At 39.4% G+C, this 72,089-nt stretch overlaps 1 protein-coding gene across 1 annotated transcript; it reads left to right on the top strand.

The window, feature by feature from the left end:
* Window positions 1–20,292: 20,292 nt before the first annotated feature.
* Itprid2 (ITPR interacting domain containing 2) lies at window positions 20,293–60,758 on the top strand. Its single transcript, XM_028762981.1, has 18 exons — window positions 20,293–20,707; window positions 20,996–21,041; window positions 24,145–24,194; window positions 25,043–25,099; window positions 26,851–26,890; window positions 26,978–27,076; window positions 28,278–28,486; window positions 29,431–30,140; window positions 36,405–36,477; window positions 39,967–40,055; window positions 41,999–43,201; window positions 44,629–44,706; window positions 44,784–44,911; window positions 45,252–45,402; window positions 49,524–49,589; window positions 50,223–50,678; window positions 58,542–58,660; window positions 59,556–60,758. The coding sequence occupies exons 1-17, from the start codon at window positions 20,503–20,505 to the stop codon at window positions 58,644–58,646; spliced, it is 3,765 nt and encodes a 1,254-aa protein (XP_028618814.1). The 5' UTR covers window positions 20,293–20,502; the 3' UTR covers window positions 58,647–58,660; window positions 59,556–60,758.
* The last annotated feature ends 11,331 nt before the right edge of the window (window positions 60,759–72,089 follow it).

Below are 72,089 nucleotides of genomic sequence, written 5' to 3'. Positions count from 1 at the left end.
TTTTCATTTATAATTTTGTATTGTCTTCAATGTGAAAGACTTGCAGTCAAAATTTTACCAGGTATGAATAATAAGAAATGTAAAGAAAAAATAAGTGAAGTAATTAATTTCACTTTCTTGACTAATTCAAGATATTCAGCTTATATATATATATATATAATATATATATATATAATATATATAATATATAGTATATATATGAATAATGAATAATTATTACATGATTGTTAATTTTTAAGATGAAGCAAATAAATCATCGTTTTAAAAGAGATTTATTTTATTTTGTGTGTATGAGTATTTTCTTCACATGCATGCATTTGGTTGGAACCCTTGCTCGCTCCCACGCAAGCTAGGAAACCCCATCTGCTCTTCTTCCCTTAACCCTGCCTGTGTGGAGAAAACTGCAGGCTAACATGTCATAATTCCTCATATCCAAATTTCAGCAACCCACCCAAGAGCATCCACCCAGGAGCTCAATGTTGACCATATGGGTATAGTCCCAACTCCTAGCTGATTAAGTCAGCACTCCTGGTCTAAGCTCTGTAAAACCCCTTTGCTTTAGCCCAGGTGTGCAATTTCACTGACCTCCTCCTCTGAGATCAGTGAGCCTGCTGGAGAGCTGCCTTCCAATAAACCTGCCTTTATATTCTTCATTTGACTTGAGTTGGCTAATTGTTGGCAGAGAAACATATTAGTATGTATGTACAATACATGCATGCCCAGTCCTCAGGGATTTGAAGAAGGGGTTGGATCTCCTGGAACTAAGGTTCCTGTTTGTTGAGCCACCACATGGATGCTAGGAAACAAACCAGTCTCTTGCAAAAGCAGTACTCTTTTTTTTTTTTTTTTTAAGTTGGGGCGGAAAGGGTTTTTTAAGCTTACACTTACATATTGCTGTTCATCACCAAAAAAAGTTAAGACAGGAACTCACACAAAGTAGGAACTTAGAGGTAGGAGCTGATACAGAGGCCATGGAGGGCTGGTGCTTACTGGATTGTTTCCCCTGGCTTGCTCAGCTTGATTATTTTTTTTTAATTGGATATTTAATTTACATTTCAGATGTTATCCCCTTACCCCATTCCCCCCCCCGGAACTCTCTATCTCATCCCCCCTCCTCCTGCTTCTATGAGGATGTGCCCACACCTACCCCCCACTTTCACCTCCCCACCCTCGAATTCCCCCACACTCAGTGTCCAGCCTTCATGGGACCAAGGATCTCCTTTCCCGCTATGACAAGGCCATCCTCCCCTACATATACAGCTGGAGCCATGGGTCCCTCTCTATGTGCTCCCAAGAATCTGACATATACAGAGGCAGATGCTCACAGCTAACCATTGAACTGATCAAGGGGTTCCCAATGGAGGAGTTAGAGAGAAGACTGAAGGAGCTGAAAGGGTTTGCAGCCCCATGAGGAGAACAACAATACCAACCAACCAGAGCTCCCAGAGTCTAAGAGCAGTACTCTTAACTGCTGAGCCATTTCTCCTGCACCAAGTCAACATTTTAAAACAAATTTTAACATAAAAATTAAAATGAATTCTCAAATGATAATCACACTATCAAAAGAACTTTCAAATTTTAAACGTGGGTTTCAACTACTAAATAATTCTCTTCTCCTTTCACCTCTTTTTTTAAAAAAAGGTTTATTGTTAGCAATAAATATTGCTATTTCTCTCCCTTCCCACCTTCTCTCAACTCCTTGCCCCTCTGTGCGTGGGGGGGAGGGGGAGGGAGGTGTATGGATGTGAGTATGGGTGAGTATTCCTCCAGCCCCTTTCTTGTCTTAATCATATGCATCTTATTTATGGGTAGGTATAGTTTTGCGTGTGATATAATTCTCTTTTCACAAAGCAAATGCAAAAAAAATTGTTTAGGCTGAAAAAATCTGGATGAGAACTATGATCTGTTTATTGGTGAGGGGATATACACAGGAAGGCTGGCAAAAGGTATGTCAGAGAGCAGTGCTATTCTAGTGAATGCCTCCTGTAACTAGTAATTGTTTTTCTTAACTGTGTATACCTGAAAAGACAGTTTAATTTCATTTAAGCAAGAGAGTATGGGGAAAGGATCAGGAGAAGCATGCCAAGTTAGAGAGTGCCATCTTCAAGGAGTGCTACTATGCACCATGACAGTGTGTGCTGACTTTGTAGTGTTCTCCTTCCATCTCAATCCTGCGAAAATCCTTAGCAAAGTGACTTCACTTGCTGTGGTATTGTGAAGATGCCCTGGCTGTGGTCATGTGGGGGAGAATATGGGTATCTTATGGAAGAGACGTGCTTTTGGAGCACAGCATTAGCATACACATGTGTTCATTGACATGTACATACTTGCTCACAAATGCATACGTTGAATTGAAGGGATTCCTGTTTGCCAGAGTGAGTTACTCCTTCTTGACCCTGGGAGCTCAGTTAGAAAACTTTATTCTCCTCTTGAACCACTATGGCCACAGCCATGGTATTGAAACACAGTGACTACATCTATGGTACCAAAAGAGCTTTGGAGAATTTACCTGATAAGAATTTAAGCTACTTCATTCTTAGTGATACTGACAGGCATGGTGGTATATTTACATGGATACAGGACCATCATTTAACTTTCAGTCATTAATTCAGAAATATTCAGAAGGCAGAGAATTGCTGCTTCCATGAGGGGCTGATGTTACAAATATATAGCCCCATTAATTCTTTAAACAAACGACTGCTGTCGAAAAGGGCTCTTTACATAAATAAGCCTTATACTAGATAAAATCTGCTGTATACCACAATTGTTAGGTGTTTAAACAAATAAAATATACACTTCACTTTAGCATATGTTATACTGTGTATTCACTGATTTATGAACATTAATCTTTTAAAACTAGGAACCTAGAGAAAATCCAAACCAGTTAAACTGTTCCAATGAAGACATTAATGTGTATCAAATTGCACACAATGATTCTTTATGATATGCTACACAAAGGTATAAAATTATGAATTCTTAAAATATACATGTATTTCATATTTAAGAGCTTCTCGAACATGCTAATTAAAATGTCTAAGTTGATGTTTAATCTGACCAATACATATTATCCACTTGCTGCGAGTGAGAGATAGTATTAGTTAGGATGCATTTGACAGGAAGAGACAGAAAATATAGAAATAAATATGGCTCGCTAGTAATGAAACTTTACCAATATCAAAATATTTTGAATTCAGGTATTCTCCAGAGTTGATTGGGTCAGTAACTTAGGCAGTTCTTCCTTGAGGTGGGGTCTTTGTAAATGCCTGTTTCGTCAATCTTAACACCCAGGCTTACGAAATTAAATATACAACATCTAGTGAAATGTGAATTTCAACTAAAGAGATCATACCATATATGCCATGCAATTCTGCTGTCAGAAGTTCTAGTTTAGTTGGGTGCTGCACATTTCTGTTTCTCAAATCCAGGGACCTTCTCAGCAGATGGTCTTCTGAGGCTGCTCCTCTGTGGTCACAAGACAGCTGGTCTCTTAATGTCGTTTCATGCCAATATACAGAAGGTATAAAAATGATTCAGTTCCTAAGAAGGAGAAGTGGTGGCTTAGTCAGTAACCAACAATCCATGTTACCAAGATTAGTCTGTATATTTGTTGACTAATACAGTTTCCTCCAAGAATATGGACTTTGTTCTGTAACTGGATATAATTGACCTCATTTTCTGATTCCGGGACAGAAAGTTGATCAACTGTCATATTTATGTAGAACTCTCTGACCGTTTGTTATCTGTAAATGTTAATATTTCCTATGGAGACCCTTTATCTTGTAAGAGCTGGGAACTGTCCTCAGCCCCAACCTATGCATTTGAAACAATTAAAATAGTTTCTGTTGAGCTTGCTGAACTAAGGACCCTGGCTTATTTGTACTTTCCTCTTTCTCCCCAGCATGGCCAAGACACAGCATTAGTCAGTTCCTCATTCTTATGCTTGGGAGCTGTTTCCTTCTGCCTAGGGCTGTTTCCTATGTTGCCTTCCTCCTTCCATTCCCTGACTTTCAAAAGCTATCCACACCTTCAGAGCCTTATTTGTGCTTAAAGCACTAATGGTTTTAAATGGGCTTGATAGACTAATCTGTGTTAATATTTACTTTACTAATGTGTTGGACCTCTGAGGTAATTTAATGCTTTAATCATTTCAAAAGTTCAGCCTCTCAAAAGCTTATCAGGAATGCTGCCAGTGTAGGCATAGACATAGAACCTTCAGCTTTCCTACCACACTCCCAAAGACAGGTAGCTACAAGAACGGCTGGACTTTGCTCACTGCTAACTTGGTCTTGTGACTCCCTCTGTCTTTTAGTCCTCATAGCCTCACGCTGCAGTACTTTGGGCTCTGCAGGCCTTTCCTCCACCCTGCTTCCTTTCTCATCCTGAATGATTCATACATGACTTCAGTATTTTATAAGGAAGCCCCACCCAACACCCTAGACTCACAATTGCTTGACCTTCTGAGGTGCGTAAGTCTTTTCCTTTGCACTTGAGTGTTAACAACCAGTGACATGCCCCACTGCTACCGAGTCATCCCCAGCAAGTCCTCACCTCCTGTAACTACAACACAGGGTCCATCTGAACCTGAGTGCCTACTCCTCCAACTGGAACTCTTCCCCACTGCTATCAGACAAGTCCATTGGCTTCACAGGAATCTGAAACCTTAGGAAAACATGACACAGTATCATCTCTCTGAGGCCCTTGACTAGCCTTCTTCCCCCCTTCATGACTTTCCTCTTCTATATACCCCAATAGTTTACCTGAAAAGCTAAATCCTCAAGTCTTACCATTTTGCCAGTTTCCATCACACTCAATCTCAATGTCTAAACTATCGTAATGAACTTAAATTTTGCTCATGAAATTCAACACCTGCATGTCTGAAACCTAAGAACTACAGCTATATCATTCCCAAGAGGGCCTCTCAGATGCTCTGCAATGCAGAAGCATTGCTAGGTATATTCCAAATCTTTCTTTTTAATCTCCATATGTCTTATGCTCTATTACTTTAGTAGGTCATCTGATTCTGAGTATATATTCAGGACCAATGAGGAGAGCTCCTTTAAATTCTCTCTCTCTGAAAGCCTCTACAATGTTGATCTAATTAATGGTTTTGGTTTTTTTGGGTATGATTTCTAGTGCATTGTAAACAAAAGCAAAAGTAGACAAATGTGGCTACATTAAACTACGAAGGTTCTATACAGCAACCAAGCGAAGAGACAAGCCTATAGGGAGAATACAAATGGTGTGTATATGTGTATACATACACACAGATAAGGGGTTAAGTTTTAAAATATATAAAGAAAGTCACACAACAGCAAGAAAAGAAATAAACTATTTTTTAAATGAGAAAAAGACATGAATGCACATTTATCTAAAGAAATGACCAACAGGAATTTGAAAAACTGTCCAACACTAGTAATCATCAGAGAAATGCAAATTAAAGCAACAAAGAGTTATAATTTTACATTTATTACAATAACTAAACAATGCTAACTAGTATTGGCAAGGATAGGGAAGACCTGAACTAATGAGACTGTACATTGGTAGAGTCATTATGGAAATTGGTATGTAGGCCCCTCCTTCTATCTTTGCAATGGAATAGATGACTGCAGACTCACTGTTGAGAAAGAGATGAAGAAGGCTTCTGTGACAACCCCTACTCCCAACTCACCCACCCTAAAAGTAACAACCTAGAGAGAAAGCCAATTAAGAAAATTCTTTAAAATTGTGAGAATACTCTACACAATCAATGGCTTCTCACAGGGGTGCAGGTGGGCAAGGACTCAGTTTTCTTTAAGGGGCTAGCTACTGGGAGGTTGGCCATGCTGCAGTGATATAGGGAACAAAACTGAGTTTCTTCTTCCTCTTCCTCTTCTCCTCTTCTTCTTATCCCACTTCCTCTTCCTTTTCTTCTTTTTCTTCTTCTCTTGTTGGGGAACTCACAAGAGTGAAGGGGTGGACCAGGGAGAGCTGGAAGTGAATGCCATCAAGGTGCATTGTGTGAAATTCCGAAATAATCAATAAAAATATTATGAAAAATACTATGTTGAAAACAAAACCAGAGTTATTATATGATCCAAAAATCTTGTAATTGTATGCCTGAAGGAAATTATCAGTATGAAAGTCCTGAAGAGACATCTGTACTCAGTTTACTGCGGTGATGTTCTTAATTGGAAGGTATGAAATAAACCTGTGCGCATGTGAGAAATGGATAAAATGTGGTTTGTAGTCATGGTGGAATACTACTATGTAATAGAAAAAGTAACCTTTCACTTGCAGCAACATGGATGGCAGTGGAGGACATCATGTTGAGAGTAATAAGTGAAGAACAGAAAAACAAATACTATATAATTTTTACCATATGTGCAGTCCAAGATTAATTCTCAAGCAGAGAGTAGTAACATACATGTAATTCCAACTGTGTGTTCTGTTTTAGCTATTGTGTACTACTTTTCTGTCGTTGTGATAGAACACCATCACCAAAGCAATGGAAGAGCTTATGTAAGCTTATGGTTCCAGAGTCACAAGAGTGGATTGTAGTGGGAGAACATATTAGCGAGTGATAGGCATGGTGTCAGGAACAGGGAGCCAGCCGTGTGCTCACATTTTAAACCACAAGCACCAGAGAAAGTGAACTGGAAGCAGCACAAGATCCTTCAACTCAGAACATGACCCCAGTGACACACTTCCTCTCAGAAGCTGTGCCTCCAATCTTCCCTAGACAACGGCAAAATTGGAGGCCGGGAGGAATATCTGAGTGCCTATGGGGGTGACTCTCATTCAAAGGACTACATCTATTCTTTTTGTGTGTGTGTTTCTGTCCCTGTCTACTGGATTATTGAGAAATGATGATCATTGTGAGGCTAATATTAAAATTGAGAGCACAGAGAGAATCCAAACTTTAGCACTTGCTCTTTACTTCCGTGTCAGCTGAGCACAGACTGTTTCTGCCCATATATTTGTCTGATGGCTTTCCTGCATTTCTGTTGTATGTTAATGAATCGCTTTAGTGTGAATACCCATATTGATTCCTGCCTCCTTCTCAAAGGAACTAGCCCACAGGTTTCCACTCTAATCAAGTGTCCATTCTTTACCATTCCAGCCACAACCATTATCACCATCACATCAGGAACAATCTCTGCACAGCCAAACCAGAAGCCAGTTCTCAGTCTTCATGCTAATTAGCACCTCAGGAGGTTTGCAAAGGTGATGATTTCTTCCTCTTTCAAATCCAGTTCCCTGGATTCCACTTTCCCTTTTCCTATCTCACTTGTTTACTTTTTTCTGAGCCTCCTTCTGTCTAGCTAAGCATCTAAACAATTCTTCAGACTTAAGACATTCTTTGTTTCTTTTCCAAGACTGTTGCACTAGAACTCTTCTTTGCCTCAGTCTGAGCAGTCTCTAGTTTCTCAATCAGTAAAATATTATTACCCCTTTCTGTCTGCTATACTCCACTTGTAACCCATAGCAAGCATTGCTGGCTGTATCTTCAAGACATAACTTATCATCTTGTTACGTGCCCTGTCCAAAGCTCCCACTCTGATACAAGCCTGTTACTGCATTTTTTCTCTCCATTTCTATCTTTACCACATTAGTCATATTTATAAAGAACAGCCAGAGTCAGTCTTCAAACACATGAGTCAGACCACACAATCCCTCTGCTTAACCTCGGCTCTCATTGAATTAGAGCCACATTTCTTCAGGCACCTAAAGCTCTACTGTGATAGAGTGATCTCTTTCTCTCCTCACCTAGGAAGAGTTGATCTCATGGTGAAATTTTTGAGAATGCAGGACTATATCTGGTGGGTGAACAAATCCAATTAACTGGACTAAAATTACAATGAAAAAACAAACAAACAAACAAACAAACAAGAACAAGACAAGAAAGAACAAACTGGTAGTGAATCCTTCCAAAAAGTTACAAGGCTAGTTATAAAGAGGGCTTTGAACAAGATCCCTGGTGTTTGCATTTTATAGGTCTTTTACAATGACATCCTCACTGGGTATATAACAGCTTCCTTAGGAAGCAGGAAGAAGACTCCCTGACAAGAACCATGAAGACAGGAGGCTATCAAACCATACACATACTATTTAAGCCGAATTTTATCCACAATTATAGCTCTGAACTGTGTTTTTGAGTGCTTGAAGACACATCTCAACCAATGCCCTTTATAAACACTTGCCATTCAGTATGTCCAGTAATGTACTTATCTGCCTGGTTCACCTTACTCATAAACAAATTAACATCAAATATTCATTCCTTATAAGACTTCCTATTAGGTCAAACAACAGCAGTACATAGTTTTTTTTTTGTTGTTGTTGTTGTTTTGTTGTTTTTTTAACAAAAATTGAAAACCAGCCTTGTGAATTCCTTCTGGTTCTTCCCTCCCACCTGTTTCTAAGCTGCTGGCATTGCGTGTAGAGCCTATCACTACTGCCCCAACCCAGGTGTTTATCATCTGTTCCAAATAGCAATGAATACACACCCTATCTGGTTGCCTTGCACGAGGCCCGCCCAACTCTTTCAACTCTAAAGTCACTATCTTTCAATAGAGTGCTTTAGTTAAAAAATAAAATAACACAAACCTTTAGGATGATGACTGAAAATGGGCTTTTACCTACGATTTCAATCTCAATTATGATAATTCATCACATGTATTAATATAATTATACTGAAATATATTACATGGGTTCACATATATACTTCCCCCATATTCCTACTTAAATAGCTATAGCCATCAAAGTTCAAGTAGTCTCCCTTCCCCTTGCTATATTGTTAATACAATCTCAAGCAATTTAGGAAAGAGCTGGCCATATGCTGTCACTCAACAGTCTCTTGGTTAATTCTCCTGTTTTCTCTATAAAGTATGTATTTTCATGATGAAATATAACTTAGTATACTTTCCAAATATACTTGACTTAGCTGTTTCTTGTTATATTGTAGAAAAGGATGTTCAAAAAAAAAACAAAACAAATCCCCTAAAACCCAAAAATGCCACTTTGCAGAATAAATGAAAGTGGAATGAGAACAGGGTGGGACAAAACAGGGCAAGGTTTAAGACGCATACCATGCCAACTTATTCATCTGCCTTGCACAAGCCACATGCTTGGCACCATTTGTCTACCAGTCAATATAGCACAAACTTTGTCAATTATCCGGTTTCCAGTACCAGTGAGGTCAAAAAATAATGTGATTTCGGCAGTCCTTGCAACAAAATTGTTAAAAAACAAAACAAAACAAAAAACAAAAGAACAACAACAACAACAAAAAAAACCCACCAACATTCTATGGAAGTTCTCTTAAAGAGAATCTAAGATGGAAATGATGAAATTCTGTTTTTTTTTTTAAGATGCACGAAAGTGCTTTATTATTCTTGACCTGTTTACTAATGCTGAATGCTCTATGAATAAGATTTTACACCCCTTGTGCTAATCAACTTTCTGATTACTCCTACCAGGATTTTATGTAATATTTTTCTTATGTCTGTTTCCTCATATGTAGAATTTTACCATGAAGGAAGACATTTTATTTTTTTTAATTGGATATTTTATTTACATTTCAAATGTTTTCCCCTTTCTAGGTTTCCCCTTCTGAAACCATCTAGAAGAATGATATTATTAATGATCTCTGAAAGATTCACTTTCTGAGATAGTGTATTCTACTTTCATATCACTGTTCACATGCAGAATTGATACTGGCAGGTGTCACTGTGTGAACCACAGAGTAACCTTGTAAAAAATAACTTTACAAAAACTACTGAATATTATCAAGGCAGTAAAGCAGCAAACTATTTCCTAGACTGTTTGTAAGTCCTGGGTAAATATTGATATATTGAAACAATCATGTTTTCATATTGTTATTGAAAGTTGCAATAATACCTAAATCTGTATCCTTTAGAAAACATTTAATATTGTTCCTCTTCCAGTTAGAGTGTTTTATTTTAATCATATTGTACAAGGTTTTGGAGTACAGTGTAACAGTATTTGTTGGCAATGTATGATGATCAAATCTGGGTAGTCAATATTTCCACCTCCTTTAATATATGTTAGAATTTTACATTTTAAAGTTAGCTTTTAAAAAGGTTTACTTAGTTTGTATGTATTAGTGGTTTTTGTAGATATATGTCTGTCCACAATATGGGTACGATGCCCCTTGGAAGTCAGAAGAGGGCACTGGATTCTCTGGAACAGGAGTTAAAGCCTTGGTACATCTTTCAGTGGGTGCTGGATCCTCTGGATCAGGAGCCAATGCTCTGAACTTCTCAGCTACTGCTCTAGCCCTAAAAGTAAGTTCTTAGTGTCAGGTCCTACATCTGGCATTTGAGCTTTACTGGCAAGACTAGATTTTGGGATCAGATACTGAATCATTCATGTTCTTATCAAGAACCTATCTCTCTTAGATAATGCTTTTGAGTACAAGAAAGTAAATAGACCATATATGTTACAGTCTTAGACTTTTGTTTCTAGTGTAGAATAGAATAGTGTAGTGTAGTCTCCTAGAAGACTCAAACTCAAGTTAAACAACATCCTCAGATTTACAGAGATTCTGTCCCTAATCCTGGGTGCTTATGTCTGGATAGAATGAAAGGTTTGGAATCTGAAATATATCAATTTTTCCAAGGTATTTTCATATTACATGCTAGTGAGAAATGTAGATGTTAAAATATTATGACTGATTTTGAGGATTTAATAATGTAAAACCCTTTTCCATCTTTACCTTTATCAAAAAATATATTCCCCTCAAGATATATGCCTTATATGAAAGGAAGATTTTTCGTACTAGGCATGAAGTATCTTACACTGCAATCAATAGGCACATAGGTTATCTAAATTTATTTCTATACTTATACTGGATTCTCAAGGCAGCTCTAGTAACTTACAGGAATGTTATCAAGTCTAATACAATTGTTCCCAGAGAAGGAGAAGGAGAAATGATTGCTTAGCTATTGAACAGCTATATCTCATATCTATCTATCTATCTATCTATCTATCTATCTATCTATCTATCTCTCTCTCTATATATATTGTGTGTGTATATGTATATGTGTATGTACTTATGCATATATATATATATATATATATATATATATATATGCACCAAAGAATCCACTAATAAATAGAAGCTTGCAAAAGTGTGGTAAATTTACCCTCTCCACCAGACACCAGAGGCAAAGGCTGTGTCAGAGTTGACATACTTTTTTTTGAACCACCATCATATCATGCTACCCTTGACCTAGCCTAACAATCCTTAAAATGACTACATAAGCTCTAACAGACAGCGCTTCCCCATTGTTGTTAATTGTGGGTGCAGCTGCTTCAAAGTTTATTAGCACATAGGCATGAACTTGGAGAGATAGGGGCTGGGGAAGATGACCACAAGCTTGAGGCTTTCCATGTAATACCAAAGCATATCCTATGGCTGGATTGTCTTGATTTTTTTCCCTGATAGTTACAAAATATTTTATAGAGGAGACTTTTTATGACTATAAGTTTTATGTATAAATAAGACCAAAATGAACATCATATTCCTCTAAGAGCTACATGGTAAAGGTTTTGGTACGATACATGATAATACAGTAAGAAATAATCCTGGCATTTGATAGACAGGTAGACTCATCATGAGGCTACATAGAGAGACTCCATTTCAAAACACAAAATACATCTGAATAAGTCTAGTGCAAAACAATGAAATATCTAGAGGTGTCACATTGATAAGAAAAAAAAAAAACAAAGGATTTTTTTCTAGAGAAAGTAGGAGACCTGTCCTGCATTTAACTACAACTCTCCTGACTACAGATAAATATTTCAGAGTGTTCTGAGACACTTTCTTAAATGACAGTTGCAAACACTCTTAGCCTGAATAGTTTTGCCATCTGATAAATTCATCTTCATTAATGCTTTTAAATGTATCTATTTAAAAACAATATTATATATATATGTATATATTATGGGCACAAGGAGCCAACAGAGGTCAAACAAGGCATTAGATTCCCTGGAACTGAAATTACAGATGGTCATGAGATGCCATGTGGGTACTGGGAGCCAGATCCAGGTTTGCTAAAGAAGCAGTTAGGGTGCTTAAGTGGTGCTCTCTCAAGCCAGGATTTATTTACTTATTACTTTCATTCCTTTTACCATGTGTATGCCTGGGGCTTTGTCTGGTGGTATGAGCTGCATGAGTCCTGGTATCCATAGAGACCATAGGCATTGGATTCCTCCTGGGGCTAAAGTTACAGACTGTTGGAGACTTCAGTGTATGGGTACTGGGAATTAAACTTGGGTCCTCTGCAAGAATAATATATGAGGATGCTGAGACCCTAAATGTATTAATTTTACTTGCAATGTTTATATTTAAAACAAAAACAAAACACCAAACACCCAAACCAGATGTGTATGGCTTCCCAATATGTTCAATTTAAAGCATTAAGATGTGTAGAATTGTCGCCTAAAACTTCCTGGTAGGATCCCTGAGAGATAGATAAGCAAGCACACTGAACGGCTGATGTGAACTCTTGACCTACTTTTGTCACTGACCACCTGTTGACCTTAGGCCATCTTTCTGACTCAGTCTGGTTGCCCTGAAAACCCAAGGAGTTGCAGTAGAAAAATCCCTTCTTAGGAGACCATGGGCTTTAAGTGGCCCTGCTCCTCCACCCAGGAAGTGAAGAGGCCCCTCAGTGCCCTGTGCAGCTGTCGAGCTTTCATAGCGGCCGGAAGGTCCAGGAAGCAGCTGTGCAGGGTTGAGAGTGAGCTTTGCAGGCAGAACCCTTCCTTGGCTGTACTCTGCCACTCAAGCAGTGTCTTAGTGTGTGATCTGGAGCACTAACATCTCAGAAAATCTTCTCCCCACCCTGTAAACTAGGGCAATATGAACAGTTTAAAAGATGTTTTTTAATTAAAGGAGACACTATCGGTATAGCTCTAAATATAGTGACTGGTCACAAAGCAAATACCCAGTTAAAGCTACTCATTTTTTAATATTGCCATGAGTGCATTGAAATAATTGCTCTATTAGAACTTCTACAGGTATAACCAAACATATTGATAATTAGGTATATTTGAAGGGATTAAAGTACCACTCTGAGATGATTTGTCAAAAAATGATAGGAAACTCACAGACTCAGAGAAATAAAGTCAACCAAACCAACTTGTTTCTCTGTGAATCTTTTACTTAATAACAATCTCCTAATAAACTGTTTGATCTGCACTAATGTAATCTAGGACAAGCATGCTACCTCGTAGCTTTTGGAAATTGTCCTGTCCTGGTGAGGTAAGATTTCAATGTTTTTTTTCTATACATTTTTATTCCTATGAGGCAGACTATGGAGCTCTTTTTGTCGCTGTTTTTAGTGCTTGATATATTAAGTCCCCTTATTGTCTGAAAGTTCATTATATGCAGATTACATTTAAATAAAAATAAACAACACAGATCATTCTTGTGGGAGAGACTCATTTTTAAATAAACATAAGTTCTTATTTTATTATTTAAAAGCCACCACTTTAACCCAAAAGAGAAGTGAAAGAAGAGAAATTCTCCAAATGCAGGAAATGGAATACTGTGACATTTTTAATTAGAGCAGAGTATCTATTTATCTTGACCCTTGTATTTCCATGGGCAGATTAAATTTCAAATATAGTGGTTTTATTTCCATACTAACAGTTGTCACCCTGACGTGTGAAAACTGGTGATTTTCAGGGCCCGAAGATAATATGTGCATAAGTAAATCAGTGGTTTTTTTTTTTTTTTTTTTTTTTTGCTTTCCCTGTAACTTGGAGATGGGACTTTTGTGAATATGATTTTTCTTTTCTTTTCTTGTTCATTTATTCATATTTCAAATGTTATCACTCTTTCTGGTTTCCACTCCACAAATCCCCTCTCCTCCTTTCCCTGCCTCTATGAGGGTGCTCCCCCACCAGCCTACCCACTCCTGCCTCAGCTCCCTAGCATTCCCCTACCCTGGATCATGGAGCATCTACAGGACTAAGGGGATCCCTTCTCATTGTTGCCAGATAAGACAATCCTCTGCTCCATATCCAGCTGGAGCCATGGGTCCCTCCCTGCGTACTCTTTGGTTTGCAACCCCATAGGAAGAACAGCAATATCAACCAACCAGACCCCCCAAAGCTCCCAGGGACCAAACCATCAACCAAAGAGTGAACAGGATACTTCTTACTGTAGGATCCTCTACAGTATATGTTAATTAGCTCACAATAATATTTGGGTCAACCTGTGTTAAAGATGATTTTAGAAGTTACGAAATTCTTTTGCAGGAGTTTTTAGTTACCATAATTTTTTAAACATATCTCCCTGGGGCTGGAAAGGTGGTTCAGTGGTTAAGGGACCTTGCTGTTCTTGTAAAGGGTGTGAGGGTTCTGTTTCCAGCACCCACATCAGAAGGGTCACAACGCTTGTAGCTTTCTTGGGCACCTGCATGCATGTGCACATATCCACATATTGACATACACAAATACACATAACTCAGAATAACAAAACCAGATTTTATATCTTGTTGTAGACCCTGAGTTTCTCCTCACTTATGAGATGTGAGTACCTGTGTGTCTGATCTGCAGTGCCTTGAGGAAAATAAGAAGATTTCTTCACAGTACTTACTGGGTGAGTAATATGTTAGATAGGAAGTAATTCAAAATGATTTAAAATCTTAAATACCTCTATGTTAAATATCTCAGGTTCACAAAACCATTACACAGACTTATTTATTATAAAATTCAGCTTAAAATTTTCTTAGGAGCTAGCCTATTTTCTATCTCCACAGTTCTCCTTCCTCCAATACTCTGCTGCTGGATTAACTTTCATGAGACCTCACTTACTTAAAAGCTATTTAAAGGAAAGGATATTACACTTATATACTATTTTTTAATTATTTGTCTAAAATCCTGAAGAAAGTGATTTCTTAATGTGTGCCCTAGAGCTCTGCAGGAAACAAAGACACAAAAGGAGTCTTAAAACTGTTCTGAGCTACAAGACACATGGGCTTCTGCAGGGGGCCTGCTGTGAAGATACCATTATGTTGATGTCTTACCTGTTCAACTTTCCACTTTTTGGCTAGTGGTAAACAAAAGGAATTGGTGGAGCTGGAAGTTAAGAGATAGCCAAAATCCTGTCTCTGGCTGGCAAAAGCCCTACTTTCTCCCCATTTTGCTCTGAAACTTGCCAAGCCTTGTTCACTTTGGCTTTATTTTTAAAATGCATTTCTGGTGAGTGAGGAAAGGTTTTGTACTGTGTTTTCAATGACTCACCCAAAATGACTCCATTGAACTTGTGAAGGGTCCTGTTCTGAATGCAGATTTTGTTTGTTCGGCAGTGAGCATGAAGTAGCTGCAGAAAGAAGATTAGACTTGGGAAATGTGCTGGGAGAAGGCAGGAGAGTTCATAAGAGTTCCTATTTTTTCAGGATCAGGCACATGTCGAAGAACTGATTCTCTCTAACACACACACATACACACACACAGACACACACGTGTGTGTGTTTAGCGCACATGTGCATGCTCATGCATGTTCACATGTTGAAACAACCATAATGAACACTGTACCCATAACGTCTTTAAAATCTATCAGTATTAGATAGATGTGAGGTATATCCAGACACTAAGACCTCTTTCTTTCATCTCCATAAAAATGCCCAAAGAAAGTTTTATATAGGGATACATAACTGTAAACCTACATATAGTGAATTTTTAAATTCTAACTGGTTTTAGTGGAAAAAAACTCCACCCAATCATATATAAAAATACAAGTGTTTGGAAATAATAAGACTAGGAAGAAAATGTGGTTCAAAAATTAATCACATTACAGGATAGTGTTAATACTTTAGGACTTAAGACATTATCATGTTTTGTCATATACTACAGAAAAATTCCCTCCTCCTATCAGTAAGTACTGGCATGGAATGAGCATTGGATACAGATCCCATATACCTATGTAAAATCTTGTATGATTCAAAATGTCTGAGATCTTTAAAAGCAACACTTTAGGGCAAGGCTGAGGAGAAAGAGAGAAGACCTGAATCTCAACTTGAGGATCTAGGCTTCACAGATGAATTACAAATATTTCGCCTTTTCCACATAGCTGTCCCGTATGTCCAGTAGCAATATTCTAAAGCCTCCTTTGAGCAGTTTACCAATTCACAGGACAAGTCAAAGGAAGCTTATTTATTCTGTTATGTAATCTTGCTTCTTCATTATCGATGAAGAATGGATGAACATTCTTACCTGTTGCTCTGAAACAAGAAGAACCAAGTCAGTGAAAAAACAAACACAAACAAACCAGATGACTATAAGCTGACTATGGAGAGGGTAAGTCTAGTATTAGTCAATAAATGTGATCCGAGAACAAGTGGGAAAAGTGTCAAGCCTCCAATGCCCTAACTTCAGAAAGTATGTAATGGGGTAACTACTGGACTGTTGAGTAAATAATCTGTAAGGCCTTTTTCTACTAGTATTCACCACTTTCCCTCTGATATGTACTTGACAAAATACAGAAAATAGACATAGCAAATGGCTCTGCTATACTAGTGTTTCCAATAAGGAAAGGCAGGTAATTCAATCATACTAAATGTTTACTAGTGTGAAAAGTCTAACATAACAGGCTTGAGTTATATACCTGATATGATTTTATCTCTTTAAAATGGTTACAAAACTAGAAATAATAAAACAAAACAATTTTAATGATTAATAATTGCTTAATAGACTAGACTAAGGAACTGATTAAAATTAAACTAACTAGTTTTCAGCCAAGTTTACTTATTATGCCTGTTTTATAAATTAATCATTGGGTGTTTCTGAACAGTTTATTTATTCATATTGACTGGCATTTTCCTTCAATTCTGTTTTGTTCTATTTGGAAAATATCCTCCCCCTGATATCACGGGAAATGCTAATAGATGCTGAGGGGTCCACAAGGTTTTCTTCTGAAATAAATTTAAGAATTTTTGGACTAAGCACAATTAAGCCATGTTTGTTTAGAATAAACCTTGACAATGTCTTATTTGTACAGTAGATTCTATACCAATCTCACATAAAATATATTTTGAGGAATCCTCAAGCCTTTAATACTGGGATTGAGCTGAAATAGAAGTAGAGAATATAGTAATACAATATATGGCATTATCCCTCCGAAAGGTAAAAATAATTTGATGTAATTACAATTCTGCCATTTAGATCAGACTGTGAATACAATTTTGATTACATAAATACAACTGAAACAATTTCTTAACTAAAACCAAAGGCCTCAATTTAAGTACAGTCAAAATAAATCTTATTTTCTAATTTTGAGGCCTGTGTTAAAGTTAGAAATTTTATATCATACACCACTTATTATTGAAGCTTTTCCACCTAAATTTTTGTTATTTAATCACAGTATGTTTTCTGTTTTTCCCTGAATTTATTATACTTTTTAAGAAACATTTACATTAAAATGGAAATAGAAGAAGCTATTCATTAGTATTGGAATAATTTCTCTATATGAAATTGACTTAGTTTTGTGTCTTTCAACATAATAATTGCAATGGCCCTAGTGAATATCTACTTCAGTTTTTAAAGCTCTTGCATTAACTTGGGAATATAGTTATGATTGCAATTTCACAAAGGAAGAAAGCAATATCCAGAGAGATAGCTATTTGTAAAATTAGAAGGAAAATATTCAACTTTGGTCTGATACCAAAGGCCTACTTCTTCCCACTCTACCTTTTTAGGTTAAATTGTCCATATTTAATATAACTGTATTTCTCTTCTTCATAAGCATCAACAAATTAGACAATATTCTTAATGGGGAACATTAGAAATGCAACTTTTACAGCTGGTCTGGCCTAGGGTACTTGCCTGGTAAACAAGTAAATATCTAGAGTTTCCTCAAGCTTAGCATTCATTACTGAATAAATGAAAAACACCCTGGGCATTAAAAACAACCTCAGACTTGACAATGTAAGCCCCTTTGATGTTAAGGAAATAGCATGCCACCTATGATTTTCTTCTAAAGGAAATATACCTTTATTGCTCTCCATTAAATTTTGCACTGTAAAATAAAGTATTTGTGTTACTGCAGATTCAATAATTACTGTACTCTAATGATACTCTTTCTGGGTTTACTCCCTTTTTTCTTTGACTGTGATTGAATGATTTGTAAATTATAAGTCATTCTTCATTATTGCCTTCCCCCAGAATTCTTTGGTCTCTAAAAGGACAAGCAAAACTGTTTAGAAAATTAATAGGCATTGGAGAAAAAACACAAAGCAAACAAAACCAGTTTGTCTCATTTGAAGAACAACAGCCAACAGACATCTTGCTTCAAGAAGAGTAGTCAGTATTCTATGTAGGCTCATCATTCTATTATGAATACATGAAAGACAAAATATGTTCCATAATTTCTCATGTTTACAACGTGGCTGGTAAGCTAAACATATTATCTGGATCTGGTCATATTATTTGCTGCATAATTCATTTCCCCCAATGAACAGTATGTACATTCTTTGTATATCAAGGAACTGTAATCAGGATGTGATCATGACTGGGGGAGCCACAGAGTGAAGAAATTCTGGATCAGCTGGTTCATGCAGGTACTAGACAGAACACGAATGAATTAAAGAGCAAGACCAGAGAACCAGCCACAGCACACAGACGCGACAGAATGGAAGCTGGAGAGAGCTGATGGATGGGACAGAATCCAACAGGGCCCTGGATAAAACCACTGGAGGCAGTATCCTCTATAGCGTTTGACCAACCCCACCAACAGTTCTCTAGACACCTACTTTTCCTCTGTTTCATCTTCCACAGGCAGCTGCTTTGGAGAGACATGGAAGAGTTAGCTTCATCCTTAATATAGAACTCCTGAAAGTCTAATACATATTAAGAATTAAAAGATCCTTTACCAGTGAAAGGTCAAGCCACTGAAGTGCTGGTACCACCCGTGTAGCTCCCCTTACAGTTCACTGTAAGTGTAGGAGGGCCGTGACAATGTTGAGATGGCTCTGGGAAGCCAGCTTGGATTTTGGACTTGATCTTGGGGATATTGATAAATCAACAGGAGTTGTTGTTTCTATCAATAATTAATGATGTATTGGGAACTATCAAACATATGAACCACACTAGAAAGATAGTAGGGACCAAAAGACAGGAAGGTCACTGCACAGATGTACACATAGCTTATGTGCAAGGGCCTGCACAAAAAAACTAGGTACCACCCCATCTCAAGAACACTTTACATTCTAAAAGTTCCAAAAACGAATTCCTTTGTTTACAAATGCACACTTAACTTGTACTTTTATGACCCGTAAATATCTATTTCAAGTGGAAAGTTTCTCCCTTAAAATATTATTTATGTAAAAAATGTTCTCTTTAGTCGAGAAAAGACCAAAACAAAAACTATTCTAACTTTGCTTGCAGAGTTCAGTCATGCACAATAAAATGTTGGACGCCTTCTATATTATGTGTAGATAGTTTAGAACATTCATTGTTTGATATATCACACTTTATCTCAGTCTGGATGGAATTTGAATCTTTTTTTTCTCATAGGAGATAGAAATATGCTATAGGAGGGGGGCTGTTGGAGCTCATTTAAAAATTCTTTCAGAAGCTTGACATTACCCGCTTCTTGCCACATCTTCTAACTCCCAGATCCAAGCGGTTAGCTTTCTCCCAATTCCCAGGCTACTTTCTTTCTCCACTTCCCTTTTTCGTCGGCAGCTTCAATGTGATACATCCATTTTTTCTCACTGTATTTTCATACCTCACATAACCAGGACACGCACGTTTCTCAAACGTGCAAGCAACACTAGGGGAAGCTTTTACAAGTAGACAGTACAATCTCATGTCTCTTTCATCCTTGCCCACTCCTGTAGGCATCCCACACTGAATAAGTCTCAGCAGCCCAGTCACTTGTTTGCACGCGGGGGCGTTTTACGAGACTTAGCCTTGGCACTTTACCTCTATTTCTGGACGAGAGAAGAGTTGAGAGAAAGGAAAAGCTATAAGCAAACAAACAAACAAACAAATCTGGCTCCTTCCTGAGGCAACCGCGAAGGGGCGGTTCCGCTCCTAGCCGGTCAGGATGAGCCCCGCCCCGACTCTCCTCCTCACCTCCCCACCTCCGGGCAAGACAGCCACCGGAAGGGGGCGTGGTCTTCTTCGTGGGCGGGGCGCACAGCTGCGAGGGCTGGACTGTACATTAGCGGGGGTGTGGCTAGAAAGGGGCGGGGCGGGGTCTTGGAGTGGGCGGGACCGGGCCGGGCGGGCGCTCGGCGCCTACCCGGCTTGCTGGAGCCACTCGCGCTGTTGCGCCCCGCCAGGCCGGGTTCACGTGAAGCGCCGGCCCTTCGCCCCTCCCTCCCTTCCTTCCCTCCCCCCTCCCTGTCCCCTCCTCCTGCGGCGCCCGCTCTGGCTCCCCCGGGCCCCCTGCCCGGCTGGGCGCTGACAGCAGCGGCGGGGGTCCCCGCAGCCGCCGCTGTATCCCGCGCAGGCTCGGGCTGGGCCCGCGGAGCCCCCGGCGCGGCCATGAACCGACCCCTGTCGGCGGAGGCGGAGGAGGAACTGGAGTGGCAAGTGGCGAGTCGCAGGAGGAAGGCCTGGGCCAAGTGCCGCAGCTCCTGGCAGGCGTCGGAGACCGAGGATCTGTCCACAGAGACGACGACGCAGGACGAGGACGAGGACGACGAGGAGGACCTCCCAGGCGCGAAGCTGCCGGCAGCCGCGGGGCGAGGTCGGTGCGCGGGACAGGGACGTGCGATCGGGGAGGTGGCGTGGTCCGTGCCACTGGGTGCGGGAACCAGACGCCCCCGACCTTTAAAAGCGCGCGTGACCCGCGCTTCAGCGCCAGCATGTGCACCTGGCTGCCGGCTGGCTCCCCTAGGTCGAGCGCCCGGAAGGCTCTCCGAGGCTGCGGGTTGCCCCGGGCAGATTCTCCTGCAAGGGAGTGTCAGGATGGCATTGGCTCTGAGTACTTATGTATGGGGTCCGTAACGAGTTGTCCCTTCGCTCTACTCCGCAGGAAACGTGCCCAACGAGAAGATCGCGATATGGCTCAAAGACTGCCGGTGAGTAAAAGCTTGGGTTGCCCGGGGAGAAGCGAGGGGTTCGACCTCGTCTCTGTGTCCCGTGGCGGCTGTAAGCTAGGAACCGGAAAGTGAGCCGGCTGATAGCTTCCTTCTAGAAGCGATTAGAACTGGAAGTGCTGTGGCCGCTGATTATTTGGTGACCAAGTTGACTTTACAGTTACGACTTCAGCAGTCCAGGCATGATGTCAGCAGCAGATCAGAAACTAAAACAGGTCACACTGATGCTACTTTGGCTGGTCGTGGCTTCTCTTGAAAGAATTTTGATGTTTCCCAGGACGTTTTATTTTTCTTTATTTTGGCATCTGCATATCTGGCACAGAATCATTTTCCTTTCAAACGTGCTGTAGACGAGTTTAATTTACTTAACTACACTAACTGGGGTTTAATTTGGGTTGTGTGCCTCAAGTCTCTCTGGGGAGCTATTAAAACTAGCCAACTTGCTCCTTGGAGTTTTAACTCCTTGGACCCGGGTTTGTCAGATGGCATTGGAATTTGCAAAAGGAAACCGAGCTTTGGAGGCATTCAAACTTCGTGAGTCTGTTTAGTTACAGACTTTGGAAACACGCACAAAAATGTTTGATAAAATACAGAGGAGATGGGTTGTATTACAAGTAAATTTGACTAAAAGTAAAATATGTTTTACTTCTCTATTTTCCCAGCTTATTTGCTCTTTGAAAAATCTTGTGTAAAGAACTATAGCTTTTAAACTTTTGCTGGCATTTGCTTCTGGCCATATTATTGTTTCCTCAAATTATGTTTTTCCTAGGGATTATTTAGTTTTCTTTTTCTTTTTCTTTTTGAAAGTGACTCATATATAATATTACTTTTTTTTTCCTGTAAAGACCGATAGAATTTTGGCTTTACTGAAGTGTCATAGACTTGCTTGAAATATTATGGGATGTATAGACATTCCTTTTAAAGATGCACAGAGGCAAATATATTGCTTCAAGACATCTTTAGGTTAACCACCCAGCCTAGTTTAACCCCTTGATTTCCAAATTACAAGAATATGACCTTTACAAAGCACAATAACGTGTGCCAGGGGCTCACCATCAGAACAATGTGAAATAAGAATGCTGAAATTTTAAGTGTATATTTTCAAAACTTTTTAGGAGAAAACTTACAAAGCAGTGTCTTTGAAGTTTCCACATCAAGAAGTGAAGAGGGTAGTCTATCCTTGCTTTTATTTAGGTCTTTAAAGTTTACATCTTGGTCTCATTTAAAATCCATTCCTTAATACAGTATTGGCTTAAGCTCAAAGCAGGTCTTAAAATTTCTAGTGTTTTATCTCAAGTGGATAGTCAAAGGATTTTTTTTCAAATGTAAGAACAAGAGAAAAATCACATTTTAAATATGATATATAGGAATTGAGGTTATAAAAGAAATCATATCAAGGAGACAGAAAATAAAAACAGTTTTTAGGTAAATGAAGTAGGCTAATGTTAACACTGACCAGGACCCAAGTTCGGTCCAGAACATTCCAGAAGTGTCATTGCTAAACCTAATGTGCACAGATTATATAATTACCTCAGGAAACCTCTTGTAGATTTCTTTCTTGTTCTTATACTTACCCCTATTCAATGCACAAGCCGTTTTTGTGTGTACCTGAGCTGAGCATTAACATCTTCTGTGTATTGTGTGCAGATCATCTGAAAGAGCAGTTTCCTCCCTTGGTAAATTCTGCAATACTGTTTTCTCATTGCTGTCCATATTCTGGGTAAAGATGCCATATTTTTCTTTTTCAGGTGGAGTCTTTATTCTGATAGCTATTTCTTTTTCCACTAACCAAATGACTTGACTCAGTGTCTAAGAAGCAGTAGAGACTCTGGTGGGATTTGGAGGAGGGTGTCTAGAAGTAGAGAACTTGCTTTTGAAGAAGACTGGTTCTGTTCTGTCTACTTATCAGTTTCTGTTAGTGAAGAACAGCATGGGCAGCTGTGGACACATAAGTGTCTGGGCCCAACTAAAGAAAGAAAGAGCTACCATGAGGGGGAAAAAGATTTTTAATGTCACAAATGTGAAATGTTCGCAAAACCCTAGAATTGAAGTTTTATCAGTACCCATATGGCACTTGCTGATGATTCTTCTACAGCTCGCATCGAATCTCAAAATACTAAATTTCAAAGAACCACCTTGTTTATGTATTTGCTTACAAGTTTAATTGGCATCGAATGGCATTTCTTTGAAGCAAGATGCATCCCACTTCAAATGTAAATTGTTAGCAGGTATGAACTGTTACTGAGAAACTGAAGTCTATCACAGACTAGAACATTCAGAATAAAAGAGTGTTTCTGTGATTCCAGTCACAAAACTAAGTCATTTTGAGAAAAGTAAAGATATCTTTGTGTTTGAAAACAGCTGAGACATCGTGTTTGAACTACAAACTTGAGGGAGAAAAATCAGCATTGGCTGATCCTTAACTCCAAGTGGAGCTGAGGACTTTCCAAAGTTAAGGGAGGAAGCTGTGTACTCCTTAGAATTTAAAAGAGGACAGTGATGGTCAGGCTTCCCTGTGTTTGTGAGAAAGGCCTCTGTTGAGGTGGAGAGGCAGCCTAGGTTGTGCTCTGAGCAGCCAGCTCCATTGACAGGCAAGAGTTAAGAACCCTTGAGCTTACTTCCTAACTACTGTAATTTTTGTTTTACTAAGTGAAATTACTTACCACTGAAAAGGTGCTTTCTTCTAATCCTGGTTTTATATATTTTTGTTGTTCTTGTTGCTTGTCTTGGTAGAAGGGATTGAGTGAACCCACCTCCCTCCCTCCCTCCCTCCCTCCCTCCCTCCTCTCTCTGTTTTTTCAAAGAACATAACAATTCATATCATATGCTATGGCCATTCCAGCTCTCAATTGCTGCAGAGCAGACCTGTGATTAAGTTACTGCTGGTAAACTGACCTAACAACAGGTATTTGCTTGGTTAGAAGGACATTACTTATGTAAGCCGCTCACATTCCTGGTGTTTGGGGAGGAGTGCTCAGTTGATTAAGATGCTTGCTTAGCTATAATTCTAAAGTGAGGCTCCCCAGGGACGGTTCTCCTGATGGGTGTTCAGAAGACTGAGGCTTCTGTGTTTCTGTGATTGCAGCACCCCTTTGGGAGCTTCACTGGATGAGCAAAGCAGCGGTGTGCCGAAGGGTAAGAGACATGTATTTTTTTAAAAAGTGAGAATCTTCCTTTGTCTTTTAGGTGAAAGTGTTGTGTGAATTACACTAGTGAGGATCATGTTTATAAAATATGCCATTGTGAGCTAGAAGCACAAAGGGGAAAATATTGTCGTAAGGGATAAAAGAATAGTAAGTAACTTTGAGCAACTTTGTTTCCCAAAGCTTCTCACAATGACAACCTTATGTTCTTATTGCCCAGTTAGATATTATAAAAACTGATTAAATACAGACTCTGATAAGTAAATATAAAGAAAATATATAATGAGTGAACTAGGTTAACTTTTGTGTAGCATTTCTTTGCTTATGCTAATTGAAATTGCCACACCTGGAATTTTAGCACCTGTGCAAGACAAAATTCTCAAGTTCAAAGTACAACAAGAATGTACAGGTGATGACAAGGCAAAGGAGAAGCATTCAGAGTGTGAGGAAGACATAGCTTGAGGTCCTGAGGTACCATGAAGGTGTAAGACAAGTGGCTGTATTAGGACCTATTTTCTATGGAACTCTTTGGTGAAGTAGTTTGTCTAATGAAATGTCTTCAGAGGCATAAGGGAATATAAAGTGTGAGCCCAAATTCTGGAAAATTGATGTGGCCACAAACCTAGTTTCCTAACAACAGAGAAAAAGCTTGTTTGCTCTTTGAAATGACATAATATAAATAATTTTTTAGCGTATTCATGTTTGAGATATTTTCCTAGGCTTTGTGAAATATCTTAAGAGGTAGACTTATTTAACTAATGATGTCTTATGGTAGTGGGATTAGTGGGGAAACAGCAGAGAAGGAGGGTGTGGTTTCTGAATTTTCACACTCTGTTTTAGGTGTGCTTGTGAGAAATGGAGGAAGCTTTGAAGATGACTTGTCACTGGGAGCTGAAGGTATGTTTGTTGAGGAACTGTATCTTTATGTAGTTCTAGTTATCATAAGCAATGAAGTAAAGGCTGTCAGATCTAGAGCTCTTAGAGAAACATTTAAAGTCCTTGACAATAGGTCCCATTCACTGCCTTAACCTGTAGGATTCCCATCTGGATGACTCTGAAATACCATCTTACCTGACTTAAATGTGTGCTGGAACTGTTTATGACAAAACTATGGTGATGCAAATGAGAGAAAAACTGTCCCAAAGTAGGAAGGGAGCTTAAATATTTATGTAGAAAAAAAAAAAAAAACCTAAGTTGAAGCTTAGTTTTAGTTTAGGGACATAGACTCATATCACACAGCTGTGGTTTGTCTTTCTCCTTCTATTTTCCCTCTTTTAACCCCTGCTAGTTAAAGATTAAAGGGCAAAGACCACATAGAGTTAGAAGTTAGATTGTTATGCCAGTGCCTCCTTCAGGATGCCTTAGCACTGTAAAAGTATGTCGTTAAATTCTTTGTAGGTTCCAATAAAATTTCCCGGTACATGAAGCTAGGTTTCTCTTTTAAAGCAATTTTGTTGTTATTATAAAAGGTAGTTCACTGTGTTTTGAGACAGGTTTGTACTGTGTAGCCAGTGTGGCCTTGAACCCAGATTCACAGTTGTTTGGCGTTTGCCTCCTTGGTGCTGAGGTTGCAGGTATAAGCCACTATGACTGAGGCCATTGATTTTTGTTTTATTTTATTACATAGGATAGATTATTGGTAGTTCTTAGAAAAAAAACTAAAGATTATTTTAAATGCTCAAAAATGACAAGCTGATAAAGAGTGAATTTATCCACTGAATTTAGTACCCTTGATCCTTTAGAGCTTCATTTCCATTTGTAAGATGAGTTACTTATTTAGAACATTCTAGCATCAGAAAGTATAGAATACATATTTTTGTCAATATGTTTTTCAAGGAATTACTGAAAACTAACTTCCTTCTTTCAAGTCAATGCTCTTAAAGGTCTTGTCAGTACGTTATGAAGATGCTCACCAGCATCTGTGTGAGCAGTGCATTTGATGCTTTTGATATCTACCAGGGAGCTTTCATGATATCAAACGATACTATTGGTAGGAAGAAGCCAAAATTTCTCACAATTTTGCACATCAGAAATAAAAAAGTCAATTGCTGAAGTAGACATTTTGGTTATTAATCTTATTTGTTTTATTTTCTACAGTTATGATGAAATTAAACATTGGCTTCTATTTGCTTTGACCTCGTTAAAGCTGAGAGTGTTTTTAAAGAAAATGTGACATTGAAAGGTGTAGAGCATTTCACACTATGCACTAAAGGCCGACTCACTAATTTTAAAAACACATAAGAAATATGTGACTATTGTGGTCCTCCATAATGGCCCCCAGGCACATTTACTTTTAAGATATTTCTGATTGACAGCTTTGGAAGTTAACAGCACTACATACACTAGTATATGCTGCTTATCTCCCTCATTACTCAACAGCCTGGTTCCAGAAATTTAATTATCTATAGATTTTTTTTTTTAAATTTTAAACACTCAGATAGAAGTAGTTTTGCATTTCCAGAAAGTCCAAACCACCTCCAGAAGTTGCTAGTCCAGTTGTTGCCTCACTGTCCAGTGGTTTCAGTAGTGGATATTTAACAAGCTAGCCATGACAACATAGATTAACTGTCTTTTCGATAACAGTGCCATTTCCTTCTAACAGCTGTGCTCTCTGTGTGTTTGTCTGTCTGTCTGTTTGTTACTTGTAGCCAATCACCTACATGAACCTGATGCTCAAGTTGAAAACTGGTATGTACCTATTTGGGTCTACTCTTTTCTAAAAGTGAAAAGGGATCATAGAAAATCGAGTTTTGAAGTATCTTATTATATTTGTAGCAACAATATCTTGGCCAAGGAGAGAAGACTTCAGTTTCATCAGAAAGGGAGAAGTATGAATTCCACTGGGTCTGGGAAAAGCAGTGGTACCGTGTCAAGGTCAGTCCTGGTGACCACGTGGTATTAAACCTGTAACCTTCTGGTCTTTGATTGGATGCTGAGAGTGTGAATCAAAGGGCCCCAAGTGTTTCCTAGGCCATCATAATGGACAAGAGCTTCTTATGCAAAAACCAACAACACCTGTAATGAAGCAATAAAAAGCAGTAACTGTGTTCATACCAGTGCTAGAATCTAATAATAAGTGGTTGAAGCTTTGTGAGCATCCTGAAAGAGAAACTCAAGAGTAGAGTAATTTCTGCTTGTAAGGAACCAAAACTCACTGCAGAGTGCCTTAGGTAACTCTGACATAGAAAGCAGCGAAAACCTCCTCAGTTAGTAGCTTGATATTTAAGGCTAAATTTGTTTTCAGTGTGTTAAACCAGTGATCTTTAAAATGTAAATTAAATCAACTATGTGGGCCTGTGGACCAGTTTTTAAATTGCTATACAGATTATTGCATCGCTCCCTTGTCGCTGTAGCAGCTTTACCCATCTTCTAGACCCATTCCATCTTTCTTCTTATTCCCTCATTAAGTTCCCAAAAGCTCGGATCATCATTGCAGTGAGAGGGTAGGTTAGTGTTGAATTCCCAATGGAGTCAGGGCACAAGTTCCTCTCGGTATAACCCAGATCCTCCTCACTTTACTCCTCCTACTTCTTTCATGGATGTGGGGAGAGAGGAGCTGGAAGGAAGCTCCTTCCTGGCTCTCTGACCCTAGCTTGTCTCCTTCATTGCTTCTGCTAAGACAATTTCTCTTATAAGAAAAAAAAAAAGTGTCTTCAAAGCTTATATTTCACAGCTGGGTTCTCAGTACCCAAGCTGTACCAACTCCTGAGATGATTTTCCTTTAATCTGTTCTTTCCTTATCAAGCTGAGTCTGAATTACTTTCCTGGGGAATCCTTTAAAAATGACCAAAAAAATAAGGTGAGCAGTCCCTTAGAGGTTCTGGCTTGTGTTCTTAGAGATTAGGCCTTTCTGCTTCTGTTTCAGATTTTCCAACACTAGTACCCTGACAAATGTGCCTGTGTATCCTTTCTAAGGATTGTGTATCTCATGAATGCAGAATATGGGAAGACAGGGAAAGATACTGTGATGTGAAGACCAGGAGCCAAGGTGGATGAAAACGGGGCTGTGGACTGATTGACATGTAGTGTGGGCCAAGCACATTCAACAGCTTTATGTCTTCTTCATTTGTTATAGTGTTTCAGAACTGCTGGAGCTTTATGAGGAAGATCCCGAAGAAATTCTATATAATCTTGGATTTGGACGAGATGAACCAGATATTGCTTCTAAAATTCCTTCCAGATTTTTTAATTCATCATCTTTTGCCAGGGGCATAGACATTAAAGTATTTCTGAGTGCACAAATGCAACGGATGGAAGTAGAGAACCCAAACTATGCTCTGACAAGTAAGGACTTCAATGTTAGAGTATTGTTTGAAACGTTGAGCAACTGGGCCAGATCAGATGATCTTTGTTTTAGCATCTGACATTTTAAAATTAAGGTTAATAATAGACTGGGTCTTTTACTCATTCTGAATGAATTATTTTAGTTTATTTTTAGTATATATATTATGTATGCATATGAATAATATATATATATCATATATGTATACACACACACACATATATATGCTATTCTCTCCCCCTCCTCATTAACTCATCATAATTTTTGTGCAGAACCTGTTGTTTATCTCCAAATTGCATTTGTTCAAGAAAGAAAGAAGCAAGGGCAGGGGCTTTATTAATTTTAAATGAGATCAATCCATTCAAGTGCTTTTCTGTAAATCTAAAATCCCTTGGCCAGTTGGGTCTTTTCACTCCTGTCTCTGCTTGTTTTTTTCTTTGTTAAATAGTGTCTCAAAACAGGATTCTTCCCAGGTTGTCTGTGGATCAACCTTCTGTGTGCTTTTACTGTACTCTGCAGTTTAGTGTAAAATATACTTGGATATGTATTTTCTTAGGAAGGCATTTTCAAGAGTCTTAATGGAGCCCATTACCAAACAGTAAATAATTCCTAACTAGAGAGCAGAGCTGGTTCTGTTGTCTTCAGTACTATCATTAGTTTTTGTGCTTATTTCTAATTGTTTTAGATTATAAATTCTAATCTTTACAGTAAAAATCCTCTTCCTCCTTACCCTCGAATGTAGTGGTTTACATGTTCACTTAGGAAAAAATATGATTTCATAATATTTGGGATCTAAATTCAATTACTAGAATTCTAAATAGTATGTGTTTACTGTATGTACCTATAACATAAGCACAGTTTGTTTACTCTGTGTACTTACAACATGGAATTTGTTTACAATATGTATGTATAACATAAGCATGTGATTTCTTTTATCCTTTTGTAGGCCGATTTCGCCAAATTGAAGTCCTCACTACTGTGGCCAATGCATTTTCTTCTCTATATTCCCAAGTCTCTGGAACTCCGCTGCAGAGGATTGGAAGCATGTCCTCAGTGACCTCCACCAAGGAGGCGGCAGACTCCCCTCCTCCTCTAACTCGAAGCAACACTGCGAACCGTCTGATGAAAACACTATCAAAACTAAACTTATGTGTTGATAAAACAGAGAAAGGAGAGGGGAGCTCTTCCCCCACTGCTGAGAAAGGAAGGAGTCTAAGTATTTCACTGTCTGAAGACAGCGGCGGTGGCAGCAAGAGTGATCCTAAGCTTCAGAAAGTTATAAAGAAGAAGGAGTCGTCTTCAATGCTGGCTACAGTTACAGAAGAAGTCTCAGGTAGTTCATCAACCGTCACTGACAGCATTGATGCCGACAGACTTTCTGATGAAGCAGATAGTAACATTAGTCACAAGGTGGAAAGTGAAGAAAGCAGAGAAGCTCCCAGTCAGGAGAATGACCCGCTCTGGAAGTCTGCTGTTACAGATCCTGACTTTGGTCATGATGGCAGCACGTCCAGCCACTGCGAGCTGGAGAGCCGCAGCGAGCTGAAAAGTGTCCAGGTGACCTCGAGTGACAAAGAGCCTTGTGCACCGCTGACAATCCCATCCATAAGAAACATAATGACGCAGCAGCAGAAAGACTCCTTCGAGATGGAAGAGGTAGGCAAAAGACTTCCTGAGGTTCCTCTGTAGAGAGCCAGGAGGAAAGCCGGAAGTGTTTATAGAAAGGGAGGCGCTAACATTCATAACTGTGGAAACAAGTCCTCCTGTTGACACTGCTGCTCTGTTTCCAAAAGGGTTGGTCACAGAACTGTGCTGTGCAGCCCCTCAGGCTCAGCTGTCATCTAGCCAGTGACATGCTGTCTGCAACCATTTTTTTCCTCAAGCCTAAGGCTTTGATATCAGAGAGCCTTGAGAGTGTGTATTTAAATCTAAATCATTGTATTGCATAGCAGTGAAAATGCTAAGATCAAGCAGGTTTGCACATCGGTCTTCAGGGGTCTCAGTGACCAGGTCGAGGGAAAAGGCATCTTAGGAACAGATACTGGTGATGCATGTGCCTGAGAGGAAAGGAGGGTCCTGGAAGGCTGCTGGGTAGAGTTTATAAGTCCAGATAAACATTTGGTGACTTTATCTTACCCATCGATACTCCTGCTAATTAACATAAAATCTAAATTCAAGAATGTAAAAATACTCAGGAGGCTCATCCAGAGCTCCTAGACAGACCGTAGGGACTGATTGTTCAGCTGTGTGGACCAGGGCACTACACTGTGGGAGGAACTGGGCTGGGCCTAAGGAGGAGTGCGAAAAAATGCTGTCTCGTGTTACACAGGAAGAAACTGAGGTATCTGTGTTGTGGCTATGCATAATATAATACGTAATTTTTCCTATTGAGAATATGGAAGATTTGCTGTGGTAATAGTTTGTGTTAGCTTCAGAATCATAGTTTCTCAGGTTCAAGGGTAAATAATGGTGCCCTCATGTTCTCTCTGTTGAGCTTTGTGTCAGTCACAGTAGTGATGGCTTTTTACTTATTTCAAAGTTTCAGTTGCTGATAGAGTTACTTATGTTTTTGATGGCTTCTGGATTGTAATATGTTAATCATGACTAAGAGTAAAGTAAAGGGGAAGAGAAGAAGCTCTGTAGAGTATTGTACATTTTCTTGGGCTATTTTTCCCTAAATATTTTTCCTGTAGTCTATCCTTTGAGTTACTAAAGTGATCTGCCTTAGTACCGTGAGTGTGGGAGAGGATTACGAGGCCTGCTTGAAAACCCTGGCTCTGTCTTGTTCTCTGTTGAGTGTTGTTTTGGTCCAGATTGTCCAACTCATGACAGAGTGTAAGTTCAGACCTTCCCTGGGCCCGCTCCTCCGTGCTGAGTAGATCCAGCAGCTTCCATACTTTAGCCCTGCACCGTGGGATGCAAATGTATACGCATTATACAGTAGCTGGAAATTTCATGCTGGAGACTCAGTTTGTACAGCAGCAGGTTGACAGTGTCCTTTTCGTAATTCCTAGGATTTTAAAAGAGCTCATAAATTCTAAGCAGAAGTGTGTCAGGACTCTGAAAGGATTCAGATAACAAAGGGAAGGGCCTTAAGGCCTGTCAAATGGTGGGTGCAGTTTGGTGGCACTTACCTTTCCTCATAGGCCTTTTCACTTGCGCCCTCTGCTGGAGAAAATATTCATGACAAAATAACGTGAACCCTTTTGTGTAGTAAAGATTACATGAATAGTTAAGGAATGTTAGATACTCTGTGTGTGTGTGTGTGTGTGTGTGTGTGTGTGTGTGTGTGTGTGTATTAGGAATGGTGTTTTATGTTTGTAGTAACTAACATCCAAAGGACTGAGGCACAATGACCATGAGTTTGAGATAAGCTGAAGCTACATAGCAAGTTCTAAAAGAGTAGCCTGGTATACCTAGTAAGATATTTTTCAAGTATGTACAACAAAATAATTTTCAACTTTGTCTATTGTAAATAGAGGAACTTTAAGGATAATGAATCCTTTCTTTTTTTCATATCTATTTAAAATATTTATTGAAAACCTCCTAGAATTGTGCTTTTTCCTTTGGAAACTTTAGAGAAACTTCTAGAACAATGGATAAAGCAGGGAAATGTGTTATTTTCATTTCCTTTTAGGCATGATATGAATTGTACTAGCAGACAAAGAAAACAGTCTTTCCAAGGCCAGCTTACATCCCATTCAGAGTAGCTTGTGCCCTTCTCGCTGAACTCCTTTGGTTGGGGTCTGATCTCTGTAGAGAACATTTGTTCCTGTGTGAACAGCAAGTAGATACAAGTTAGAGCTCTCTCAGAGCCAGCTCCCAGAGAGGCCTCAACAGCGGCAGCTCTGGCTGGAGTCCGGAAGAATGTTGCAGCCTGGCTTTGTGGGTGAGGCTGCCTAATCAGGTGAGACAGAAGGGAGACCTGTGAGGTGACCAGGACCTAGGAGGAAGCTGTGTAAGTGTGAAGAGAGCTTCACAAAGGACGAGACTGAGTGAGACAGGCTAGAGGCAGCAGAACGCCTGTTCCTTTTATTTATGAAATGAAAAACACGGAAAAAAAAAAGTCTGTAGACTGTTTTAGTTAAAAGTCAATTTGCTTTCTAAAAAATGTTTTAGAATGTCCAGAATATGAAGAAATTCTAAACCCTTTCTCATTTTTTGGTTGGGGTGTGGGAGAGGGTTTTAATTCTTAGTGGTTCGGATTTTTTTTGTTTGTTTGTTTTTGGTTTGTTTTTGTTGGCTTGTTGAATACAGCATCGTAACTCCATGGAGTTACACATCAGAAGTCTGAAGGGTCACAGTTAAAGTGATCCTACTGATTGAACACTTGCTCCTGCTTTGTGAATATGTCTGTACTTGTGGAGGGTACCCTCCTCTGTGTGCTGGGGGTCCTCTCACTGTGCTAATCAACTGTTTACAAGTAATTGTTACTAGGTGCACACATAATCTTGTTCAAGTTCCTAAAATAACTGTTAACCTTCATTTGTTCTTATACAACGTGTTACCTGTAGCTTCTAAGTTTTAGGGTTTACTCTATTTGTTGAATTCAAATAATCTCAAATCAGTGGGGTGTTTGAGGAATAGTGCCATGTTCCTTTGTCCTTCCACATTTGTGAATTTTGTTTCTTTAGACAGGATCTTGCTATGCTGGCATGGTTGATTGTCCTGCTTCGGCCTCCCAAATATTGGGGTTACAGGCATGTACCACCATGCCTACTCCTAGCTGTAGTTTCTGAAGATAGGAATTTAAATATGAATTCTGATAGTTCATATTTGCCCTGATATCCCAGATAGTCACTGGATTGTTTCTTGCTGTTTTGTTTTGATTTTTTTAATCTAAAAAATTATTGAAATTAAAATCCAAGGAATCTTAAAACTCCTTGAGTCTTTTTAAACATTACATAATAGTTAAAACCAATTTTGTGTGTTGTTTATCTTAAAACTTAGCAGTCTTCTTTTCTTTAATGTAACATAGAAGTAATTACAGAATCATAGACTAATACAAAGGTTGTTTGAAATAGTTCTCCTCCTCTTAGACCTTCTGGGCACTTAGAGATTTCTTCCCAGCAGTGATTTTCATCTTCTCTCTGAGGGAAGTCATATTTGCTATAATGTTAGAGCTTCAGGATGGACTGATGTCTGCAAAGGAAGGCTGCTGAGAGGGATTTGCTATCATGTGTCTTTGCTAGTTTGTTGTTACATTTGATTGACTTAAGGACTTGTAGTAGAAGTGTTTTCACCCTTATTTTATAATTGCAAAACTAGATAAATAGCACAGATAGATTTTAGAAGCCAGTGAATGTCGAGTAAGACTTGAACTCAGGACTGGCTTCTTTGACCTGCCATACATTTGCCATGTCACAGAGATGGGGAAAGAGATCAGTGAGATCAGTGGGCAAGAGCGCAAGTTCTTGTCACAGCCGTGTACAGCTTCTTGGCAAAACATTCTTGGATTCCTTCCTTCCTTCCTTCCTTCCTTCCTTCCTCCCTCCCTCCCTCCCTCCCTCCCTCCCTCTCTCTCTCTCTCTCTCTCTCTCTCTCTCTCTCTTTCTTTTGATACCACGCAGAATTGTAATTTCTAGGACTCTAATTTAAATTTTATTTCAGCATGATTTTGTATTTAGCATGTTTAAAATGACAAGTGGTTAGTGTTGTTTTGATCCCCAGTGGAAAGGCTGGATAAGAGCTGCATCCAAAAGGTACTGCCATCAAGAAACTAACGGCATGAGAGCCAGGCGCTAACTCACAAAGCTGAGCAACTTTGTTGTTTTGGCCTCATGTGTATTTTATTTGTTTTCCTTTTATTATGGGAAGTTTGGAACTTACCTAAATTTTAAAGAATTGTGTGATACAAACCTATTACTTGTTACTGACTTCTGTTTTGTTTGATTATATTTGTAAAACTTTAACCAAATGCTACCTAGAGTACATGGCCAGCTCACCATACAGCACTAGGAATGCTTGCTGTGTGGGTCTTCATTCTGTATTGGCTTCATGGTTTTACACTCAAATCTGCCTTTCATATAGTCGTGACCAGTAAGATTTAAGAATAAATCGTCACTCATGGTCTTAATGCAGTAAGATTTTGCTGAGAACAGTCTTCCTGACATTAGCAGTTGTGTAAGTAAACATGACCCTCTCCACTGTCAGAGCCTGTCTTGCACTGATGAAGGACTTTGCAGTAAAAGGAGAAATATTTTTTCCCTAGAATAACATGAAGGATAAATGGCTAGAGAAGGAATCATATTCTTTAAATCCACACCACTTTGTGTTTAATTTATCTCCAAGGAAATCGAATATTTGATAATCCTTCATCTATAAAGTGGGAGATAGTAATTTGTTGTGTCTAAGCTGAGATTCCTAAGATATAAATAGTTGTCTGGATTTCTTCTGTACTCTTTCAATCTAGTTAATGATTGTTTTTTGGAAATCTGTATTAGGCTGAGCCAGAGTAGCAGCTAATAATAGGTCTTTTGTTGAATATAAAAAGAAAATGTGTTCTGTTCCCTTGCACTTAAAACAATGGTTTTCCGGTTGGACTTGTATCTGCTGCTTTGAATAATATAATTTTTTAAGTAGCAAATAAAAGTAAAGCTTGCTTTATATGTGTCATACTCAGAATAGTGTTAAACAGTCACCTCTACTTTAAGTTTCTTCAGATCATAACTATATGTTCATGGGACTATATACAAAAGTCATCACAAATCAGAAATTCCTGAACAGGGGAGGACTAGCATTAATTTTTGTGGTGGTAGTATATGTTTATGTGTGCTCTCTCTCTGTCTCCATCTCTCTCTCCATCTTTCTCTGTCTTTGTCTCTCTGTGTCTCTGTGTCTCTCTGTCTCTGTCTCTGTCTCTCTCTCTCTCTCTCTCTCTCTCTCTCTCTCTCTCTCTCGTGTGTGTGTGTGTGTATGTGTAGTGGTTGTCTGTGGTGTGTGTTGACCTTCTATTCATTCCTATGAGATATTATTTTTTTAATTAATTCATAGCTTGAAATATACTAGGGCTCAAATCAAAAGTTTGGTTTTTGTTCATTGATTTGTTCAAGTTTAAAAACCCATGTTTGAGCATTTTGTTTCCTTTTATGTGGTGAAGTGGTAGAAATGAGCAAATGCCTCCTCAAATGTTTACTCTTGATACAAGTTAGTCATACTAGAATAGCTAGGTAGTGTCCCACAGGGTGAGGATGGCATTTAGAATCAAAATTTCCTAAATAATGATGTAGTTGTACAGGTAGGAAAAAGACAACTTTTCTAGGTTTTGTACTTCCATTAAATAAAATATTTAGAGCAATTTTTATGGGTAAGACTCTTAAGATTTTAGTTGTATTAAGATTTGATTCCCACTTAATATACCAATATGTCTTGAAAGAACATTTTTATCAGGACAGAACATTCTTATACATGAGTAACAATTGATGCCTCAAACTGGAGAAAATTTAGCTGTGAGAACATGATGTCCTATTTCCATAGATGCCGAATTTGTATTTGCCTCAAATATGGCTCAGCCATCGCCTCCTAGGATGCACAGATTAGCATTTTTTCCTCAGACTGGAACTACTTTAATGTTTAACATTTGGGGCAACCTCCTGGGATGGGCCATCTTTCGCAATAGCAACCTTTGAGAAACAGAGTCTTTCTATGTGGAGTTTTGTGTTTGTTTGTAGATGTGTAGCTACTCTATATGCTGTTTTTCTCTGCCAGGTACCTAGGCTGAGTGTGGCATGTCATTGGGGAAGTAGGTCAGAAAAGTAAAGTAAGTTGTGGGACATGCTGACACTTTTGAGATTAAAGTGCCTACATAATGTTTGGTGCACTTCAGTTGGACTGACTTGTTCAATGAATAACCATCAAAAGACACTCGTTTTTGCCATAGCTTCTCTTAGTTTTAATTGTATATGATTGATTCTCTTTTAGGTCCAGAGCACAGAGGGAGAAGCACCTCACGTGCCAGCCACTTGCCAACTAAGTCTTGCCAAATCAAAAAGAGGTAAGTGGACCACTGACCATTGTTTCCTATAGTTGCTTTTGTTGTCAGCTGCGAAGGAGAGGAGTGTCTCTCTCAGTATGTGGAGTAGCAGAAGATGAGGGTGCAGGATGGGTGTGCTCTTATCTCAGCAGATAATTTTTGTGGGGTTCTTATAGGGAGACTTTTATGCTTACAAACTAATAGTAGATTGTTTATCTTGTAATGACCTCATGAAACATTTCTGGGTGTTCTAGTTTTCAAATCTGCACATGGACTGAAGCAGATTACGACTACTTTTACGTTGTTATGATTGGACACAGTCTTATGTCCTCTGTTTTTGAGTTTTTATGCAAATATATCTTGTAAGTATAATACATGCAATATAACTAGCAAAACCTCACTGTCAATAGTTAAACCAAGTTAAATACAAGGTGTGGATCAAAGGTGAATGGCTCTAGATTCTACTCTTTTCTTGAATCATTAATTATTGACCAGAGAACCTTTGGATCCACTCCTTACTCTTTGACTTGCAACTAGAAAATGCTGTCTGGTTTTAAATTTACAAAGCATTTGATATTTAGAGAAAGAAAGAGGAAGAAGTTAAGTAACCACTGAAGATAGGACTGTTTATTTCTGAAACTTTACATATACCAAACCACCTGGTTATTTTTTTTAACAAAAATTTATATGTATGTTCTTAGAATAGAAAATTATATGTTAGTCTTCCTGAGAAACAGTTTGCATGTGACTTTTCTTTCGTTGCAGTGTTGCATTGAAGAATAGGGCCCCTAGTTACGTCAGTTCTAGTCAGACACACAATGAACTTTCTCATGGGATATTATTCCTTTCTTAAGTATGCAAATAAATATTTCTGCTTCTGAAGTGTAAAGGGAATAGGCAGAGGCAGTATTGAACAAAGCAACTAACCTGTTATGTGTCCAAGGATGATAAAGTATAATAAACTTCCTTTAAGTTGTTCTAGGGAAGCTGTGAGTAATGTGCAAGATATATTCAGTTGATGGTCACATAGGAGTTTCTCCTGGCTACCAGTCTTCAGTCTCTTGTTTATGATGCCACAAACAAAACCATGTACATATTTGTCAATAAATCTTTTATAAAGTTACAGTAAAAGAGTTTTGCATGGGCAGTTGTGATAAAGGGTTACAGGAGACAGTGACATTTGGTCCATTATGCAAGGTAGCCTATGGAATCGTGGTAATATGGTGCATCACAGACTGGTCATAACTTACTAGTTAGAGTCACTAGCAGCATACTTAGTTCACAGGTAGAGTAGAAACAAGGCATGGCTTCACTGGTCGACTCTGCAAGTGCACTCCTCTAGTCTCAGCTGCGGGGACTTGTTCTTGCACTGAGACAGGTTCAGTGGCTCAGCTCATGTCCCAGCCTAGTGTTTACTGGGCAGCCTCACATTCCTAGAAATCCTACACTGGTCTTTTTATAGAAGACAACTATTTTTCATGAAGATCTAGAAGAGAATATACTGATTTTGATACTAAACAGATGGTTTCCATATTTTGTTTTGTTTCATACTTAAATGCTTTGTCTAGCTTTTAAATTAAGGTAATATCCAATGTCTTAAGAACTGAGTATTAATCCTTAGGTCTAAATTTTTTTAGTAAAGAATTGTGGTTTCATTTTATAAAGTTTACTTACTTTATCAATAAGTACTTTAGTGATACTTTTGCTTTCTTATTTGTTTTGCTTGCATGTATGTCTGTGCACCACTGGTGTGCCTAGTGCCACAGAGGCCAGAGGAGGGTGTTGAATCCCCTGGAACCAGAGTTAACAGTTGTTTGTGAACCACCCTGTGGGTGCTGGGAATTAAACTCAGGTCCTGTGCAAAGACAAATGCTCTTAGCTGCTGAGTCATCTCTGTAGCCAAACGAACTATGCATTTCATGGAATAGAAATATATGCCTAAAGACCTTACATTGTGATATTTATACTTTTAGAAATTCACTTATATTTAGGCAAAGCCTTTTTCTTTAGTTCAGGCTGGCCTCAAACTCAAGCTCCCCTTGTCAGTCTCATGTCAGTGGGATTTGTAGTTCTGGGAATCCCTTTATAGCGTCTCCTGAAGCAGTGCTCTGCAGTGGAGGGCTGTGAGCCCAGTCTTCAGAGAGAAGTTACTGCTTCGCACCATGAAGCAGAGAAGCAGCTTAAGCTCTTTGTGCTGTTCACTTCCCCATGCCCGCTCTGAAGCCCGCTCAGTCTGCATTGCCAATCAAACTGTGGAACACACAGTGCTCAGCTGTGAGGGGAACCGGCCCAGACCTTACTCTGCTGCACATTCAGCAGATCTTTGAAGAAACTGAGTCTGGATTTTCTGTACTTCATGGAAGTTCCCTTTTCCCCACCAAATAGGCCCTTTAATTTCTAGATCATTTATATGACTGTTTAATTGTTGAGCTTTACCCCTGAGTCATTGAGCAAACATTGCCATGTTGTTCCACATGCCAGAACGTTAAGAATAAGTAAAGTTCCTGTCCTCATGGGCTCACAGTCTAGTTATAAACAAAACAAAGCAGAGCCATGAAAACACACGCACAGTGGCAGCCGCTCCGGCCAGACGGCTAGTCCGTTTTGAAGGAATGTGATGGCCAGTGAGAACTGCTGGGGACAGTTTGTTTCAGTCTAGTTCCACAGTAATTCTAGCATTTCTAGGTCTGGTAAGAAGATAGAACACTTCTTTAACTCATCATATGGCTTTATTAATATCATAACACTGTTACAGTTTTTTCTCAGGTTTTAATTGGTATATAATCAATCTTTTTTGAACCATCAAACTCCTGTAGGATGTTTTTAAACCTGAGTGAAGTTTAAAAGAACATATATTTGTTTATATATCTAGTATCTTTCATAAAGAACACACACACATACATATATATATATATATATATATATATATATATATATATATATATTTGGAAATTAGAACTTTGAGACACCATAAACATGTCTTTGCAAATTGAGCAGTGTTATATATTAATTGAATTTTTGACTTTTCTTTAACTGTAAAAAGTTATTTACTAGCATAGATCTTTGCATCATAAGAAACACTAGAGATACTTGAATACCCTCATATTTCAATTGACTTAGTTTATAGCCCTTACTTCCATTCTTTCAAAGAGGAAGATACAGAATGTTTTAAGAATTCTGCATATAAACTTCTAATTTCACTTCTTAGCCGTTTTTATAGATTTACATAATTTGTAAATTGTTTATTTTTATTTCATCCAGTTTACGTCTGTGGTAATTGGATTTATCAAATACCTTGACATTAGAGCTTACTTACCAAGTGAATGCTGAAAGTTTCTGATAGAAAACCTGATTCAGCTTTTATTTGAACCTGAGTTACTGGCTATGCTTTGAAGCTGCAATTTTTCATAAGTAATTTGTGCTGCCTTATTGGGGATCATATCGTTGATGATGTCACTGCCATTGCAGGCCTATGCCTGGTTTTGTTTAATAGTCTGTTTCTACTGACAGATCATCTGTTGCGAACTGCAAGTCAGCATTCTGATAGCAGTGGCTTTGCTGAGGATTCCACAGACTGCCTCTCCCTCAACCACCTCCAGGTACAGTCTCCCGTTTTCAGTAATTGGCACTTTCATTAACCTCCTTTTAAGGCAGTCGGTCTGTTCATGTGTTATACTGTAAGGTTGTATGTCAAGAGGGAATAGGAATCAAGTATCTAAAATGTAGATCTTGGCTATGTATTTGACTATAAATTTCATATTTTATTTATTCATGAACTCTGGGTATTAATAAGTCTTAGTTTTTGTATTTCTAGTGACTAAATTTCTTTGATTTTAAACTTCTTGGTCTGATGTTTTTCTTATTTGCTTATAGTTATTATATTCCAATGTTTTGTAATAAATTTTGCTTATTTTAAAACTCACATTTCTGCTAGTTCTATGAATTTTTATGAAAATTAAGATGTTTTAGGTAACCCAGAAAGCAGGTGCTTTTTCACCCTCGAGCTGGTGGTTGGTAGGTACATAAAGTCACAGAATGCACAAGAAAAGGGTTCAAAATGTCTTTAATAAAATCTGAAAATTGAAACAAGGCAAACAAAAAAGATTAAAGAGTTTTCTACAAGCCTGGCATTTGAAGGCTAAACAGGCAAGAAATTTACCCAAGGAGACACAGCAAGAGTCACTTGGGAGGAGAGGTTCACAAGGGTCTACCCTAGAAGAGCTTTTGGTAGATGGCTCATTTTGTTTGGGGGTTCTGGCCACGGGTTGTCCATGTTCCAGTGGATAACCCTATTCCCATGTGCATATGGACAAGATTGGCACTCAGTGTGTTACCAAGAAAACAAATGAAGATCTGAAGTTGGGAAGGAGACATGATGTGGGGATCTGGAGAGAGTTGGAGTGGAGAAATGAGATGTAGTTTTGATCATAATTCATTGTATGATATGCATGACAGTCTCGAGAATAAATTAAAAACTATTAAAGAAAACACTGAGGAGAATAATTCAAGTTAAATTGGAAAAAATGATAGTAATATGAGAGTGTGATATGAAATGTATTGGTAAGGGCAAATAGGTATCTGCTCCCAGGTTGTAATTCCTTGATCTAAAAGTTGCAGCCTTACAGTGCTGCAGAAGTGGCATTTGTTCCATAGACATCTTTGAGTGTCAGTGTTTGCTTGTATCTCTTGTGCTATAGGACAGTAACAGTGCATGTAACCCAGTGTGTGTTTCTGGGAGTGAATGGGCAGTGCTCTGCGTGTGCTGTGTGTCCAGTGTTTTATGTGCTTTGAGTTCTGAAGTTTTGCATTCCATCATGTCCACAGAGTAGCCATCTATCTCTCTTGTACTGATACAATTTTTTTCCTATTTATATTATTCAATAAAGTACATGATACTCAATATTTTATTAAAAAGTAAGATTTATTTTAGATGATTTTGCTTGCTTGTAAGTTAATATAAGTGGTCTAAGCATACTTAAGATAGAATAAGCTAAGATATGATACTTGACAGGCTTTATATACTACCTGCATTTAAAATAAAAAATAGTGCAGTGAACACTGGGCACTGGGAAGAGTGTAGTTGTGATGAAGTAAACAAGGTAAAGGCAGCCTGGGGCATGTGTCAGAGATGAGGAAGGAAAGCCAAGGCCCTGGCTGGGGTTTCCCATAAGTCTATCTGCCTGCCTGAAGAGGTCTGTATGTCTCAACATGGGAGCTGAGCTGATCAGGTTAGGGAAGGGCCATATCCTGAAGCAAGGTGATCCAGGTTAGCTGTGGAAAAGGGACACCATTTCTTTCAGAATGAAGGGAACATGGTGAGAACTAGGGAAAGTATATGTGTTGGGAACAGGAAGACATTTTTGTCCAACTCTGAGAGTCAGTTTCGTGTGTTGGAAAGGAAATGTAAGAAAAAAAGATCTGAGACAATCTCGATGAGTAAGTGGGAGGCAGGGTGGTAAAAACCAGAACAGCTACAAATCTGTAGTCTTGTCAGTGGGGACTCTGATGTCCTCCTCAGCCTCTCAAATGCTTCCCTTCACAGGTTCATGAATCCCTGCAAGCCATGGGCAGCAGTGCCGACAGCTGTGACAGTGAAACAACTGTCACATCGCTTGGTGAGGACCATGTGACTCCTACAGCACAGGACCAGCCTTACTTTAATGAGTCAGAGGAGGAGTCTCTTGCTTCTCTGCAGAAAGGAAGAGCAAAGGTGGGAATAGTTGCTGAGAAAAGAAATGCAGACAACAAAGATTTCCCTCAGTGTGAGACTGCAGAGAATGCTGGAAACAATGAGTCCACGAAGGGTCCATGTGAGCCTGGTCCTCATCTTACAGAAACACAGGAGGAGCCACCTCTGGCAGCCCCTGGAGCGCTCCTGAGGGAAGGGAGTGGAGAGAGTGATGTGGAGAAAGGCAGTGAATGTGAATTTGCCCAGTACACCACACACCACATTCTCAGATCCTTGGCTTCCTTTGATGCTCCAGGCAGCAGTATGAGCTCTGAAAAGAAAACTGGGTTTCCTTCTTCTGTGGACAGAGTGAACACTGCCCTGCAGAGAGCTCAAATGAAGGTTTGCAGTACGTCTGGGCAGAGAGTAGGGCGTAGCCTAATCAAATCAAAGGATTTGTTGAAACAAAGGTACTTGCTTGCAAAAGCTGGCTATCCTCTAAGAAGGTCTCAGTCTTTGCCCACCACTCTACTGAGCCCAGTAAGGGTTGTATCTTCTGTCAATGTACGGTTGTCTCCAGGAAAAGAGACCAGGTGCAGCCCGCCGTCCTTCACCTACAAGTACACACCTGAGGAGGAACAAGAATCGGAAAAGCAAGTAACTGAACATGATGGCCAGTCTTTGGTTAAATCTACCATCTTTATCCCCCCATCCTCTGGGAAGAAAGAAGAGGCCCCTCCGAGTGAGAGGACACAACTGGAGGAGTGCCACCATGGAAGGCTTGCCCCCTGCCCACAGTTTGCTCCAATATCCCAGTCTACCTGCTCGCTCCACTCTGCCCACTCTGAATGGCAGGACAGGCCTCTGTGTGAACACATGAGGACTCTGAGTGCCCACAGTGTCCCCAACATATCAGGGGCCACGTGTAGTGCCTTCTCTCCTTTTGGGTGTCCCTATTCACACAGACATGCTGCCCACCCATACAGGGCATGCCCTGTGAATCCTCCTTCTGCCATAGAGATGCAGTTGCGGAGAGTGTTGCATGATATTAGAAACTCACTACAGAATCTTTCACAGGTGAGATAAAAAGATCTTTGTTTTATTGCTCTGAATTCCTCCTAATTCCTTAGCAAGCTAGGACCGAGCAGACAAACCACCTCACCTTATTTTCCTACATGCCCTCCTAGACGTGTCCCTCTTGTTTTGTGGGAGAAAGCTGTCACTAATCCTGAACAAAGTTAATCTGAGAATCTCCTCTTTGTAGAGGAGGCATTGTTCCACGGCGTTTTTCCTCTCAGCCTTCCCTTCATTCTCTTTGTCTGAACCTTAGATTGTCCTGTTAAAAGTGTCTTCCTTCTCAGTCCCTTTTCTCCTTTTCTCTGCCATTTGGATGTGCAGATCTCCTCTAACTTTCTAAGACTTCTCGTTGGCTCCGGTGGCTCCATGTTCTCCTGGGTTTTGTAGCTCTCTGACTAAGCTTTCCTGTTCACCCGCTCACCTGCTCACCTCTGATGCTGGCTTCCTGGCACAGAATTAGTCTCTTTCTATGGGCTCAAAACTGGAACCACTCCAAAGAGAATCAGGTAAAGTGTGAATTCCGAATGCATGCCACGTGTTACGGTGAAATAGTGGACAAGAAGCCACTTGGGTTAAATAAATAAATATCAATCAAATTTCCAAATATGAAAAAATATACCTTCCAGATACCCCTTTGTCCTCCTGACAATTGTCTCTAATAGTTTGCAGGCTGACCAGAGCATACCTATTTGTCCTTCCTCATCAGGCATAGTTCTGACTGTGATTATACTTCCTCAAGGCTTAGGGATTTCCCAGCCGTCTCTATCTGTACATCTGTAGAGTGTCTTTCCAGGCAAACTACTCCAGCTGTGCTTTGTTGGTCACGAATATCCTATCAGTAACACAGTTGATAAATCACTTCCCACCTCAACCCAGTAGACAGATGACTCTGCAGTCTCTCTGCTAGGTGTGTGCTCCAGTGCTACTGGGCAGCAGGGCATTCAGGTTCTCAGTATCCTTGACCTTTGGGTGATCTGCACATATCACATAGTTGGTTGGCTAGTTGGTTGGTTTTTGTTGTTGTTGTTGTTGTTATAGTTTTCCGATTGTGGGGCTCTGTCCCTGCCATTCTTTTCATGAACTGCAAAGTCCTGATGATGTCTAAAGCTCAGGTCAGGTGTTACCACTATAGGCATATTTACCTACTGAATTTTCATTTGCTTTCATGATATAGACACACACATACACACACTTATATGGATATGTTTTCCTTTGTCTCTTTCTTCTTCTAAACAGTAATTTGGACATGGAATATTGAAGAATAATCAGTAGTATTAGAGACTTTTGTTGTTGATTATAGTATACATCATTGTGGGTTTGACTTAGCTCAAAAAGAAATGATAATGCATGCCTTACATCAGCCTTAACACCTTAGAGAACTTGGCGGTAGTCACTTTGACTTTTAATCCTGTTTCATCTGTTTGAAGTACCCTATGACGAGAGGACCTGATCTTGCTGCTGCTCCATACAGTACTCAGAAGTCATCTGTTCTACCTCTTTATGAAGTAAGTTCCCTCTTAAATCTTTGAGTTGCAATAATGTGTGTGATTTAGAAGTATAATCCTGTTACATTGCATTTCAGAATACCTTTCAGGAACTTCAAGTCGTGAGGCGGAGCCTGAATCTGTTCAGAACGCAGATGATGGACTTGGAGCTGGCCATGCTGCGACAGCAAACCGTGGTGTACCCTCATATGACAGAGGAGGACAGGTTAGTGCAGTCAGTTGTGTTAGTACAGTCAGAACCTTTTCTTCAGAGAAGCAGTCCCTCAGCATAGCTTCTTCAGAGACCAGCTCTGTCCACACTCTGAACTGTGTGTAGTGAAGCGCTGCAGGGAAGAAACAGGCACATTGAGTTTACTGAGCTATCTCCATGCTCAGGAGTCTGCTTTTCAGAGAGGCGAGAGTGCAGGGGATCATTACCTCAGGGTTGCTGTCTGAACTTATAAAGTTGCAGTACCTTTCCTTAGTTCATACTCTTCAAAAGTGTGGTGACTAGAAGTCAGTCAGCTACTACTTTCCCAAAGTTCTGCTTGTCACAAATCTGACAGGTATGAAGTTGATCAGCTGCAGGGTTTGCGGAACTCTGTCCGAATGGAACTGCAGGACCTGGAGATGCAGCTGGAGGAGCGCTTGCTGGGCCTGGATGAGCAGCTCCGTGCAGTGCGGATGCCTTCACCTTTCCGCTCCTCTGCGCTCCCGGTATGCTGGTGGGGTCCTGAGTCTGCAGTAGGGTTATTCAGGATGTGTGCTTTAGGAAGGGTACCTCACTTTACCCTCATGTTTTAATGCTTTAGGACCATGCATGCTGTTCAAGTAGCTTTCTTACACATTAGTTTTATGTGTAGTGTGATAAATTTCACATTTAGTATATTTAGAAATACATTGAAAATTTTAATGATAAATTTTAGTAATAGAAAAAACAAAAGTTTTGTTTTTGAAGGACAAATTCTAGTGAACTAAAAGATGACTAAACTTGTTTCCCTGCTTATAACTCCAATAAAATAACAAATTATTCCCTTTATCCCCCAGCATCCCTTGTTTAAGTAAATAACTGATCCCTTTGAAGTTTTCCTTTGTTTTCAGTTTAATTCTTTTCCATGCCTTTTTTTGGGGGGGAGAGGAGTGGGGGTAGGGAATGTTCTTTTTTCTTGTTTTGTTTTGATGCTGAAGATTAAACCTAAGACTTCCCCTAGGCCCACTCCATGCCCTCCACAGACAGCTCCTCCATGCCTTCTCTGTCTCCTACAGGAAGCAAGTGTGATGCCCTGATAGGATCTATATACACAATAATAATGAAAGAGAACACTGTTGTCCTTCTACCGTACCACTTGGCATTATTTCCAATGCTGTTTCCCATGGAATGTATATATACATAGAGAATGTATATATACATAGATAAAATAATATTTCAAATCATTACGAATGCATGCTTCCATGACTTTGGCCCATCACTTTTAGAAATGCGTTGTTGGAAGCTGCGGCGTGCAGCCTCGCCGATAAGGAGAACGCCACACTCAGGATTCTTCTGACAGCAATTTATTGTACAGCTCTTTTAGATGGCAGTGAGGCGAGGGACCCCAAGCGCCAAAAACCTGTGGCTTATATAGAGCCCTAGGAGACGTGCCACACACTCATTGGCTCTTATGATATCGCCAAATTAGCATACTGGTTTTCGCGCCTTGCGCAGGCAAGCATTCAAGCAAGGCTCTCAAGAAGAACCAGGAAGCAGGAAACCGGCGCCATGTTGCAATGGCGAACACGGCTCCTAACATCTCCCCCTTTTTTATTAAATTGCTGCAACAATTTTCCAACTGTTATTTCGCCGATCAAGCCCACCGTTCTACCAGTAAGGCGTTCAAGGCAGTTAAACAGTATTGAGACCCTCCACACTTATGTCCCGTGCAATGGGAACCCAAGCCCTGGGAAGTGTGGAGGACTACCACTCAGGATTCCTGGTGCAATGGGAACACGAGCCCTCAGGGTATCCCATTGAATGATAGTGTCTCATTGTTTAAGCATATTTAACCAAGCTTGAGGGGATGTTCCCTGCTCTGAGGCAAGCAGTGCTTGAGTGATAAGTAATGTTGTTTTTTAAATTTGCAGAGCAACCAGAGTGTGATCAGCACTCCCGCAAAGATCATACAGCCAAACATTCCCACCCCCATCCACTCCTTAAAAAAGGAGAAGGTGGACATAAGCCAGGAAGTGAAGTCTCTAACATCAATCGGGTTTATTCTGGTCCCATTCAGAACAGCAATCTTGAACAGGAGTTCTTCTTGTAGTTCCTCAGCCTGTTGTGACCAATTTCCTAGAGTTGCAAAGGCTGATAAACTGGTAGCAGCCCCCGCTAAATTTGTCTTCAGGGGTTGGTGAGTCCTCTTTCACAGTTCTGGTCAGTCTGCTTGGTATCCAGATTGGATTTTCTTGATCCTGTGGAAAAACACAAACAGCTCCCCTGGATCTCACCAAAACTGGATCCGGGCCCTTCCATTGGTTAGTTAAGACATGTTTCCATTTAACATATTCTTTTTGAGGACTTGGAGCCACATGTCTGTCAGCAGCAGATTGCCCATCAGAATCCAGATTTAAAAAATTTAAGGTAAATAGGGCTAGGGAGATAGATGTCTTAGGTCCCATGTTGGGGCCTATTCCTCCCTTTTGTTTTTGTAAATAAGTTTTCAATGTGCCATTGGCACGTTCCACAATCCCTTGTGCCTGAGGATTGTATGGCAATCCAGTTATATGACGGACACCAAGCCTTAAGCAAAACTGTTGAAAGGTTTTAGACGTATAGGCTCGTCCATACGATTGTTACTAGTAGTGCCAGGTGCTCTACATTGTCTTTGTATGTGTCCCAGTTTTCCACACCTGAAACATTTAACATTAGAGGCCCTCTGAGCCACTAAAACAGCAGCTGCCAATCCGGCATTAGATAGAGGTCCTCCTATTTCTCTACAAGCTTTCATCCATGCATTTAATCCTTTCCCTTTCCAAGGTGTAATAGCATTTCTGCATTCTCTAGTACATTGTTCAAAAATTAGTTGTTCTATGAGAGGCATGGCCATCTCAGGATCTCCAAAAATCCTTCCTGCCGCCTCCATCATCCTTGCCACAAAGTCTGAGAACGGCTCATTGTTTCCTTGAATAATTCTTGTCAAGTTTCCTGAAACCTGTCCTTTGTTAGGGAGACGTTTCCATGCTTTTACAGCTGCCTTATTAATTTGCTCATATACTTCTACAGGGTAGGCCGTTTGATTGATAGCCCATTGTCCCTGCCCTGTAAGCATGTCAAAGTTCCATTGTGGATGCCCCTGAGCTAAATTTTGTCTTGCCTGTGAAGCACAGAATTCTTGAAAAATGGATTTCCAATCTAGATATTGTCCCATAGTCAGGCAAGCCTTAACAGTATTATACCAATCATCTGGTGTCATGGCACTGACCATAAGTCTTTCTATTAATGCCTGAGTAAAAGAGGCATTGATTCCATAAGTCTGTACCGATTCGGCTAGCGTTTTTAATTGTTTAAAATCTAGCTGTGAATGTTGTCTTGTTTGGTTAGCATCTTCCCATACAGGAAAGGCTACTCTTATCTTTTCTCTTTCCTTAGCTGTAATAAGAGAATTGGACGACAGTCTTTCCTGTCTCTCTTTTGGTTTTTTCTTTTTAACTCTAACTACTTCCTCCAATGGTGGGGCAGATGGGGCATACCCCAGTGCATAAGGCAAATCCAGCCCGTATCTTTCAGACTCATAACGGGCTGCTTCTTTATCTAACTCTGCCTGTTCCTCAAGATCTAACACACTATCAGAGGATGAGGTGTCGGTATCCTCTGTATCTTCTTCATCCCCCGAGGACGTCTCCTCAGAGGCGAAGTTATTAATTCTTAAATTCTGAAACTCAGTTAACACAGGATATAGTTTTCTCTTAGGCTCTTCCTGTTTTTTATGTTCCTTTTTTGTAGCTACTTCTTTCTTAATTTCCTCTTTTTTCTTTTCCTTTTTCTTTATTTTATTTTTAGCGCTCTTATCCTTTTCTGCTTCTGATAGGCTATCCTGGCGTTCTGCTAAAGCTCTTTGTCCCTCTCTTACCTTGTCTTGGCATTTTGTATCCTCTATACACGGAGGGCAAGTACACTCCTTTCCTTGTGTATGGTAGTTAAAACAGAAGCAGAGCACAAGAACTACCACAGCCCAAACAAGGATAGCAATAGCAAAATAGACAGGATCCACCATACCTTGCAAAAAAGCATCTAGACTTCTCGCGCCGTCAGTTCTGAACCCTCTGTTGAGCCAACAGGATCCCTCAAAACTGGATAAAACACCGAGACGTTTGGCTTCGTTCCCGGATTTCCCGCACCAGTTGCGGCGTGCAGCCTCGCCGATAAGGAGAACGCCACACTCAGGATTCTTCTGACAGCAATTTATTGTACAGCTCTTTTAGATGGCAGTGAGGCGAGAGACCCCAAGCCCCAAAAACCTGTGGCTTATATAGAGCCCTAGGAGACGTGCCACACACTCATTGGCTCTTATGATATCACCAAATTAGCATACTGGTTTTTGCGCCTTGCACAGGCACACATTCAAGCAAGGCTCTCAAGAAGAACCAGGAAGCAGGAAACCGGCACCATGTTGCAATGGCGAATGCGGCTCCTAACAGGAAGCAGAGAATCTGACTGCCTGTAGAGCAGTCGCAGTAGTGTATTTGATGGAGTCCACAGCAGCTGACTACAGTGTTTGGGACATAAAGTGCTGTTTCAAGGAAGTATGTAGCTTGAGGACATGTGTCCGTGTGTAAGCCTGTGTGCTGTGCTTACCTTTCAGGGGATGTGCAGCAGTAGGAGTGCTGATAACTTATCATGCCCGTCTCCTCTGAACGTCATGGAGCCAGTAAGCCTCTTTCCTTCAAGTCCCTGGGGAAGGGGTGCTATAATATCTCATGAACATAAGTCTTCTCAGTTTGTATAAAATTCATGGTTGGTTGAAGTACAGACTTTAAGACGTTAAATGAATTAGAAGTGAGTTTGCCACTTTGAAATGCAGTACCAATTTGGACCACTAGAAAGCTAGCTTCATTGTAATTTGTCTTTATAACCAAAAGAACATAATGCATACTAGAAACATTTCATCTATACTCCAAGGAGTCCTTTCTTATCAGATGCTGGGTCCTTATGGGACCTGTAAAATGACTGTATTCATCACATTTTAGACGCATTTGCAAAATGTTCTGAGTAGCTGTTTTAGTTTTCATTAATTACCCTTCCATGGAATAATCTAGACATCTCTATGTTAACTAGTAAAATTTCATTTAGCTGTGTGTCTTAGATTTCCAAGGTAGGGCTTGAGATACTATGAATTTAATTTTGTGTGTGTGAATGAAATTGATCAGTTAATAAGTTAGTGAAATAGAATTATGCCTTTAAAATTCCATGTGATTTGGTGACAATAAGGATAGCTGGGAATTTAACCTGCTTAATTGCCAGTCGTCATTGTGAGAGAGAAGAATAACATTTTGGCTTTTAGGTCACAGAACTAATGCGGGAGCAGTCGTACCTGAAGTCCGAGCTGGGCCTGGGCCTTGGAGACATGGCGTATGAAATTCCTCCTGGAGAGAGCTCAGAGTCCGTTTTCTCTCAAGCCACATCAGAGTCATCTTCTGTCTGCTCCAGCCCCTCCCACACCAACAGAAGATCTAGAGGGCCATCTGGGAGCAAACCCAGAGCCCGCTTAGTGGCAAGAAAGAAGATATTCCGAGCCTCTGTGGCCCTGACACCAACTGCCCCCTCTAGAACAGGCTCTGTGCAAACACCACCAGATCTGGAGAGTTCTGAGGAAGCTGGAGCAGCTGAGGAAGCCTCACAGGTTGTGGGACTCACATCTCACATGGAGGAAGAGCCAGACGATCTCTCACTGATGCCAGCTGCTGAGGAAATGCACCGGAACGTGGAACAAGATGAGCTGCAGCAAGTCATCCGAGAGGTGGGTCTGGTTTGAGCCTGGTTCAGTCGCAGATGTGTGTCATGGTAGATTTTAATCAGGGACTGCTTACTTGTTAGACTTTGATTTCACTGTGTACAGTAATTTGCAGGAAGCTTTAGATCAGCTTTCCCATTGACTGCATTTCTTCAGATTTGAAACTGCCAGACATCTCACTGTAGCCAAAATATTGTTCATAAAGTTTAAAGGAGGGAAAGCCCCTTGGATCTCTCATTTCCACGTGTATAAAATAAAGAATTACAATTTAGACCTCTTTCAGAATTAGAAGCTGTCATTTTATAAAATTCCAGTTGGCATGAGGAAAAGGAGGAGGTTAATAATGGTAAGGAATTTGTTCTCTTTTCCTTTGATGGCTGGAAAAGTGTAGAAATTGTGATTTGTTCATAGACTGAAGTATAGTGTGTAGTGGGGGTTTACCCCGATGACGAGAGCATGAGAATCTAAAGTGTTAACCAGAGTTCTGGATTTCCCAAGGGCCACCAACATGTATGAGGCCTACCACTCAGGGTCAGAGTTAATTGAGAAAATGTATAGAATGACTGTGAGCTTTCTATCGATGTGAGAAAATACCTGACAAGAACAAGCTAAAACGAGGATGTTTGCTTCTGTTGGGACTCTCGAGGTTTCAGCCTGCAAGCACTTGGCTCTGTTGTTCATGGGCCTGTAGTGAAACTGAGAACATGGAAGAAAGCTGGGATAGAGCAGGACACAGAGGGTGGAACATGAGGGGTCAGGATAACATAGAGCCTCCACGATCCTGAGCCCAAGGGCCTGTCTGCTTTCTGCCTGGCCCTGCCTTCTAAGTTTCTCTGGCCCTTCTGTGGACTAATTTAGTGACTTCATGAAAGCCACACCTCTGAGTATCACTATATAGAAGACCAAACATTCTGCATCTGAGCCTCTGGAACAATTGTAGATTTACATTATAATGCTTTTTGCTATTGAGTTCCATTAATATAAACTGGTGTATCCCCTTTAAAAAGAAAAGCACTGTGGATAAACTTTAGAGTGGCTTGGACTTGCTTTCTCATAAGTTATATACATTGACTATTGGCTTGAACCTGCTCTCTCTGTGGGTTATATACATTGAATGCTTTCTCTAAGGTTATGTACATTGACTGTTGGCTTGGATCTGCTCTGTCTATGGGTTATATATGTTGAACATTGGCTTGAACCTTCTCTTTGGGCTATATACATTGAATGGTCTCTCTATAGGCCATATATGTTGAATAGTTTTCTGATCTGTTTCCACAAAGAGGAAGTGTACTTTTCTTTCCAACCACTCTTAAAACACCTGATGATAAGCAACCTTTATTTTATGTTATTAATTAAAATGAACAACACATATTTTAAAAGTCACATTAGGGGTTGAACTATATCTTAGTGACAATGTGTGAGGCCTTGAGTGTGAATCCAGCAGAGGTGGCACTGAACACATGCGGGTCCCTGAGGATGACCGACTCCCTAGCACTCAGCAGTATGTGTGAATCCATGAGTGTAAATCCCCCCACCCAGCACTGCCCACCCAGTACTTCCCAAGCAAAAGGAAAAACAAAGAGAAACCAGCAAAGCTTTATAATTTGAAAGCTTATAAAGTATCAAGGTAGTAGAAAATACCAGTAAGCTAGGGAATCCTTAACTCAAGAAAAATTGAAAACTTGCACAATGACCCTGAAAAAGGTTTCAGGTTTTTTGAGCCTTTTTATTTTGGATTTCTTAAAGTCTATGAAAGCATTACACACACACACACACACACACACACACACACACACACTCTCTGTAACATTTCTTATCTCATAAATGCATATTTCTCAATCTTTTTAGTTATTTAAGAACTAATGAATTAGGAGCCAAGTAAGTCAAACTAAGCCATAGAAATCAGGCCTTCCTATTTTTAGTCTGTATTTCCAATGGAATTGTAAATGTGATTCTGATGTACTTTTAGAATCAATTCTTGGCACAGTCAAAAGGGCCATTGATCCTCTAAGGCCGAAGATTCGTGCCTACACATATGGTGCCATCATTTATTACACAGTAATAGCTTGGAATGTATATTAAAATAAGCAGTGGGTTCTGCTGTGAACACACGGATGATAGTTTGTCTTCCTCCAAGTGTCTGTACTGTGAAAATATGCACTAAAACCTGTAGGACTTGTCGGCAAGAGTAGGATTGGAAGGATGACATTCCAAACTTCACCAGTAACATGAGAAAGGACATAAACTATAAAACTAATCAAAGGAATATCATGGTTTTATGAATAGTTAACATAGTCAGGAAACAGATAATACTACAATAAAAAATGGTACTTGACCTAGGAAGAAACGTTTGACTTGTGCTTGTGGAATCCAGGCTTGGGAGGGCTGGAGCTTGTCAGTTTCTAAGATGGGGTAAAAGGATGGTCTGGAACCTGGCAAAGCTGGAATGGCAGGTGTGAGTAGGAGTGCCTTGTGCACAGGACTGACCTTACTGGTAGATTTTTGAGTTGCTTATATTTTGTGTTCTAAGTTCCTGGATTCAGCTTAAAGCTGCTTTCTGTGGCCACCTGTGTATCTTGAGGATGAAATTCAAATAAACAGATGTGACATTTGTGTTACATACAAATTGTTACCCAGGATTTCTGATATGTTGACACAAATGTCCATCTTCATAATCAGTATAGGTGCAGGGTGCATGGGTTTTATCTATTCTCCAGACTTGACTACAAACTAGTGGAAGGCTCCAATTATATGCATTTATTTGTTCTGGAAATGGAGTTATTTCTGTAACTTGATTGTGGCTGACGTACACTCAGCTTCTCCAGTCAGGTGTGCCTGAGTACGTACATGAATAGGAATTCATTCCGAGGAACTTGTTTATACACAGGACAGTGCTTTAGCTAGGTTAAATCATTATTCAACCTGAACTGCATTTGCTCATGACACGTTTGCTAACTCCCTTTTTCTTCTACTAAGTTCTGATACTTTCGTTCCTCTTAATTTGCTTTGGTTTTAAGTTCTCTTGAAAACTTGGCTTCCTATTGCTTATTTGGCATAGTTACTCCTTTAAAGCATGCCTGAGTTTTTATTTTAAAAAGGTTACTGGCCTGATCCATGCTACAAATGATTGCCTAGGAGGAAAGTGTTCACGTTAGACTAGAATATTGATTTTTGGCCAGTAGCACAGACTATAGAAGAAGTCATTTGTTTCCATTTTGCTACCTTCGTCCTAGGGAATTACTTAATCATTTATAGGAATCTCCTATTAAATATGAAAGATGTTATACTTTGTCAGCATTTAAATTGGCATGGAAGGCAAACGTTTGACAAACTTTTCAGAAATTGTTACTAAACCCTTCATGAGAAGCCATTTAGCTCAAAATATGTCAGCATTTGAAGGAAATCTGCTTTAACATTTACCTTTGCTGTCCACAAAGGAGGACTTACCCTGCACGAGGGTGTTGATGTGCATAGCAAATCAAACTTTCTGAAGTATTTTGAGAATTCACTTGGTTCATTGCTAGCTCAAACTCAAAAACCAGTTCATATTGTTATCCTAACTCAGCTAGGTGGTTTTATGTTTAAAAGTTTGTTTATAAATTATTTCAAATACTGCTATTTTTTTATTCCATTTACTTCCAGCTGTTAATCTTTTAACATTAAATGTCCATGGTACTATATTTCAAGTTGCTAAGCTTATTGTATTTGCTACCAAGAAAATAAAATTTGATTCTATCTCCCCAGTAAATTTGTGGCTGTTAACCCCATTAACAAAGCCACCATTCAGGAAGGCAAGATCTGATCTTGGATAGAATAGTTCTGCAGGTGAGGATTAAGCATGTTTGGCAGGCACTCTCAGGGACTTTTTTTTTTTCTTTGCACTCCTGGGTGCATGAAAACAATGCCATCTGTCAGGCCTCTGTTTCCATCCCTGCACCCTGGGAGGTTTAAAGAGTGCTCTATTACCTCAGTGCACTAAGTCAGCTGAACCCCTCTTTGGAAAGAGAACATCGATACAGAGTCCTTTTACATAGTGTTTAATTCATAGTCTGTACGTAAACGTTTGTCAAACCAAAGATGCTCCTTCTCCTTCCTGATTGTGTACACATCTCAGTTGGGAACAAAACAGTACTGCCTTGGAATTTGAGTCATTTGTGATATATGTGATCATGGCCTAAAACCATTTACAGATACTTTAGAATGTACATATGTGTAGGAATAAAAAGATAGTTTATAGGATATGTGAAAATGTGCCATTTTCAGAGGAAATTCAGCCTCAAATGTCAAGAATAAATAGCATACATTGGCATGCTTTTCATAAAAGTTTTCTGTGTTTATTTTAGCTTCTAGGCTTGGTTTACAACTGTCAGTATATCTGACATGTTTAAACATGTGTTTGGGCAAAAATACAGCTTCTCATGTATTCCTCTGGAATGTTTTAGAGACCATCTAAGGGTCCTGGCTTTGGGGCTCTAGGCACTTTTTTATGCAGATTCACATGTTATATCAGCAAGTCATTTTGTGTTGCAATAAACAGTCTTTTTTTAAGTGTCAGGTAGTTTGTCTAAAGTCTACACAACCTCTTGGAAATTGTGCTCATAGAAATCCTTTTACTAGCCAGTCTAGAATTTTCTTACTCTGAACCCATATGTCTTCTCTCAAGCATGGGGAACTTTAGAACTAGTTTATCTGTTCACAGTTCTGTTGTAAAATGGCTTATTACAGGCACTGTGTTATTTTCAGGGCTAGTTTTAATGTACTACTTTCATTTTATTTCTCTTTTTTTTGTTTTGGTTTTTGTTCTTGCTGCCGTTGTTGTTGATTGGTTGGTTGGTTTGGGTTTTGGTATTTTGAGACAGAGTCTCAGAATGTAGCCCTGTCTGTCCTGAAACTCTCTCTATAGACTAAGCTGGTCTTGAACTCCGAGATCCATTTTCTTCTGCTGCCCAAGTTCTATGATTAAAGGGAGTATGCCAGCACCTCTAGCTTTCTTTTATTATTTCTGAGGTAGTATCACTTCTTTGATCATCTAGAGTAAAATATGCTTGACAGTAGAGATTCATGTTCACTTGTTCCTTTTCCTTTATTGAGACAGGGTCTTGTTCAAGATGGTCTCAAGTTCTATGACTCAAATAGTCCTTCTGTCTCAGCCTCCCAAATACCTGGGACTACACATGTCAGGGCCTTAGATACTCTATTATACTTTATGCTAGCAATATCTGTGTTGCCATAATGTTTAGTATTCATTTTTAATTGAATGATAAGCATGAAAGAGATGTAATAAAGTTGTCTTTTTAGAGACTGCTTAACATCTTATATAATACAGAATTTCAATGGCTCTTTTTCTATATACTGCACTTGCCTTATGTATTGTGGCAACAATATTCTGATTTTCATGTTTCATACCCACTTAAAATGCATCTAAAGTAGAATACATCTGAAACCCTTTGTTATTTAATGTTCACGAATGGTGGTAGAAGGTAAACTTCAGATCTCATATTTATTTACATGTGCACCAGGGCAGATGATGTGATAGTAAAGGAAATTTTTGTTTCTCTTACCTTTTTGGTTGTGAGCCTAGCCTTTCACAGTAGAGCCATCTCTCCAGCCCTATTCTGCTTCTATGAAGAATCCTATATAAGTCTATGCATTATGTACCGGTTTTGCATAGCACAGCCATTTTTAGAAAAACTTCAATTGAGATGTTTTCAGGATGTATTTAGGAACGTTTTAGGAAATAGATGAGCCTGACAGGAAACTGTGGAAATGTAGAATTTTTAAGAGCTAGTTGAGAGTAGCACAGTGCTAATTTGGGAATGCATTATCAATTTACTCCAGGAAATGCACATTTAAAGCCTCTACAAAGAGCTGTTTGGAGGTGAAGCTATATCATTAGAAGGAAAGGGAGGAAGAAGGCATGTAGTATTTGTATAGCATTTAGACATCTGGACGTGATCATTACCTCATGTCTGTTTGCTTTTGTGTTTGTTTTGTTTCTTTGTTTGTTTTATTCTTTTTCTCTATTTTACAGTTTTTTCAACCTTCCCTCCTACCCACCCCTCTCACACAACATCAAGTTGCTGCAGGACTAGGCACATCCTCTCCCACTGAGGCCAGGAAAGTCTGTCCATTTAGGGGGCTTGGGATCCACAGGCAGCAGGCAAGCAGGCAGGCAGCAGGCAGGCAGGCAGGCAGGCAGCCAGCCAGCCAGCCAGCCAGCCAGCCAGCAGGGAGGTGGCAGGCAGGCAGGCAGGCAGCAGGGAGGCAGCAGGCAGGCAGCAGGCAGGCAGGCAGGCAGGCAGGCTCAGGGACAGACCCTTCTTCAGTTGTTTGAGGAACCCACATGAAGACCAAGCTGCTCATCCACTAAATAAATACAGGGGGCCTAGGTCCAGCCTGTGCTTGCACTTTGGTTGGTGATTCAGTCTGTGGGAGCCAATAAGGGTCCAGGATAATTGACTCTGTTGGTCTTCACTGACCTCTTTGGGTCTCTTAATCTTTCTCCTAACTCTCTGTAAGACTCCCCAAGCTTCATTCATCTGTTTGGATGAGTCTCTGCATCTGTTTCCATTGGCTGTTGGTGGAGCCTCTCAGAGATCAGCTGTGCTAGGTTACTGTCTACAAGCATAACAGAGTACCATTAATTGTGTCAGGATTGTGCCTATTGTGCCTGCCCATATAATGATATGTATCTCCTCTGTCTCTCTGTTTCTCTCTGTCTCTCTCTGTCTCTCTCTCTCTCACTCTGTGTGCGTGTATGTGTGCATGTATGGGTGTTTATTTGTGCATGGATGTGTGCATGCATGTGGAGGCCAGAGAATAACCTCAGATGTCAGATCTCAGATCCACCTGTCTCTACCTTCCCAGTGTCTAAATTATAAGCACACATCACCCAGTTTTTGTTCTCCTGTGGTATTTGTTTGTTTTGTTTTTCCCACGGGTTCTGGGGGTCAGATTCAGATCCTCGTGCTTTCATGGCAAGCACTACACTGACTGAGCCACTTCCCCAAACCGAGATGAAAGTTCTTACCTAAGTCAGACAGGTGACAAGTGCATCATAACACTAAAGAAAAAAAAATACTTCAGATGTAGAACAAAGGGCTGTTAGAAATATGTTTATAAAATTTAAAATGTAAGCAAGTATCACAAAATGAAATTTTTCTTCTGTTCACTGAAAGGTGTGTTAGGTTAAACTTCTGTAGATATTCTGTTTTTAGTTGGTAGAAACAGTCAGAATATTTCTGCCTGTGTCTTGCTTTGCCTCTTACAGGTTTTCTTAGCATGAAGAGCGTGAGTACTGCAGACTTCTGAGTCCTGCAGACTTCCTGGCATCCATAAAAAGCAGCTTTGCAAACCTCACATTTAGTTCTGCAGGCTGTTGTGTGAAGGAACATATGAGAAGTTTTATCATGTTTTTCACATAAGAATTGTGACTTTTAGCCTGATAGTGGTGGCACATGCCATTAATCCCAGTACTTGGGAGGCGGAGGCAAACTGATCTCTGTGAGTTCAAGGCCAGCCTGGTCTACAGAGCAAGGTCCAGAACAGCCAGAGTTACACAGAGAACCCCTTTCTCAAGAAACCAAAGTAAAAAAAAAAAACAAAAACAAACTTTAAAAAAAAGATTTAAAGTTATATATTTCATAATGGCTTTAGCTGGATTTGTGCTACACTGGACTTCACAGTCTGACATGATGTGGGGGTTGGGCTTTCCTCCAGGTGCCTCTTTGTGCTTGTCACATGAAAGCTGTGGTCCTCTCTGTGATTTAGCTGACTGCAATAATTAAGTCGTATGTAGTTTACCTGAAAACAGGAAAAAATAGTGTGGTCATATTGTTAAATGCATATTTCTCTCTTTTCCCATTATAGATTAAAGAGTCTATTGTTGGGGAAATTAGACGAGAAATTGTAAGTGGACTTTTGGCAGCAGTGTCTTCAAGTAAAGCATCTGCTTCTAAGCAGGACAGCCATTGAGCAGGACTTATTTGGTAATGTTTATTAATGTCTTCATGTAACTGGATATAATATACATTAACATTTGATTTGTAATTCTTTGTTTTCTTAGTGAAGTTGTTATAGCTAGCTAAATTTTTATTTTTATAATATATGTCATAGTTGTCCTACAGTATGAAAACCATATGCAACTCATTTAAAGTGTAAACAACTCAATTTAAAGACAGAATTCTCTGCAGTGTGTGCTTACATAGAAAGTCATTATAGTAAATAAATCCTGGAGTTGGACTTTAGACCAGAATCGTACTTTAATATTAATTAAATTGTATTTCAAATGTACAATGTATGGGCAAGAATTTGAAAATTAGTCAAAAAATTTTAATACCTTACCTTATTATTGTTGTTGTTTAAACAGATATTCTGTAAATCCATTTCTAATCATAATTTATTAAGGATTTTTATATGACTTACTAAAATAATAGCTATAATTGTATTTTATAAATTTTACATATTTTTTATTAGTGTTTGGTGAACACACCATGGAATAATAGTATATATAACACTTCCAGAGCTGAAGATGTTTATTCAGTGATATGAAAAATGTGATATATAGTTTTAGCTGTCGAAAGTAAGAAAATATTTTATAAATATTATGTCTTAACAAATCATACAATTTCTTTTCAAAACCTTAGGTAAAATTATTAACTTTCAAAAAATGTATAACAGCTAGAAAATTGCGTATGTATGATAGATAGATAGATAGATAGATAGATAGATGAGAGAGAGAGAGAGAGAGAGAGAGAGAGAGAGAGAGGTAGAAACATCTATGCAATATATATGGATTTATTTGGGTAAATTTCACATTTGTTTTAAAGAACTTTCAAAATAGTATTTGAAGAATGTTTAATATTCATTTTTCCTTCTTTTTAGGGTTGAGATGGATCCATTAACTAATATAGGCGTTGTCAGTGATTTATGCTGGTGGAGGTGTTGTTTGTCCTATGGAAGATATTTTCTACTGAGCTGGGCTACTGTACACAATGGACAGTGTGTGTTTCTGTATGCAGTGTACAGGTTATGGTTCTATGCATAAAAATTTTAAGAAACATACATAGAAACTTAGGCACTTTGCTGACTCATTTCTAAACTATCAGACTGGCCATTTGAAAGCCTAGTATTTATTTGTATGTCAATATTTTTCCAATTGATGTCCTATGTAGAGTTAATTGTAAAACTTGAAGAATTCCAGACATAACCAACTTATAAATAACCTGTTTCTTCAGACTAGCTTCTACAACACTGACCTCTATGAGGTATTTACTGTGCAATAACAGATTTGACTTTTGAGAGCTTGAAGCAACCAATGATTTTTCCCTCCACTGCTCTTCATTGGGGTCACTTCCAAGGAGATTAATGGTTCTGTTGTAAAAATTGCTCTTAATTCTTGAGGAGGCTACTGAGAAGCAGTAGGGTAGATCTCATGAGGTTACCTACAACTACTTCATGTTCTTACACTGTAAGCCTTTTTGCTTTGCCTCAACTCATGTAATTTTATTATAGCTATGAGCCTTATGGTAGACACTATGTACTCTCTGCATTGTAATTTCATTCGAGCTATCTGCCTTGTGGTAAGCTCTCTGAACTCTGCATTGTCCGAATGTCTTACTTTAAGGTGTTTCTTCTGTCTTTTAGACTACGTAGTATTGTTAAGATAATGGGAACTGTGACTTGAATGGATAGAACAGAAATGAATAAGCTGGTTTCTGCTTTTCCAAATGAGATTTAGATTTGTTTTTCTCATGCATAAATGATTTTAATTCAGTTTTAACCAGTGAAAACTCATGGTTTTTCTGAAAAAAAAAGAAAAGAAAAAGGTTTTCCTTTATTATATATGTCAAATAAATGTATAAAGTAACAACCAAATGTTATTAGAAATTAGTCTTTTAGTATTTGTAATTTTCAACTCCTATTATGTTACTTTGTATGAGAATTTTTAGTCAAAAGTACTTGGAATAATTAGCATTCTTGAAAGAATATCTAAAAAGTTTATAAATATTTGAACTATCACACAAAGGCTGATCTCTAAAAAACAAAAACCCCTATTAAAACAATAAAGTATTTATTTTGCCTAAAGTGTTAAATTCTTTTTTTGAGCTGTAACGTGAAGAATTTGGATTACATTTGAGGGCTAACCAACAAAGTCTGAAAGGCTTATTGGGCCTTCCCTCCCTGAAGAGGCTTCTGCTGTGCTATTGGAACAGTTGGTCTCCGCCACCAAGAGGACTGTTGGGATCATAAAGGTCCAGGGCTGTGATCCCATGCTAGCCAGTTTGACCTTCTACTAAAAACTATACAGTTAAACTATGAAGAACAGATAAGAAGCCAGGTATGGCATACATGCCTGTAATCTTGTTATTAGACAAGTAGATGCAGGAGTATCAGGAATTTGAAGCCAGCCTGGACTTACAAGTGACTGTGAGTCAAAAAACAAATGAAAAAGAACAGATATTAAAATGATTGTTATCCCTCATCTTGCCCTCCTCACCCCCTCTTGTACCCAGTTCCCCCTCTCCATCTACCTCTGATGACTATTTTGTTTCCCTTTCTGAGTAAGATTCACACATCCTCCCTTGGGAGCTCCTTGTTACCCAGTTTCTGTGGGTCTGTGGATTGTAGCATGGTTATCCTGCACTTTATGGCCAATGTCCTCTTACAAGTGAGGACACACCGTACCTGTCTTTCTGGATCTGAGTTACCTCACTCAGGATGATGTTCTCAAGTTCCATCCATTTGCCTACAAAATTCATGATGTCTTTGTTTTTAATAGTTGAATAGTAATCCATTCTGTAGATGTATCATATTTTCTTTATCCATTCTTCAGTTGAGGAAAATCTAGGTTGTTTCCACTGACTGGAGTCCAGTGTCCCTATGGGACATTGTTTGGGTGTATGCCCAGGAGTAGGATAGCTGGGTCTTGAGGTAAAATGGGGAGGGGAAGATGGGAGAGGGCTGGGAGTAAGAATGGAAACCAGTGAAGGGCATCTCTGGGACTAGTGGGAGGCCTGGGATAGGGGAGGATATGGAAAGTCTATGGGAGTGACCCTAGCTGAGATTCCTACCACGGGGGATATAGAAACTGAAGTGGCCACCTACTATAGCCAGGCAGGACTTCCAGAGGAGGGAGGGGGGCATCAATCCACCCACAAAACTTTCAACCCAAAATGTGTCTGGCCTACAAGATGTGCAAGGGAAAAGATGAAGCAGAGAGTGAGGGAATGGCCAACCAGTGACTGCCCCAACTTGATACTCTGATATGCTTGCAGACAGGAACCTAGCATAACTGTCTCCTGAGAGGCTTCATCCAGCAGTGGATGGAGACAGATTCAGAGACCCATAGCAAAACATCAGGTGGAGCTTGGGGAGTTTTGTAAAGGCGTGGGAGACAGAACTGAGCAAGCCAGAGGGGTCAAGGACACCCCAAGAACACCTTCAGAGTCAACTAACCTGGGACTATGGGGGCTCACAGGTACTAGGCCACCAACCAGGGAGCATTCAGGAGCTGGACCTAGACCCACCCCCTACACATTTGTGGCAAATGTGCAGCTTGGTGTTCATGTGTTTCCCTAACAAGTGGAGCAGGGGCTGTCTCAGTCTCTGTTCCCTGCAATTGGATCCCCTTCTCCCTACCTGAACAGCCTTGTTGGGCCTCAGTGGGAGAGGATGTGCCTAGCCCTGCTGAAACTGATGTCCCAGGGTGGGGTGGTACCCAAGGGAGAAGAAGGGGAGGGGGCAATGGAGTGGGAGGGATTTGTAAGGGTGAAGCTGCAAGGAGAGGAAGGAGAGGGCTGTGATTGGGAAGTAAGTGAATAAAAAAATATCGAAGAAAAATATTGTTAGTCAAATTATTCAGCAGTTTAACCAGATAATTGTGATGGGGATGGCAAACATATAGGACAGATATTCTAGATGAACAGGAACTAATTCAAGCATTGACCGTCTTAGCTATTCAGGTTTTTAGTCAATTTCGGGTTATTTCTAACAGAGTAATAATTTCAGGTTTTGATGATCAAGCCCATTGTGCTTACAACTGACATACTAGGCTGAGCCAACAGACCAATCACTTAGCATATGAGTAAAGGGAATCTCACCATTGATATTCTTTTCCTCTCCTGGGTTTATTAGGAAGTTACCATGCTCAAGCCACCATGCTATATAGAGTGAGTAATGAAGGGGACCGAAAACAATCCATCTTGTAATGTTAGGTATGCTTAGCAGTGTCCATTTCAAGAAAGAATTTGAGAGTGTCATTTACCATGGTCAGAAAAGTCCCCCAGTGTCTTTTGGTTTGGGTGAAGTTGTTAGACTAAAGATGGAGACCTGAAGAGTGTGAGGTAACGTTATTGAAGAGGAACATTAGTAAAATGTTATCCAGAACACCAAATGTGATTTCAAATTACCGTGTGCCTGATGAGAGTGACGTTCTCAAAGATACACATTGTTCATCGCTCAAGGATGTTGTGCCAAGAGCCTTCCCAAAGAAGGCACAGAAGGAACCCTGAGATTATTTTTGAAGGTTTTAGCCACTGAATGATACACCAACAATGGGCAGCTCCTCGGAATGAAGTACATGCTGTACCATTCCTTTTTAGGAAGCGATTAAGTGATTAAAAACAAGGACGTCCACACTAAACACTGTAGTTTGTTATTCGAGTTCTTGAGGTAATTGCTTAGTAAGTCCCATGAAGACATGATTCATGGTTCCTTCTATTATCTCTACAGCCCAAAGATATTATTTTTAAAAAAACCAAAACCACCTTTAAGTATTGTAAAGCAGATTCTAAGTTAGATGCACAAACATATAGCAATGTGTTAGAATAATTAGGGCACAGAATAATTAGGGTCATTACTTAAACTTCACTATATTCACTATTGTGAGGTTTATATTTGGCTAGAGATTATAACATTATTACTTGTTAATATATACAAAATGCAGGCATTCAAATAAAAGTAATGTTTATTCAGAGTTCTGCATGTGAGGAAAAATTGAGATGTAATTAATAATGAAGAACATTGTATTTTCCCATGTGAAGGCAAGCCTGCTTCCCCACCGGGTTCTCAACGGGATAACATTATGCCATGACATGAGGAGGAGATTCCTTCCCTTGTTATCAATGCTTACCTTGCTGGCAAAGCTGCATTGCTCATTGCCCGGCTTTCTATCATGAATCCCTGGGGAAATCCTGATCACTTTTGCTCTCGGCTCTATCTCCTTGGATGTGTTAGCCATGGGTATAAACCATCTATGCAGGTACCTCTACTGTTCTCTGCTGTACAGCCTCATTCAAATCAACAGAGTCAAATCCACCTTGGCTTGTATCAGGCACAAATTCTTCCTGCCTTATTTAAGAACAGAAAAAGTATTCAAATGATGAATATTAAACATTCATATTTTTATTATTTTCTAGTCTAAAACCTCACCACAATTAGACTTATTTAACCATCCTTCCTCATTCAATAAAAAAAATGAATCAAAAGAACCGATAAGAAAATTTTAATTTTTTCCTTTATTTTTATCTATGTTTGTGAATCTGTACCTGTAAGGATGTAGCACAAGGCTGAGAGTGCCCACTGAGGCTGGAAGCAGATATATATAGGCATATCACTGATATTTGTTTTGTAATTTATTTTCAAGGTAGAGTTTCTCTGTGTAAACCTGGCTGTACTGGAACTCTCTGTAGAGCAGACTGGACTCAAACTCAGAGACCCCCTGCCTCTGTCTCCTGAATGCTGGAATTAAAGGAATGCACCACCACTGCCCGTCTTCATAATTTTTTATTTAGAAAAGTATTCTTATGAAATATAAACTAGAGAAAACAACTTTCAAAGACTCATTTGAGGTGGCTCATGCCTGTAATTTCATCACATGATAAGCTAAGGCAGGAAGTTTGTCACAAGTTCAAGGTGAACCTAGGAGTGAATACATAGTGAGTTTCAGGCTAGCTTGGTCTACAGTGTAAGACTCAGTCTCTAAAGAAAATAGTCCTTGCAAATGAAACAAAACAATTATTGCTTGTAGTGTATGTGTGTGTCCATATGTATGTGTGCATTAGAGACCACAGGTCATTACTGATTTGTCTTCTTAAATCTCTGCCCACCTTGTTTTTTTGAGACTGTGTTTCTCACGGAACCTGGGGCTTTTTATCTCAGCTAAACTGCCTGGATACTGAACTCTAAGGACATACCTGTCTCCCTAGCTCTGGGATTATATACATAAGGCACCACATCTATGTTCTTAATCAAGTGTAGGTCTCCATGCTTGACAGTAAATGCTTTACCAACTGAGCCATCTCTCCAACCCCAGTTTATTAGTACCATACTATGAATTCTAAGTTAAATGAGTTGATTTATTATTACAGCATATATGTTGCAAACAAATTATATTTAATGCAGACTAAATTGTAATTGCTTTTTGAGAGGGTCAGAACATTAAATTCTAATTGGTGTGTGGTAGCTAACTGACTTTCAACTTGATGTAATTCTGAAAGGCATCAAGTCTGGAATGAAGTAAATATTCAATTGCTAGATACTGGAAATATTTTAGACTGTCATTTGTGAAAACACTTTAGACTAGGCAGTATCTTAGGCAGAAGAAAATGGGCAGTTCTACCCAGGAGATTAGAAACTGAGTGACATTTAACTGTGACTTGCCTAAGAGACAGAATCAGGAAGTGTGGAGATCTATATTTCATGACCTTGACATCTCTTACCTATAATAAAAAGAGCACTTTTGAGAGGTGGTGGCAACTGCCAACTTCCTGGTTTCTTATTCAAACAAGAAACATTTAGGCATCTTCAAAATATTCTGACACAATACTAGATAAACCTTCCATACACAGTACAATCTTCATAGCTTATTTTATCTGGGATTTTGAAGTTACTTATCTGAGATTGTATACTTATTGCCGAACAAGTTAAGTAGTTTCTAGTGGATTATCTTGAGTTGTGAGAATGACAACCAGAAGTTTTTACATAAGTATGCCATGTGGGATCTAAAGAGAAAAAAAAATTGTTGGTTCTGTATAAATGGATACTGATATCTACTAGAGGCTGGGAAAAGGAAAGAGGCAGGAGGAGGTGAGGTGTCTGAGCATTTAACTGGCTGACACGGGGCTCGCAATCCCCAGGACTGACAGGGATAAGGATCAGGTCACATATGAGTCCTAAGTTATAACTACACAAGCCTGAGAAAGTGCACACACTGGAGTGACTAGATGACCCACGGCATATTTAAAAAGAAACGATAAAAATAATTTCAAATATTTTAAAAACATAAACGATAGGAAATATATGTTTAACTTGACTTAAATAATGTACAATATACACATCATTTGAAATATCACATGGTACTCTGTAATGTATAGGATATTTTGTATATAAGGTTTTAGAAATGAATAATCAAAAAAACTTGATCCATACAAAGCCTAAAACTTGGTAATTTTATTATAAAAATAAAGTTCTTCTTTAGTAGAAATAGGTACATGAACTTGGCTTCTCCTTGAGTAGAAATAGGTACATGAGTTTATTATAATCTTGAATTTAGGATGGTCATGTTTGACAAGAATATGTAAAACCAAAGATTATAGTTATGTCTACAGATATAACTATTTAGTGACAGAGGAACAAGAAATAATAGTGTTTTAGATTTTTTTCTATAATTTGGTCATTGGGAATAAAGAATATATTCCTAAAATCCTTATACAGTTCTTTTTTTTCTTTCTATAGCAAACTGTGCTTTCTGAAGATAAGTCTAATGGTACCTCCATCTACTCTTCTGAAACTTAGTTATTCTTTCATTAAGACTTGGAGATTGGGGTTGGAGAGATGGCTCAGTGGTTAAGAGCACTTGCTATCCTTCCAGAAGACCCAGCTTCACTTCCTACCATCCACATTGGATGGGTCACAACTACCTGTAACTTCAGTTCCATGAGATCTGATGCTCTCTTCTGCTTTTGTAGGAACCTGCACTTGTGTGGTACACATAAGTATTTCTAATTTTAGGGAATTTGAGTCTTCCCTCTGTAACTGTTTGTGTATCTGGCTGCAGAGAGACAGGAGAGAGTGGAGGTGAAAGCTTGATCCTCAATTATGACAAGATAATGCCATGCACTTTCATGTTACTCTCCTTAGATGCATGTTCTCTGAGTCTCACCTACTGCCCTGGAAGAGAAAGACAAGCCTTGGGAGAATGGGCCATGGAAAACAGAAGCTTCTGGCCTCTGGCTTTAGATATACTCCTGTGCACTAGACAATACCACATTGCTAATTCTGGGAGTCAGTTTCCTGAATGTGCTTTCCAGCTTCTAGTTAAGTCCTACCCCCAGGTGACACCACATTGATATAAGAGTAGTTCCTGCTAAACATTGCCAAAATTGTAGGTACATGAACACTGGTGGCTGTTTAGTTTACTCACTTTGGAGATAGTTTATGTATCTGTTGATATCAGCTACGATGTTGTACACAGATATGAAATGCTACCATAATCAAAACCACTGCCATTGGCTTTGGGGTAGCATCAGTGGAAGCTTTCTGAACATTTCTGAAAGAGCAGGCAGAAAGTTAGTAATGGCGGGAAGATCAAGGTGTTTGCTGTAAGACTGTGTCTCCTAATAATGTCAGACGCTAGATCAATAAAGTCTCACAAACATAATGGTCCTGATCAAGTACAACAACCACAGGTGTTCAACCATAGGTGTCCAACAATAGGTGTCCAACCATAGATATCCAACAATAGGTGTCCAACCATAGGTGTCCAACCATAGGTATCCAACCATAAGTATCCAACCAAAGGTGTCCAAAGTGGACAGGGACTGACCACAAGACCTCAAACCTGCACAGCTAATACAGGCAACTAAGACATGCTGAGAATGGGAGAAACAGTCTTCTCCAGGGAAGAAGACATCAATCAGTTAACTAATACCAAAGGGTTACCCCTGAAAACAAAACATGCAAATAACTTTAAACAGACAAACATGGTTGTATTTAAAGATGTGTGTGTGTGCACATATATTCATGTAACAATAATTAATGGAAAGCAGATCATGAATTTGAAAGACAAGGAGTGTTACATAAAAACATTTAGGGAGATGAAAGAAAAGAAGGAAATAGTTTAATGATAACTTTCAAGGAAGTAACTTTTTAAGAGGAGAAATAGGCCTTTTTTTTATCTTTTTTATTTTCCTCAATGAAAAAATGTCAAGAAATGAACTTAAAAAAAAAACCTAAACAAACAAACAAAACCACTTTAAATAGGACCTGAAAGTATCTACTTTAAAATAAAACTGTGTCATATATGCCAGATTCTCATTAGAATTATTTTAAAAATACAGCTCTGGAAAAGATAAAAAATCCAGGTTGAGTTATTAAGTTCTTTTGTTGATACCTCAGAAGGACTAAAAAGAGTGGAAAACATTTCAAACAGTAATGTTTCTGTAAGGACATTTAAAGTCCTGCCCATCCACGGCCTTGCTGTGAAGTAATGGAGTCTCCAGGACCCGCGCAACAATGTGAAAGAAAACCAGAAGAGAGAGGTGGCTTCGGGAATCCAGCTTTTGTCTAATGGTGTTGCTTATCAAATGAGAAAGGAGAAATCTCAAAGAAATTTGAAGAATTTCACATGTGAAATGACATAATATGGCAAAGCTGTTGGATCCCCTGAGGTTCAGAATTAAGCCAATGCCTTAGAATTCCCCACCACATTTTTTTAAAAGGTGAACATGGTGATTTTATTGTCCTAAAATATATAGAATGCTTGAAACACTACAGTTTCTTCACTCATAAATCTCAGGACAGGGAAATGGCAGGGTCATGTCCATAATGGGGTCTAGTTCATGGATTGTGGGAAATAAAGTAGGAAGCAAATATGTCATCAAATGTGGCTAAAATGAGCTAAATTTTGGCAGAACCACATTTGAATGATGATGGACAGTTATCCATTGTAATTTCTGACCAGCATTGGACTTCACTGGAGAATCTGCATTGCAGTTTAAGTATGTCTGAACTTCTTCCCTATATGTTTGGCATATGGAGGGTAGAAGCTGCTGCAAGCAGCTACATATTTGGGATTGTCTGAGGCTCTGTGAGAAGTACTCCTTTTCTAGTGCAGTGTGCATTTGAAGTGTCTAAAGTAACTCACTCGGTTCCAGTTGATCTGCATTCCTTGTAAAACAGTCTTGTTATGGCAATCCCAAAGACCTGGGCTTGGGTGATAATTTCCAGAGTGAAGTGTCCACAGGATGAAGTGGAAAAATATCAGCAGCTCATCTTTTTCTCTGTCGGCCTTGTTTATGTAAACCTATAAATGAATGAGCCTTCCTTGTTTGTGTTCCTGAGCTTCAGAAGGACATGTATGGGGATCATAGCTGAGGGCTAGCATCTCTGTGCAAGCTCTGTACAGGTGGATTTCTGCTGGGTCTCTATAACCAGCCATTTCTTTTGGGTCTCAAGTTATTTTCTTGCAGAAAAATATACTATATTTATTCTAGTAGTTCATGCAGGACCTCGTGTTGAGTAAAGATGCAATCTCTATGGAATTTCATTTGTCCTCATTTTTATAGTGAAAACAAGGGAATGTCAGTCAGACATTTATTCCTAATGGCTTATGGAGGATAATGGTTTTTATATAATTTTATATTTAATTCCTTAATATTTTCTTTATTTCAGTAGGAAGCCTTCTTACTTCAGACTTAAACTGTTGTGATTCTTTAGCCGCAGGGAAAACTGATTCTGGTTTCTGAACTCCTTGAGACTCAATTCTGGGCTCATCTTTTGAAGGTTATATGAGATATGAATGTCCCCTCTCCCTGAGATTGATCATCTCTGTACCACAGGGCTTCTGGTAAAGTGAGTGTGACACAGCAGAGGCTTCTCAAGTGGGATTCCATTGTCTCATTCATATAAACTACTTTCTCAAAGAACAGACTCTGAAGAATGGTCTCAGATAGGTCCACCTTTGTCTAGGTAATACTCAAGGAGATGGAGGAAAAAAAATTGTGATTTCCATAATTTAAATTAAATACCTGTCTATGGTTACAGACCTAGGCTATATGGGCTTGAGGTAAAACAAAGGCAAGTTCAATGCCAGTCTAGATTGCCTAGCAAGACCTTGTCTCAAAACAAAAGGAAGGGGAAAAAAGTAGGTTATCTAAAGCAACTGCTTATGATTAGTCATCAGGAAGGTAGGAGCTCTAAACAAAGAACAAGAAAGGTGGGATTGCTGAAGCCAATAATTTCCTCATGAATATAACATGTGCTGTCCCCAAGTACAGCACTCCTGTACCCCTTCTACTAGAGGTATGGACAGCCTAACTAGGGACCATGTCCGCAAAGGACAGTGACATTCCCTCTGCATACATCAACTGCCAATAATCCATTCCTTGAAGGAGAAGGTCTCAGGAGGCCCTCCCTGCCAAAGCTGGAATTCTGACTGGATTCTTGAGGTCCCATGAAGGTAGCCAAAGCTACTGTGATGTTCATAACAGCCAAGCCATTTCCAGAAGACAGAATTTCATGGTTCTACTCATTCTCCAACTGCCAGCCCTTCCATTCTTTCTGTCTCCTCTTCTACAATGTTCTCTCAGCCTTAAATGAGCAAGGTTGTCATGGATGCTCATATGCAACCGAGTACTCACCGTTACATCCACTCAGCACATTGAGCAGCTAGGCAGACTGCATTAACCAGCACCCATGGTGAAAAGAACCTCCTGTGACCAAGTTGGGGAGCAATACAGATCTATTTATGTGTGTAACTGGGATCAAATTTCTGCTGAACTGTAGGCTTTCAAAGTTGTATGGTAGTCTTGATTTTTATGTACATAGAAAAATGAAGAATCCTGGGAAAGAAAAGCAAACAAAATTGGTTGTGAGCAGAGGGAAAAGGTAGTGTTTGGTCACAGCAAAAACAAAAACAAGGAAAAGATCCCTTGGTCTATGACATATAGTCAAAATTTTAGATGCTCTTGGGACTCAGTATCTGTTCAAAGGTTTTAAAAACGAAACATGAATTCATGAGAGAAAGAACAATGTATCAATGCTCAAGGTAAAAATTAATTCTCTGACACAATGTTTCAGAAGATGACTGAGATACTAGACTAGCCATGTGTGGCTTACTAAAAAACAAGAAGATGCTTCTGCTTACATGCCTATGAACCCCAGCTTGAGGAATAGGGCAGTTCTGCCCCATAGAGAAACTTCTTTGTATGAGATGTGGATAGTACTTATTTGATATTTCCTCACCTGGCTATACCCCCAGTTCAAGCCAGTGAGGACCATGATGAGATTTTTTTTTTATTTTTGTGTTTTAAATATTAAGCCAGAGGTTCTCAACCTATGTATTGCAACCCCCTTCACAGGGTTCACATATCAGAGGTCTTGCATATTAGACATTTATATACTGATATGTTACATTCATAACATTAGCAAAATTAAAGTTATGAAGTAGCAACCAAAAAAACTATTATTGAGGGTCACCACAACATGAGGAAGTATATCAAAGGGTTGCAGCATTAGGAAGTTTGAGAACCACTGCCAAATAAGGAATGCCAGTTACAGTTCAGTCTGAGAAATCTAGAGTCAAAGGATATTTTTAAAAGCTCTAGAATGGGATTTCCATTACTTACATTGGCTCCTGGTGGCAAAATAGGAGCCTAAAACTCCATGCTCCTTCATAAATGAGTTTATCTGGCATGATCTTAAAAGAGTGAATCTCTTCCAAAAAGGAGCTATGATATATGAAGCAATGGAAGATAACCAAGTGCTTAGAATGGAGGCAACCAGAGAACATTTGGGCAACAGCAGGTGTACTGCCTTGGTCTTAAAGAGCGAAACTTCCAACCTAACACCATCAACACACCAAAGAGTCAGAATGTGCCTGCAGCTCTAGACAACAGACACAATTACCAGTGAGGCAAAACACTGATGAGGCCTGGACTCGGGTGTCTATAGTACAGAAAGAGATGGAGTGAGACTATTCAACAAACCAGCCATGACTCTGCCTAATTTGACCCTGGTCTTCCACATAGAATGTAAGAAAACCCTGACACTTTCTATAAGACTAGATATTATTTTCTTTATAAAACTGGAATCTAGCTTTGTCATTACTAGAATAGACTGGATTGCTCATGGCCACAAGATCATCAAAGAATAAATTAAAAAGTCATAGGCCCGTGAAAGGGTTTTTTAATAATTAGAAATAATATATCATTGTCTGTTTACATGCTACCACTGACTGAGGAATGATACAGTCACTTTTAGCAGCTCTGCAAGGTAGGTATTACTGAAATAGAGACTTTGCTCTCTGCCCTGTAATTGACGATCCCGAGCCTCCTAGAGCATGTTTTCCAGGCTGTCATTAGTAAGCATCAGAAGATCAGGACTATGAAACATGTCTGAAACATGCCTAGCCTACAT

The sequence above is a fragment of the Grammomys surdaster genome, unplaced genomic scaffold (assembly GCF_004785775.1).
Source record: "Grammomys surdaster isolate TR1022 unplaced genomic scaffold, NIH_TR_1.0 136, whole genome shotgun sequence".
NCBI lineage: Eukaryota > Metazoa > Chordata > Mammalia > Rodentia > Muridae > Grammomys > Grammomys surdaster.
This window is presented reverse-complemented; position numbering and strand designations above follow the sequence as displayed.

What these genes read in the sequence shown, in the direction of transcription:
- Itprid2 (XM_028762981.1), top strand. Translation starts at nt 20,503, where the DNA reads ATGAACCGACCCCTGTCGGCGGAGGCGGAGGAGGAACTGGAGTGGCAA. An exon ending in CTTGTCACTGGGAGCTGAAG is followed by an intron (nt 25,100 to 26,850) that starts GTATGTTTGTTG and finishes TGTTACTTGTAG; the next exon opens with CCAATCACCTACATGAACCT. An exon ending in AGCAGTGGTACCGTGTCAAG is followed by an intron (nt 27,077 to 28,277) that starts GTCAGTCCTGGT and finishes CATTTGTTATAG; the next exon opens with TGTTTCAGAACTGCTGGAGC.